General features: G+C 41.0%; 2 protein-coding genes across 3 annotated transcripts; one reads left to right on the top strand and one right to left on the bottom strand.

Annotated features, from left to right (window-relative positions):
- Positions 1-30030: 30030 nt before the first annotated feature.
- FAM3C (FAM3 metabolism regulating signaling molecule C) lies at positions 30031-57199 on the top strand. Of its 2 annotated transcripts, XM_015852800.2 has the most exons (11): positions 30031-30153; positions 39549-39734; positions 42393-42478; positions 45033-45137; positions 46159-46188; positions 46376-46499; positions 50950-51008; positions 52101-52151; positions 52547-52631; positions 54398-54524; positions 55298-57199. In XM_015852800.2, the coding sequence occupies exons 3-11, from the start codon at positions 42466-42468 to the stop codon at positions 55385-55387; spliced, it is 684 nt and encodes a 227-aa protein (XP_015708286.1). In that variant the 5' UTR covers positions 30031-30153; positions 39549-39734; positions 42393-42465; the 3' UTR covers positions 55388-57199. The 2 variants fall into 2 exon arrangements, with proteins under 2 accessions (XP_015708286.1, XP_015708293.1); XM_015852807.2 differs by lacking the exon at positions 39549-39734.
- Positions 57200-61167: 3968 nt separating this feature from the next.
- On the bottom strand, positions 61168-71344 carry WNT16 (Wnt family member 16). Its single transcript, XM_015852814.2, has 4 exons — positions 71088-71344; positions 70765-71002; positions 68860-69150; positions 61168-63129 (listed from the first exon to the last, which is right to left on the bottom strand). The coding sequence occupies exons 1-4, from the start codon at positions 71174-71176 to the stop codon at positions 62665-62667; spliced, it is 1083 nt and encodes a 360-aa protein (XP_015708300.1). The 5' UTR covers positions 71177-71344; the 3' UTR covers positions 61168-62664.
- Between the last annotated feature and the right edge of the window lie 745 nt (positions 71345-72089).

Here is a 72089-nt window from a genome sequence, read left to right as displayed (position 1 = left end):
CTTTACAGATCACTACATGGCTTAATGTGAAATAATTGCTAAGGGCTTTTAGCTGACATAACATTCAGGGTAAAACCTCAAGCATCCAGGTAACTTTCTTACATGGGAAAGGTGAATGTTTGTGGACTTCAAGGATTAGATGGCAATTTTTTTAGGAGCTGGATTTTGAACATCTAACTACAAAGAGAATTTGGAATGAAGTGACTAAGATAGGCTACCTTCTGTATCTGCAAGCCTATCTCCTATCTACTTTTATTACATATCTGCCTTGTAATCTTCATGGTTCCTTGAGCATACAGACTAAACATAGGCTTCCAAGCAGATGCAGAAATGCTCTAAGCAGACTGTAAGCTTTCACACTCCCATCCAGTACATGTGCAGATGCATCTCCAAAGAGTGCAGATAAGAGTGCTTGCATCTGGCATCCATTCCAAGCAGCAAACACAGCTTCAGACAGTGAGTCATGCAGTGAGTCATCACCTGAATACAGATATCACCTGGGTTTCTAGAACTTCACCATAAGGAATTTAAGATATTATTTCTTTTTTCACTTTGCAACAAGAAAAATACATCCGACACTTCCAAGTAAAACACCCACCTTTTCTTCTTATGCTTTGCAAGTGCATCCAGTGACCATTTCTAAATCACATTAATTCCTTAGGAGAAAAAAAGTAAGAAAAGTTGTCTTATCTTACTTGATTAATTTGCAAATGTACTCTATTTGGCTGTGTGGTTATGAAAGAGATTGTGAAATAAAAGTTCCATTTAGGATAGCAAATCAGCATTTCAGTGTCCAAAAGAAAAAATATCTTGGTGTCTCAATGGAAAGACTGAGTGATCCAAGCTTTGCCACAACAAGTTGACTCTAAAAATATCCCCAACTAATGCAAGCACTGTAATAATTTATACTGTTTCTTGTTAATCAAGGCTCTCAGCGCTCTTCATAGATTTTATTGATGCTTTCTTACAGCCTTGTGTGTGAGACATGCACTGCTTTCCCCACCTGTGTAAATAAACCAGCTCAAGTAAGGTTAAATGACCACTGATTTGAGCCTCAATCCTGAATTGCGGTTGTATCTGCACCACTGAAAGCAAGGGCTGATATCAGAAAATCCCAATGCTATTTTATAGTCAAAATGTACAAAATGACCTGCATGTGGATTAGATATTCACTTACAGAACCATCCTCCCTCCTTCAGACAGCATCCCTATGTAATTAGCCTGGAGTTCATGTATCATGCATTTTTAAGAAACAGAAGGTAGATGAACTGTCCTCTTTCTCATTAATCAAACTGTCCTAGAAAAGTTACAAGAGGTGGTGTTGTAGTTAAGCATAAAATCAGCTCCTAACTAAGATACTAGATTATTTCTCTTGAAGTTTAATGAATTACTGGTAATTGATCAGAGGTTCTCGCTGCAAATGTGATGCAAAATGTATCAGCTCAGGCTTCAGTCTGGGTTAATAAAAGAAAAAATAATTTCTCTGGCACTTGCTAGGAAAGGAGTGAGCACCTACACAGTCACTGCCTTCAGCTGATGTGCAGTAACTTGTTAAGGTCCAGAAACCAGAGTGCCTGAGGCATTAGAGACAAAACAGCAGCTCCCCTCATTAGGATGCAGCTGGGGCAGCTGCCCTTCAGGAGTAATGGCATGTGCAGTGCTGGCTGCGTTCTGTTTCACAGAGGAGGGAGGGTGATTATGTGGAGTCATGAGCTCACTTTGCAGATGAAGAAGTAATATTAATGATGGGGCTCTTGGAAACAGAGAAGCAAAGATTTCCTTGTAGGATAGCAGATTATACTGTCAGGTCTGAATAAAAGGTTGTTATGTACTAAAAGGTTTTTATTTTAGTGGGTATTTTTTATGTCTTTATCTGCATTAAGTCATACCTACTATAATGCATTATAAGAACCTACATAACATCTATTTTGTAATTGCCTTTCTCTTCAGAAAATGAGTCCTGGCACAGTGCTGGTGTTAGGTGGGTCCCCAGGTTGCCACCTCACTTCAGGACTGATTCAAGGCACAGGTGAATGGGCAGATGTGTAAGGCAGGAGTTCAGGGACCCATTGCAGGATGCATGACCCCAGTATATGCTGTAACCACCCCTCAGTTCCTCATTCACCCCAGATGTGCACAATTTACATTGTTGAGGGCTAAGAAGAATCTCCACCCTTTACTAAATGCAGTAAGGAATGTGACCACTGAGGATAAGGAAAAGGCTGAGGTTCTCAATGCCTTCTTTATATTTGTCTTTAAAAGTCAGAACAGTTATCCTCAGGGTGCTCTAACCCTGGGCTGGAAGTCTCAGATAGGAACAGAATAAATCCCCCATGATTCACATGGAAACAGTTAGAGACCTACTGCTCCACCTGGAGTGCCACAAGTCCATGGGGCTGATCCACCCAAGGGTGCTGAGAGAGCTTGGCAGAGGTGACAGCCAAACCATTTTCCACCATCTTATCAGAGTTCCTGGTCAAGTGGAGAGGTCCCACAGTATTGGAGACTTGCCAGTGTGACTCTCACCTACAAGAAAAGTCGTAAGAAGGATCTGGGGATCTCCAGGTCTGTTAGCCTGACTTCATTGCCAGGGAAGGTTATGGAACAGATCATCTTGAGTGAGATCACACAGCATGTGCAGGATGAGCAGGGGATCAGGCCTAGCCAGCATGGGTTCATGAAAGGCAGGTCCTGCTTGATCAAACTGAACTCCTTCTCTAATCGAGTGACCTGCTGGGTAGATGAGAGAAAGGCTGTTTTCACAGTCTACCAAGATTTCAGCAAAGCCTTCAACACTGTCGTCCACAGTGTTCTACTGGAGAAGCTGGCAGCCTTTGGCTTGGACAGATACACTCTTTGCCAGATAAAGAACTGGTTGGATGACCAGGTCCAGGGAGTGGTGGTGAATGGAATTAATTTATCCAAGTATTTCTGACTGCAATCTGCTTTCATTTAAGTGTTTGGTCTCCAACTGATAGACAAAGTAATCTAAGAATCCAGAAACAAAATAAAACTATACCAGTTGTAGGAACTCTGTTCTCTTGCGGTAAAAGTTATATTATAAGCCTTTCTCCATTCATCTTTTTCCTCTTCCCTCTTGATTAACACAGAACTCAGAAGGTATATCATTATGACTCAAGGAGCAGCAAGTAGGTGAAAGTATTTTAATAGGTTTTGGAAGCATCACCGAACTTAGAATCAAGAAGAATCATGTGAGATACTGAAATTCACACTGAATTTAAAGGAAAACTCTTTATCTCAGATCCTCATAGCTAATATCATACGTACAATTTACTAAAATCAACTGAACCAAAGAAATGTCTCATATATAGAAGGAAAGAAAAAAAATCCAGGCAGGAGGTAAGAAAAGAGTAGTCCTGTGAAGGCATATGCCTTCTGTTTCAAAACTGGCGCTTCTCTCAGGATTTCTATAGAGTCAGAATTGCCATTGAATATAATGTCAGCACAGCTGCTTGGCTTATCTTACATAAAGTTACTTTACGGGGGCTGCTCTGAAAGTAATGCCTCCTATTTTATGATGTTGGCTTATGCTGTCAGAGGTGAATGTTAGTGGTATGGCAGAAGAGGTTGAACCTTCTTGCCAATACTCCACTATATTTTGTTGCTGCATGACAGATGGCAGTCTGACAGAGTGGTGTCTGATGTGGAAATGCGTATGAAGCAAAGGTGTGAAACTGAATTCCTCCATGTGGAAAAAATGGCACCCACTGACATTCATCAATGCTTGCTGAATGTTTATGGAGACCAAAGAGTGGATGTGAGCACAGCGAGGCAGTGGTGGTGCATTTCAGCAGTGGTGACAGCAACAGTGACCTTTATGAGCGTGATACACAAGCTCTTCTTCATCGCTGGCAAAAATGCACAACTAATGGTGGTAACTATGTTGAAAAGTAGTGTTTTGTTGCAGAGAATTTGCTCTATCAAATAGTGTTTCTTTGTTCTTTCTAACTGTTTTAGTTTCCTTGGAGATAAATAGAAGGCATTACTGTTGGATAGACCTAGTTCAGAATTGGGGTAGCAATACAGTTGTTTCTGAGGAATGTTTCATAATGAAAGTGAAGACCAGACATCAAATATGACAGCATTTGGCTAAAACAAAGAGTGTAACCTCTTTTGATGACAAAAAAGAATCTTCAGTGAGGTCAGACTGCTTGAAATGATGGGTCAGGGGATTCTTTTCAAATAGGAGTTATGCAAAGCTTTTTGGCTTTGTGTCTCCCTGAGTCATCTGCAATATAAATATCACTCTAGAAGCTGCCATGATGATGAACAGTTGTTCCTTGTCCACATTTGCAGCTACTTTTTGTTCATCATGCTCTTGCTAACTGTGAACTTCAGCAAAGAATACTGCTTGTATGTGGATCAGGCTGTGTGTAGACCAGGCTTTTCTGGGTGGTGCATCGATCTTGTCAGCAGTTTTGAAAAGGACATTCAGTTGGAGCAAGCAATTGCCAAGAAAGGGAATAATTAGTATGCCAACCAGACCACTCTGGAAAAGCGGGTCTGGCAAATCTGGCCTGATTTGCAGCATTAGGACATGGTTTTGCTCTAAGCCATGTTTGGAGCTGTCAATTTGTTCCCTCTGGAAAATGCATGAGCCAGGGTTCTTCTAAGGGACGAAACATAGGAAGTGATGCCATGCTCAGCACTTCTTCCCTGCAAGGCAGTCACATTTCCAGGACTATTTGCCTTCGAGACACAGAGATGCTTTGTCTGGGATGTGCCAGACTAAATAAACAATTATATTAGCTCACAGTTTTGCCAGCACTCATCTCATGGCTTCTGGCAGGGATTATTATTTATTTTCAGCTTAGAAATATGTAGGTAGAAAGAAGTCCTCTTACCTTCACACATCCACTCTTCTAAATGTATTGTCAGGGTGACTGCTCACAACTACAGAAACTGTTTTCATCTGGGCCCTCTGCAGGGCTGCCTTTGCTCCCTCCCCTGGAAGGACTGGCTGAGACATGCAATCTGTATTTACTGGCTAAATGGGTTCACAGTGCATTATAGCAGCAGGCTCATTTTGCTCTGACTTCTGCTATAACTGCCCCAAGATTAAACAGGCCAGACTGTCCTGGAGTCATCTATTCCTGGACAGAACCCCCTATCACTCTCCAACTCACACTCTTCAATGCAATTCAGAGAATGATTATTTTCTGAGGTTGAACCCCTTTGATTACTGAGAGCCACATTTTGCAGCAGGAAGGCAAAATAGAACACTATAGAAGGTAATAAATTTATGATAAAACTTGTGGTTTTTCTCAGAAGGAATCCTTCGGCTTGTGGTCGAATGATTTTGGATACTAATCTCCTTAAAATAATATGGTATCTTGCATTCCAGTGACAGGATTGTTATTATAAAGATAACGCTTCAGGTTGCCTGAGATGATGTGGTTTAGTAGGTCATGCCCTTGAGGGCTTTTAAATGGGAAATAACTTCTTTCAAATGACAAATAAGTTAATAAAATACTAATTTCTCACTCTCTTTGGCAGCAAGAACACCAAAAGGCACTCTGACATCAATCAACGTTTTATTCTTTGTGCAGAATTTTGCCTCACACTTAAGTCTAAATTAGTCCATGACATCTTCTTCCAGTTCTTTTTTTGTAGTCATTATCTGTGTGATCCTGTGTTCCAAGGGAGGCAACGTGCCTCCACTGCAGCACCTGGGTTCAGTAGCCTTTATCCTGACAATCAGCATCTCACACCTGTGACATACTCTGTTTATTGCTGCAATAGAACCAATCAGTTCCACTGGAAAGAACAGAGGTGAATAGGTCTGTGTTAATCTCAAAACAGTCACACATGAGAATCATCCAAACACAAAAGTATCATTAGTTCTAAGATCGCAGATAGAGTGAGCTTACTAATGCCACCTACAGAGGGCACATGAGAAGGAATGAGGTGCTTGTGTGTCTTCTGCATGACTGAAGGCTCAAGGAAAAGCATTGTGGGGTTTGGCCAGAATTCCCTGAATTTCTGACTTAATGATAGTGAGCTCACTTGTCTGTGCTGGTGTGTTCTGACTGGCAACGTGAAGTCAATTCTGGAGTGTTGGGAATATTCCATCCTCTATCAGGGGACAGAATAGCCATTTACAGGTCAATGATGCTTGAACAGACAGGGCCTCCTGCAGAGGCTGTGAACAAACTGCCGCAGCACTGCCTTCGCCCATTTCCTCCTCCCCACTGACTGTAGCAGCAGAACTCTCTGACAAGTGATGGCACCTCCTCTGGTGGCCAGAGACTGAGGTAGAACAGCTTGTAGGAAGTGAGAGTAGCTGGAGGAAGAAGAAATGGATGCAAAAATATGATGACCCACGCTGTCACCTGAGTGAACTTGCCCTGAGAGAACGTACTAAAGTCTCAATGCAGGGATTCAGCCAAGGCAAGACTTAAGGGGAAGGGTAAAGGCAGGCATGTCCAACTTTCAGCCTGCAGGCCACATATGGCACAGCACAGCCCATCGCATGGCCACCCCCTGCCATGTGCCATTGTGGAAGTGGTTCTTCCGATTTGAGTGGACCTGGGTGTGCACCAATTGCTCACACTGGTACTGTCTGGACTGAAACCAGGACACAGGGAGGACACAGTGCAGCGCTAATTCAAGTTATGGCAAATAACTGTATGCATTTTGATACACTGGCTAAATACATTCCTGTGAGCAGCAAAAAAAAATGCAACTGTGCTTTCCTTCTGATAAAAGAATTTGAGAATAGGCTTCAGGATTGCTACAAAAAATCAATTTTGGGGGTATATTTGTGACTCCATTTTCAGTTGACATAAATACATTACTTGTGAATTTTCAAATGGATTGTATAGAGTCAGATATTCAACTCAAAAACCTGACCATGTCCCTTTACCAGACTTTCATAAGCCCCATCTTATCAAAGAGAAATACAGCTCACTTCACAGTCACCCCTTACTTATGTCACTGTTTTTTGCAGTACAAACATCTGCTTTAAAAGTAGTGCTTCCTGTTCTATTATGTCAGCCCACAACACCAGAAGCGGATCTTGATATTATGGCAGTAGAGAATGGACCTTCTTGTCAATGTTCCATTACATTTTGCTGCCACGTGACATTTTCCATGTGGAAAAAATGGCATCCACTGACATTCATTGATACTTGCTGAAAGTCTATGAAGACCAAACAGTGGATGTGAGTGCAGTGAGGCAGTGGGTGCATGATGTGTTTCAGTAGCAGTGACGGTGGCTCACCCCCACTAGTGCAGATCATTACTAGCATAACATGCAGGCTCTTATTCATCACTAACAAACATGCACAGCTAACAATGGTGACTACGTTGAAGAAAAGTGTTTTAGAGTTGAGAATTTGCTTTATCAAATAGTGTAATTGTGCTCTTTCTAGCTGGTGTAATTTCCTTGGAAATAAATAGAAGGCATTGCTTTTGGAGTGATCTACGTATTTGTGGCCCAAGACTCTTTACTCAGTGAGGCCCAAGCAAGCCAAAAGGTTGCATGCCCATATGTAAAGGAGTCCCTGGTACTCAGTCATTTCTCTAGTGTCATCACTGAACTGAAAATAGGACCTTGGGCTCAGGTCTTGTTCTCTCCTTTGCTCCATCTCTAAGCAGAGACTAGCCTAGCTGCACAGCAGCATCCAGCCTACAGCAAACCTTGCCCTGGGAAATGGTAGGGTCTCCATGCAGACTGTGGGCAGGTGGAACATGGAAAGCACTGACCAGAGAGCTGAAATTTCTGGAGTAAATAAAGGAGTCTCTACCAAGTCAAACGACCACAGGAGAGGTGTGACACCAACAGGTAAACGATAAGTCTAAAACACCATCCCTTCTGCAAGCAGTACTGCCATCCCTTGAAGACAGCACCAAGCCAGGTGCTTCCCCATGGCTCCGTTTTTCTGCTGAAAAAAATGTCTGCTTGAAAACAGCTCTTGGCCCAGGAACTTAACTAACTACTGACAGTGGTCTGAGAGGAAAAAGAAGAATAATCCAAAGGTCAAAGGAATCCTTGCAAGTAGGAATGGGTAGTTAGTTCACTATTTACAGGTGCTAATTGTTTCAATTCTTTTTAAGCTTTCCCTCAGTAAATAAGGTTTTCCTGTCCCCTTGGCCAAGTATTCAGTGCTTGTCAGTGATTATGTGTTTTCCATTAAAACCAGTTAGAGAGGCATTTTACTGTCTCAGGTTGCAGGGTGAAGCTTAATTCAATTTTGGTTTATAATTCTACCAAGGCTTTGAATCCTGCTCTCATCCATGGTGTTCAAATTCTAAGACTGTCTCAGAATAACATAACAGCATTTCCTATATTAATAATATATCTATATACACACACACACATATAGAAATTATTCATATCATGGTTTGCCATTTGCTCTTCTCCACCTTCCTGGATACAGATTAGCAGATTAGTTAGTCATCATACAATAGAATATAGAATAGCTTCATTCATACATTCTCAAGCAAAAAGCAAACCTATGACTTTCTAGGAAATTCCTGTACATTTCTTCATTTGACTTATTCACATTAAAAGGACATAGAAGAACTTCTTTGCGGTGAGGGTGACGGAGCACTGGAACAGGCTGCCCAGGGAGGTGGTGGAGTCTCCTTCTCTGGAGATTCCACCTTGATTTGATCAAGGTCTTGAATTGGATATTCAAGACCCACCTGGATGCCGACCTGTGCAACCTGGTGTAGGGAACCTGCTTTGGCAGGGGGGTTGGACTCGATGATCTCTAGAGGTCCCTTCCAACCCCTACAATTCTGTGATTCTGTGTGATTCTGTGATTCTAGGCTTGCAGATGGAGAATATGGCTGGGGAGTTGTTTTTCTAGTAGTATGCATCTGGCCACTTTATAAATGCTCTTAGGGAACACTACAGCATTTGTGGAAAAAAATGACAGGTTGCAGTGTTTATTTTCCAAAGAGATCATGTACTGGTGTTCTTTCAGAATGGCTATTTCTGTTGTACGAGATGACTGATGGAGCATTAATCAGCTTATCTGATAGTCTCTGTGTGTTACAGTGACATTTTCTCATGCTATTGCTATCGATTTGTTACTATCCCATTAGCTTACAAAATTGACTTATGGAGCACTTTGGATATAGAAAAATCAGTTGCTACACAAAAGAAGTGCTGTCTATTTTTATTAATACACTGGAGCTAAATTCCCAAGGGTTAGCTTGACACCATTGATCTACAAGAAATTGTAGCCTGTCTGCCAATTACCTTGTAGGTTTGTAATGTGTCTGCATCTCACCGTGGAGTTAGTACTGTTGGACATCATGTCTCTCCACTGAATATTACAGATCATCTTTCTATATGATTATGAAAAGAAACTGCGGAATGTAAGTAGAGCATATTCTAACTCAAGCAACACTGAGAGTTATCAGCAAGATGCCTTTATTATTGCCAGCAAGACCTCTGCCCGCTGCCACTTCCTGCTCCAGCAGTTACAGGGATGAAGATGGTCTAGCGAAGAATTTTCTTTCATGGACTATTTCATGACAAGAAATGAATGAATAAAAGGAAAGGAAGAACTGAGAAACAAAACAACAAAAAAAAAAAATCATAGGGGCTCAGAAATCTTCCATGTGTTTCTGCTGCTGTGTGTTTCCCTGGCCTTGCTCAGTGCCCACTTCTTCAGGCTGGGAAAAGCAGCCACCTTTGCAAGATTCCATATCTAATCCAGCACATTCCCAAATGCTGGGATTAGAGGAAAGGTAAAAGCCATGCCTTCCTTCAGCTTTTCCCTGGTCATTGGCACAGTACTGCCTGAGTGTGGCTTGGCACAGAAGATGGGAGGTGGAGGAGGGGTATACACTTGATCTGGACATGGAGGCAGCAGACCCATGAATGCCCCTGATGAAAATGGGATTTGTTCAGCCTCAGGGCTCCAAGCTGTTCATGGAAGATGACATATTAGTGAGCAGCTTTGTTGCTGCCATGAAATTGATTTTTATGACCCAGGATGAGGACAAAACAATTTAATCTTCATCTATGGGGCAGAAAAACACATTTGCCTGCTTTGCTGAGGACACTGACCCTTCCTTGTTCACCAGGGCTAGAAGGAAGGAGTCACCCTTCTTCTGCAACTTAGGCCATCATTCATATCAATGCAGTTAACTGTTAGCAAGTCAAGCTAGTCTCATTTCAACCCAAAAGAGAAAATTGGAGAGGTGGTTGAAACTTCTGTTTTTGGGTTGAATGAATTAGACTCTGCTTAAACTCTGCTCAGATAGACGTGCACGTCACAGACTGTACTTTAGGAAAAGATTAGAACTGGCCTTTTAATTCAGACACACACAATAAAAAAACTACCAGAACCTTAGTGACTGTGGTCTATAGTTCATCCAAGGTCCTCTATGGACTACTGAGGTAAGACTCAGTTTCTCTTAAAATCAATAGATCCAACATGCTGCAGCAGTGAGTCTAAAAGAGGTAGTCTGAAAACGTAGGCTTGGGACATATTGGAATGAAAGTGGATGTTAATACCATAGATTTGGGAAAACAATAAATAAAATAGCATAGATTTTGTAAACCAATCAGACTTTGTCTTAAGCTTAAGCAGTATCTCTCCTTAATCTATTTAAATCCTTTCACTCTTGGAGAAATATTGTGGTGGGTTTTTTAATAGAAATTATTTACATTAAATGAATAATTGTTTTGTAATGTTGCTTCAGTTTCTATTTAAAATGTAATTCACAGATAATCTCTGTATTCCCTCCAGTTTTTGTGAATTAAATGCACATCTCTTTCACAAGCTAGGAGCTCTTAAGCACCATAAGTCAGCAATATCTAAGCAGAGAGATAATACTCCTTTATCTTGCCTCTAACTCTAATACAAATTACTTGTGGATTCACATGCAGCTCTGAATAAAACTCATTCTTCAAGGTGCTGGACAGCTTGCCTAACACCTGGAGGCAGCAAGCACTTCTTCAGACTGCCAAGCTTGTACAACAATTGGGAGCTTCATGCTTCAGTTATAAATCCTGGTTCAGAATGAGGAATCCTTTTGTACTAATCAGTCTAATCTTGGCTTCACTCTTGGCTATCCAGACTTTTCAGAGAACTGGAGATATCAGATTTCTAGGCATGGCAGCTGACGTAACCATCCTCTCACATGTTAATTAAAGATGTGTATATTGAAATGTATGAATATGTGTATACAAGGAACAGCATATCATATTATAAAAAAAATAGATCAAAATCTCACACTCTAAATCCTTTATCTAGTTCAATGCCTTTGTGACTTGGCTAACTTGGAAGTAGGGTTTATTTTTCTTATGTTTCCTGTATTCCTATATTTACACTTGCTGTTCCACACCTTAATGTACCATAGAACCAAGAACAGGAAGTAATCGTTGGATATATAGTTTTATGACCGCAATAGTAGCATCCAGGATTTACAATTTCATCCTTAGTCACTTACTTTTTTTTTCTTTCTTTTTTTTTTTTTTTTTTTTTTTTTTTTTTTTTATTTTTTTCCCTGAGGTGCCTTCCTGCCTTTCTCAAAGATGTACAGAGGACATTTTGTGTCCTCATACATGGCTAAATACTTGTCAAAGGTTTTATGCCCTCCACCCAAAAATTCGTGTCTAGAGAGTACAATTTTCTGCTCATCAGTTTTGTGCTAGAACGTATTACAAGAAAATAGTTGAAACTTGTTGTAGCCATTTCATTTGCTGTAATGAGTGTTTTGCTCATAGATAAACAGCAGACTGGTCTAATTATGAGAAGAAATGAAATGGCCAGTTCTGAACTTTTCATGAAGGTCTACTGCAGGTTACTCTTCACACCAGCACACCAGCACAGGAACAGGGCACGGTTCCCCAGCTGATTAGTTTGTGGTTCAGAGTAACAGTGAACAATTGTTCCGTGTTCTTTGTGACACTCATGATCATATAACAATCTGTCATATTGTCTCTTATGGGAACAGCCTTGGGTTAGCAGCCTTGTGTATTAAGCAGATCCTTTCCTTTCTCTTCCTTACTTCAATCATCCTTGTCCTCTGGATCTTCATCCAGAGATTCTTGCTTTTGCTTTCTTTTATCAAGTCCTTTGCCTGGTTTAAATTCCTTTGAGCAATTTGGGATATTTTTTGTCTGGAGGAAAACATGTGAAATCCCACAGGCTTGTTCATTCCCTTCTCCACATCACAAAATAGGTAACAAACTGCCATGAGACTTTACAGCTGTTTTTAATCATATATACCTGCCCACACTTCATATTAAAAAGGCAATGGCTCCCACATCTTCAGATGAAAATAAAGATATGACTGTACACCACACAGTGTGCCCTTCAGGCTGTTTACACAGAGTTCAGTCTTACAGCTGAGCTTAGTTAGATGTTCACCATCTGTGGGAATAAGTATCAGAAAAATAACTCCACAGATCAGAAGGGAGTTCTGCTTTGGATTAACACAGGGAATCACAGTGGTTTGAGAAGTTTAAGAGCAAGAGAGTAACATGGCCAGGAGCATGGGAAGAAAGGACGGACTCAGCCCTCTAGGAAGCACTGGTCCATAAGGGTGCAAACTGCACCCTGGCTGCACACTGACTCTCTAAAGGCAGCCCACATGCGGCAGTAGGTTGGTTGCTGGACACATGCTGCAACTCAGCGTACTTGGGAACAGTTGGTTACTGCACATTTGCAGAGCAACTCTGTGTATTGGGTTTATATTGGAAAATGTTGGTGGGGGCTGCAGTTGTGGCCTCTGTGAGAAGAGTCCAAGGGCTTCTCTGTGCTGGATGCAGCTGGTCCTGGAACAGCAGATTCAAAACAAACCCACTGCAGGACACACCTGAACCCAACTCTGGGAAAAAAACTACTTAAGGAGGGGGAGAAAAACACGGTGCAGGATGGCTGGTCTATATGTGTCTGGGTGAGCTGGTTGCTCACAAGAGCCTGAGGGTGCCATGTAGCCATGCTGCTGCAGTTTAAGGCAAGGCTCTCTCTGGTGAGAGTGCTCAGAGAGGGGCATGCTGGATGCAGCCTACACAGCTCTGACGGCAATCGGAATGTTTGCGTAATAGGAGTTTGTTGAACCTTACAGAATTGTTTATTCAAATGATAACTTTGTGTGTAGTTGGCAACAATCTTGGATTCAGCCCAAGTCATACGTGGCCTTTTTCCAGCAAATAGGGGTTGCGGTAATTTTACGTTCCTTGTAGTCATGGATATGATAGAGGCTTGCTGATTCTGAGTCTTTACTATTCCCTTCTGCTTCCAGCTTTCTGTTTGTACAGCTGTAATCAAAACATTAATGAGCTCTTTGAAATGAGGAATTAGGTTCTCCCATTCTCTCCATGGTCCTGCAGAGTTTGCTAGTTTCAGCCCCTACAGGTTACATGTTTAAAAATGCATGGTGATGGCAACAATCACCAAGCATTATTCCAGGCAGATGCTGGAATAAATAAAGAAGTTCTGTAAAGCCATCATGTTTCAGAGGAAAGAACTAATGACAGTAATTGGAGGTACTGGATCTGTTTTACCTTAACAAATCTTACACCCACCAGAGCTGTTTGCATGCTCTGTGGAAATATACTCATGCACTTGGATCAGACTCAGACATTAAAAAGAAGTCCAATAATTAAAATACAGTGCAAAATAATAAATCTGCAGTAAGTTGTCTCAGAACAATATTTAAAAAATTTAAAAAACCACCAAAAATATGTTTTGAAATTTGAAATTATTCCATCTCTTTTTACTCACCTGAGTAGTTGAACACAGGGCACAGTAGATTGTTTGCATGGCTGATTGCTTCGTTACTGTTATTGAACATCAGTACAAATCTAGCATTCTGATAATTACACCCTCATTGGAAAGAAACCATGTGTGAACTCAACTTCCTACCTCATCATGCATATTTTGAAAACTAAGATAGGAAAGCTAAGGGTCCGTATAACTGTAAGGTGTCCCAGAAAAGGCTCTTCATGTAACCTTATCTTGTTCCTTCCTGTTTTATGATATTTATTTCCAAATTACTTACATTATATTAAAACTTCACCAAAGGAATAGGTGACAGCCTGCGTCAAATCTGGTACCTGTCAGACTGTAGGTTGCTTCCTCTAAGGACACAAGTAGACAAGCTGAGGGTAAGCCAGAGGAAAAAAAAGGATGATGAATCGTGTCCTTAAGACCATATAGATGAGTGCTTTCCTGAGGGACTGAATTCTGTCAGCTAAGAATTCCAGACACACTCTTTACATTTATCCTACCACCTTTGCAAATAAGTTCCTCAGCCTTTGAAAAAACTGGGAACCTGATATTTCTTTTTGGGCATTAGAAATTGGCATATATTTGGGATTTGTAATTTTGTCTTTCATTTCTCTGCCTTTTCCTGTAGAATGACTGATGAGACCATATAATGTAACAGACACACTGCAGAGATACCTGTAACAGTAGTCATTTTGAAATACTTAGCATATTCTATTAACAACATCTCTGAAACCCATGTAAAGAAAATGAGATTTCTTTTGAACTCACAACACGAGATAAGAATCTACTGAAAAATGGCAGTGCAGTTTCACATTATTAGAGACAAGCACATCTGTGCATCACAGGAGCAAATCAAATTTGCATAGAAGTGCCAACTTGTGTTCAAAAATAAAGGAAATGCTACCAAAGAAACACTCTGTCAATCACTTTTTCTTGTAGGTATAGTATCCAACCACTGATGACTGAGATGAATGATTTAATTAGAATTTGAATTGTGCAGAGCTTGTTTTATGCTCAGGTGAAGAAAAAAAAGAAAATAGAAAAAAAAAATGATTCTGTCCATTTTTGTGAGCCTGTGGCTTCTGTTGACATTCCTATCAATATAACTTCAAGAATAAAGGCTGCCTGTAAGGCAAATAAACAGACCTATTTCTATGTACTTATTATCACATGTCAGGTAGTGAATGTTGCAAGCTGTGATGCTGCATGCTAAGAGACTGACTGCTAGACACATGGAATTAGCCTTTAGAAATGCTTTGCCTGGAGTGCTGTTTGTTTCTGAAATCAATTAAGGAGCAGTTAATAAAGAGCGAGTTGAATTGCTTTTTTTCTTTTTCTTTTCTTTTTTTTTTTTTTTTTTTCCCTGTAGATGCCCAAGAAGGTGAAATGACATCAGGTGTCATCCCCTTGTACTCTGATATGGAAGTGGTTACAGTTCCTGTATTTGCTACTCCCTTGCTTAGCTCCAGTCTAGCAATGCAGAATGAATCATGACTTCTAGTGGCCCTGTTTCAACCATAGAAGGATTCCACACAGAAAGGAAAACTATATTTTTCAAGTATTAGAATGCCATTAGGAACACACAGGGTCATCCAAACAGCAATCAGGAGATGAATAAAAGAACAAGTGACTTACACAGGGCTGCTCTGTGATCATGGCAGAGGCTGGTGACATACTGAAACAAGATACCCAAGGAGGCTGTGGATGCCCCATCCCTGGAGGCATTCAAGGCCAGACTGGATGTGGCTCTGGGCAGCCTGGTCTGGTGGCTGGGGACCCTGCACACAGAATGGGGGTTGAAACTGAATAATCATTGTGGTCCTTTCCAACCCAGGTCATTCTATGATTTTATGATTCTGTGATATCAGACAGGCAAGGGTAAAGCAGAATTGATTGCTGGTTCTTTCCAGCATGCTGATGGACATGAGTGTGTCTAATAAAAGCATCCTAGCTGTCAGCCAGATTTGTGCCTCTTCTTGGGAAATCAAATTAAGCAACAAGCCGACAAAAATCACTATGGCTCAAAAAAACCCAAAACACAGTGCTAAGAAAATGTGACTACATATAGAAACAGGAAAAGATGTGGTAATTTCATTTCAAAGGTGCAGTTAAACACCTCTTCAGTTTCTGCGTCTGTTGCTAATCTGAATCCAATGATGCTTGTGGTGACTGAAAGAGCTTCTAATATAGCTGGAGACTGAAAAGAGTCCTGTAAAATAAGTCAGGTGGATTACATCCAGCTCCCAAGAGGGACTCATCTTAGGCACAGAATTATTGCTGCTCCTGCTGCTAACTGGCATCTGTGCCAGCAGTCTCAACAGAAGAGCTGAAAGCACCATCAGAGGATAGAAAATGAAATCTGTACAGCTCCTTGGGGAGTGCCTCTCAGGTCAGGCCTGAGATGAGCTCACGGGGGCAGAGAACATCTCAATGTACTGCCTGGGGTCTGCAGCTCACAATGCTCCCCGCACCACTTATGGTCACTTACCTGTCCTTACACAGCTTTCACCACTCAATTACTTGAGCAGTACACATACTCATACTCACACATGTGTTTTGTGAAGCACCAATTTTTTTTTCTTGGTATTATTTTTTTAAGAGAGAATAAAACGCAGTATAAATTACATAGTATATTCTTGGTCAGTAGGCAGGAACTTCATCCTATTGCTTAAATATGACAAAATTAAATACATATCACTGCCATTATGTGTGATCAGTACTTTGTTCATCTTTTTATTCCTTCAAGGTTTCACTGACTACAGTCAGATATTTGATATTATCAGATGTCTGTGAAATTCTCCATCTTTTCATCCATTTGTTTTATTTTGACAACCACTTAAAAAGCAATCTCCCTTACAAACATGTGCAAGGGGATGTTTTAGATGCAATCCTGGAAACGGCCATTTGTGAACTAAATACACTTATTCCATTGAGTCCACAAGCTTTTATCCTCTTAGGAAAAGTATTAAGCATACAAATAGATAAGAAAAATATCTCAAATCACCTCTTGTAGGAATGCGATGTTACACATTTCTTTTTATCGATGTCCACCTTTACTTTGAGTATCAACCTTGTGCTCTTGAAAACAAGACACTTCATTTTCACAGGTGCTTGCGAAGTGCACTTGCCAGCATTCAAACATTTCATAAGAAATGTCAAGGCTGCAGCACTGAATGCTGTAATCTGTTACAATCATATTAACAGTACTTCCTTCAAGGATCAGTTTCAACAAATTAGTTAGATGTCTTTCCTTTTTGAAGGCCTTAGCTTGAAGATATTAAAGCTACAATGGCATTTGAAGTGAAAATTAAGGTGGTTATGTCATGGAAGGGCTACATTTTCATCACAAATATCAACACAACTTGCAGTTGCAGCTCAGCACAGACTCGGGATTATAACAGCTTACATCCTCTATTCCATGGCTGAAGTTCTTGGGGAAACAATGCAGAAAAACCTGTACTTGTATAGATTTTCACAGCTCAAGCTACTGCCATCAGAGTACAGTTGATACTGCTTTGTAGTTTGCTTTATGAGATAACCAGTAAGTCAATACAATATCTACTGATGTTGCAATTGCTATGTGTCTTGCGTTATCTCTGTGTACAGGTGTGGCTGTGCATACCCTACTGAACTCTCAGGTATGTAGCAGTAAGAAGTAAGAAGTAAGAAGCATGTGAGTGTGTGATGAGGTCCCATAGTCACACCATTTTATTCAGAACTGGTACCTCTACATGATGGCAATGATCAGTGCACTGTGCAGCGGTGTGTGCAGCCTTCCCAGGCTCAGGAAGATATTCAGTGGGTGCGTTGGGAGGTTTGCTTTGATATGAAAAAAGCCAAATTAGTTTTAGTTTTTAGCATCAAATTCTGCACTAGCTGTTTTTCTTCTTTCAGCATTTTTGATCTTCTATGTAGAACACATAAGCATATAGAAAGAGTCTGCTTATCCTGGACCTGTGAACATACAGATTCAGATATTTAAGAATCCATAAAAAGATGAAAGAAAAGCAGTAATTGTCAAGGTGATTCATAAGAGGAGCAGCATACTGCTAAAATTGGTAGGCTGTGCACACCTGGTAGGACGGACTAATTTTCCAATGTGATCATAATGTCAGTTCAGTCATAAAGCCAGACAATTCAAATGAGAAAGGATGCACATTTACAAGAGGGATAAACTCAATTAGGTTCTTAGATTATTTCAGAAAGCTAGGAAACTATTAAGTGTATGAGATAAGTTGTGAATGGGAAGCCTGAGGGATAATACTGAACTGAAAACCCCTTGTGAGAAATGGGGAACATGGTTTGTAATTTATCTTGCATTGGTTTCACTGGCTTCCCTAGACAGGGCTCTATACATTTACCCTTCCCTAAGTTCCTTGGATTAAATGCTGTGTTTTTCTGACTGACTGCTTACTAAATAGAGCAAAGAAGAAGAGTTTAAAAAATTAATTCCTCCTCTCCCCCCTGTATCCAGTATATGTGTATTTGTCTTCTGGAGAAGTTATAAACTTAAAAATTCTTCTAAGAGAAAAAATAGGTACTTAGCAGAATTCTTAAGCACTGCAACACAGAGGGAAATGAGAATTGCCAACACAAGGCAAACTACATAGTATAAAGAGCCCAAAGATACAGAGAATTCAGATTGAGTGAAATCTACCCAGAGGTTTTGTATAACTAAACATTTGGAATTTCATTTAAAAATAGCCTATTAAATGTGAAGTATTCCAATACAGTAGAAAGTATATCGACAGAAAGGGTGAACCTGCTCACTTTGAAGTCAGTGAGAGTAAAATTCAGGCCTCAATACTGTGTAAAGAAATAGGATCATCCTTAAGGCAAGAAACTTGAGTGTGGGTTAGCCCAATAATGCTTGTAATGGACAGAAAGAGGAGCCTGAGCTGTGAGATAGGCTGACATAGACACCTTTCATCTGATGCCCAGTTGCTCTGTTTTTTTCCTTCCAGCACAGCAATTGCTACACCATAACACGACTCAATGTTCGACTGAGCATGAAATAAAATTTAATTGCTATGTAACAGATAATTTGGTCTTAGATCCAACCCTACCTGCAACTCCTGCTCAAATTTGTTAAGATTTTATTTCATGTCCCTCACATAGTCATATGCATACAAGCTGTTGATCAGTGTGTTTGCCTCGACATCAAAGGATCTTGTCAAAGGATGTTCTCAGCCATTTATGGGTGAGACCATGCAGTGGGGCTTAATCAAGTGTAGAACTTTGCACCTCTCCCCTTACAACTTTATAAGGCTTCTGTTGGCTTTATCCTCAAGTTTCCAATAATCTTTCTGGGCTGAAATTCTGCTATTTAGTGTGTCATGCACTACCACAATTTAGCAGGCTGGTAGCTGTTATCAGTACATTTAGTAATTCTATATTTTTTCTGTATTTGACATTGGATATCATGAAAAGGATACTAAAGGTTTTCCTAAAACATTTTTAGTTTGGAATGCCAGATCACTACAAACAACATGATACCAAGTATCCTTTTCTGGAAAAATCTGATGTGAATTTAAGTTACTATTACTTGCATAACTCTTACCTACCATTCTTTTTCTGTAGATTGCCAATTCAAAAGCACATTCAGTGCATAGGTCATGTTGACCATACTGCCTCACAGAAGTGGGGGAGAAACACACGCATGTCCTTCTGTGCGCTAAGCTGTAAGGATAGTAAGCCCCTTAACTGTAAGACTAATAAGTAAGAGGTGAAAAGAACAGGCAAAGAAGGTGTTGCTTTCATTGGCTAAAGGAAGAATTAGAAGATTATCTGTCCAAGGCACACATAAAAAAAAAAGATATTTCAGTAAGACTTTTAAATGAGTATGCTGGGCTGTGGACTGGTAAGCTTAATGATACTGCAGAACCACTGAACCACAGAACCATAGCACTGCAGGGGTTGGAAGGGGCCTCAAGAGATAATCAAGTCCAGTCTCCTTGCTAAAGCAGGTTCCCTTCAATAGGTGTCACAGGTAAGTGTCCAGACGGGCCTTGAATATCTCCAATGAATATCTCCATAGAAAGAGACTCCACAATTTTGAACAAAACGCAAAATGCGGTTTGAGAAACAAATAATATTTCTATGTCAGCTTTCTGCCTTTAAAAAGGAAGTATTATTTATTAGTACTTCAATGTATTGGAGGAACTAATCAGTTGCAAAGCACTATGAAGAGAAATACTAGTAATGGCAGGGATATGTCATCACCACGTCACCATGGCCATTACTACCTTGTCTTATGCTCAAGCATGACCTTTGATGTTTACACACCTATGTGGAGATAACCTGCCAGAGCTGCAATTAAATCCATGTGATTTTATATGTCATGAGTAAATATAGATTAAGCATTCTCTTGCAGAATTAGGCCCTATTCAGGAAGAGGAGCTGCATGAAAAAATATATATTTTTTTCCATTGGAAGATTTTAATATTTCAAAATCTGGAAAGAAACCAGAAGTGCTGAGTCTTCTCATGGCATGATGCCTCAGCTCTGGGGCAGCCTGTCAGCCTTGCACCCTGCGTGTCTGGAGAACTGAGATTGCCAAGAAGACAGAAGAGACTGGAGGATCTCTTCTTCCCAACTTTCAGCACTCTATCATCCCCAAAGCCAAGAGGGCTGGAAGCCCAAGGTCCCATGGTACCAGCCAGAAGGGCTGTTAAGAAGGCAGACAGGCAATCTGTCAGGCTCTGTTGTCTTGGAAACCTGCCTGGATTCCATTGGAAATTGGTCAAAAATAGAAATTCTCCTGTGGAACATTTTGATTTCAATGAATGGCATATCCTGATGAGAAAATGTTTCATCAGAAATTTTCTAGCCAGATTGTTCACTGCTGGAAGCAGATAAAGCTATTCCGTAGGTTTTTTTCCTTATTATTATTTTTGCTCCCACATGGTTTGCTAGAATCAGATTAATGGGCAAATCACTCTAAAGATTTGGTTCTGAGGTTTTACTCCAGAAACCTTTCTCTCTGGCTGAAATCTGTGTTCCAATTTCATCATTCAAGCCTCATTTATAAAGAAATTTTATTAAGTGAAGCACACTGCTACTAAAAGATAATCGACTGCTCTCTAGTGTTACCTTTTCCATATATCTGTCATTGCCCTTAACTTCAGGATAGCCCCTGCACAATTAATTGTACGAGTGGCTTGTCTCTGATTTAGGATGCGCATTAGTAACGGATTAGTCTTAAACACAGGAAGGGAAGATTTCCTGTGGAAAGCTTGGCATGTGCTTCTGTAAGCAGTTTGTTTTCATTCTGTGTTCACGTGTGTAGCAATTGTAGCAGCGCTGCAAGGAATAAAATCCAAACCTCAAAAAGCAGCTTCAGAAAGTGTAAGATTTCCTGGTTATTTCAAATCAAAACCGGTGATATGCAGACAACAATCATTCTGCAATTTAAAATCTGTTTTGTGGGTAGGTGGGCAGATATTGTCTAACTGCTGCAAAGTCAATGAAGACCTTATTAATGCAGAAATAATATTACTTCAAATGCCATGGCAACCAAACATCTCAGATAATTCTCGGAGGCTATATGTACCATGTAAAGGAAGAATAAAATTATTTCGATGGCGGATCTAACCGAACTAACAGGTGTGGTAGTTTAACACCGATGGGCAGCTCAGCACTACAAAGCCACTTTCTTACTTTCCAGCACTCCCACCCCACTTCAGAGGTGCCTTCCTATGGGCTGGAGCTCTTGCCCAGGCCCTGCTCTGGCAGGGGCATCCATAGGTTGGAGCTCCTTCAGGCCTCATCCACCCTGCCCTGACCTCAGTACCTCATTCTCTCATTTCTCACCTCTCTCCCTCAGCTGCTGTGCAGCGGTTGTTCCCTCTTTGAACTCTGCTTTCCCAGACAGCACCCAGTGCCGTTTACAGCTCAGCTCTGACCCTTTCGGGAATCAGGTCATGTAGATAAGAGAAAAACAGTAGAAGTTATACACCTTGATAGTGGCATTTTGGACTTTGCCTTTCATGAACATCTGTGAGTGCTGGGCCACCCCAGTGGTTTGCCTTGGTTGTAGTACAGCCCATGGCTTTCATTGAGACTGCAGGTGATGGAGTGTCTCCTATTAAACAAACAGATAAAACCAATATGCAGAAGACTTTAGAAAATAGGATTAAGTTCAGCACGATCTTAACACATAGCAGAAATGGTATAAAAAAGACAGGCTTCAACTTAGAGAAATCAGCCATGTAAATATAGCAGTGGAAACTCTGCAAGGTAGCAGATCTGCAGAGGAGGGTGTAGGGGCTGCACACAGCCACAGCCTAACACCAGTCAATAAGACTGCTGTGGTAAAAATGGAAAAAACCCATCATGTAAGTGTGCCATGAGTAATTTTGTGTTGGTAGTGCTGAAACAGGGAGCTGCGGCCAGGTCTGGGCACTGTTTTTCAGAGAAACTGGAAAAAAAATAAAATAAAATAAAATGAACAAACAAAAAGTAACCAGAGAGAGAACTGAAGTCTCAAAAACATGCCTACAAACAAGCGTTTAAGCTGAGACATGAATACCAGCCCAACAAACTGTGATGAGATGGAAGGAAAGGAGAGCTGGGAAACCCCTGACATCAAAGGGTACCTTTTCAGAATTACTCAGAAGCTGCATCTTCTTGCATCTCATGAGTTCTTTCTTTCCTATGAGCACTTTGAAACAGAGTTAAGTATTCTCCCAGTGTCATTATTTGAATTAAAATTATCTGTAGTTGCCATCACATGGAAATATAATTTTTTACAAATTTACTTAAATGTATGTTGTTGTTTTTTTCATGTGTGTGCCAAAAAATCTGCAGCACTGGGTTTTTACAGCAGTGTGAGAAACAATTAGAAGTTCTTATGTGTGAAGACTGAGTGCCCTGGTGCAAAAACAAGGTGTTGTTTCTGATACGATACCTTCCTTAATGAGATGGTTGTGGAAACGGGCTGCACCTCATACAGTATTACTGAGGTAATCCTCCTTCAAAAATGTCTGATTTTCAGAGACTTATAGAATCCTTAGAGCTTGAAGAGACCTCTGAAGGTCATCTAGTCCAACTCCCCTGCAATGAGCAGGGACACCACAGCTAGATCAGGTTGCCCGGGGCTGATCCAGTCTTGCCTTGAAAGTCTCCTGGGACAGAGTATCAACCATATCTCCAGGCAAGCTGTTCTAGTGCCTCACCACCCTCACTGTAAAGGAGTTTTTCCTTATATCTAACATAAATCTCCCCTGTTTGAGCTTGAAACCATTTCCCCTTGTTTTATCATGACACATATCAGTAAAAAATCTGTCCACTTCTTTCCTGTAGCTCCCTTTCAGACATCAGGCATCAGAGCCTTCTCTACTCCATGCCAAGCAGCTCCAGCTCTTTCAGCCTGTGTTTCAGAAGCTCTGTCAGCTAATAGGAGGAAGTACTCAGTAAGAAGAGTTCTTTTTTTTTTCCTTCAGAGCTCAGAAATCCCCAGTGACTATCACCAGATGAACAGAAACTCACTGCTACATTTGTTTTACTTTTCAGCAAGGCTGAACCTCTGCCCCAGCTGGACTGAGAAGAACCTCTGACGTAGGAGTTTTCTAGCTCCAGCAGAGCCAGAGGCTTATGGCATTCACTGTTAACACTGCTGTGCAACTTAGAGACTATCAGCAGTTACAGTGAGGTTTGTAGAAGCATAATAACAGCAGGAAGATGACAAGTGAAGAGTATCAGAGGGCGTAGGGGTTAACTGAGGAGGTGACACTCCAAGTAATCTCAGAGGTTCTCACAGTTCTGGTTCTTTTTGATTCTAGGTTGAAAAATGTTTAATCTGGTCTCTGGATAAATCAGTCTGGCCTGAAGCCAGCTGCATCTGGATCTGCTTCAGTAAAAACAAAGCATGTTTGCTGTGCAAGTTATAATTTTCACTTTCAAAGTCACTCAGATACCTCTGCTACTAGCTCAGTAACAACTTGTGGCTAGAGCTAGATTATCAGGCCTTTTTCAGGGCCTGTCAACAAACAGTGAAGGATGCAATTTCTTTTCTGTGCTCTAGCAAAGCACGACAGCAGGGTTGGGGTGATCATCAATGTCTCTGCTTTTTTCCTCTTACTCATCATTCGAGGCTTAGAAGGATGGGATCCGGCCATTCCACGCTGGTGACGTATGTATGTGAGCTGGCAGAATCCATAATTATAGAGGCAGCTTTTTATTTCTGGATAAAGTTTAATGTTTTTTATTATAGTTCCACATAAGGGCCCAACATCATACAGGCTCTACCCTGTAGGCTGAGCTCCCTTGTCTTTTTTCCCCATCACCCTGAAGGTTTCTTGACAAGATAGGATTCTCTTCTTTCCTCTAGAAATGCACAGACATAGTAATTAGTGATGGTTGCTCATGGCTGGTAAGACAAGAATGGCTGTTTTCTTGATTAAGCACTAAAGGGTGGGTGGTGATGGACAAACTATCCGTCACAGTGCACATTTCTCACGCAGTTACACAAGTGGGAGGAAAACAAAATGATGATGGAGACTAGAGGCATGTGAGTTCTGGCAGCAGGAGGACAGCTCATCTTCCACATGCAAATCTGCATTGGGGAAGTAGATTTAGTGCCCCGGTAGCAGCTGGTAGGCCAGGGGCTCCATCCAGCAAAGCCTGACCTCCCAGAACTACATGGGAAAGAAACAAGCCTTAGTGGGGGTAAACTTCCTGCAGTGAAGAAGGAGGTCTCTGTGACTAGATGGCTAAGGAAGCTTGTTTCTTGATGGAGCTTGAATCTGAGGTACTGGTGGCTGTTAAGGCTTGTTGGGCCCTTCCTGCTCTTCCATATGACCAACATGATACTGGCAAGGGAAAGCATTGAGCCGATCAAGCATAATTACATTACTGGTTGTAGGGTCAAAGCCCGGAGGCAGTTTTCTCTTTGATCCTGCTACATCAGAGAAATCAAGAGCTTGAGGGAATGCTCATAGATGCTGCAGATCATAGGCTGGATGAGCAACTGGCATCAAGAGTTTCTTTTGTTTTGTTTTATGACCATGGGGCTCTCTGAGTGTCAGTAATAGTGGGGATGAGACAGGATTCACCTGTCAAAGGGGGGCACAAGTCACACTGCCAACTGGCTGGGCAACCTGGTCAGGAGAGCTCGAAAGTGGAAATGACAAGATGGTGATCTACAGTCAACTAAGGAAATTTTCATCCTTGGAAATAATCAGACCTTGACTTCAGAAAGGTCTGAGCAGAGCAACCCTTTCAACATTACCTGTTTTGTGATACTGTGATACTGTGCCAAAACAAGTTAACAGAAGAACAGAAAAGTTACAATTAGCAGGGAAAACTGTTATTAAACTTCAAATGGAGGTTTTAAAACCTTTCAGTTCTCTCACAATAGGAAATATGACAGTATAAGTGCTTGTGTCATTCACCAGCTTTTGGAATGCAATTCTACTGCACCAGTAAAGCATATTATTAACTTCTCACTCATTTTTATTAATGATTCATATCAACTAAAAACCCATCACTGCACAATTATCCAATTTCAATAAAGGAGCACATACATTTAAATACGGTGCCTGAGAGGAAAAAACAAATGAACAGTATTTAAAAAAAAATAAACAGGAATATTATTTTGCTGAAACAAAGCATTAATAAACATGAACACAAGCTGCACATGCTTACAATGAGAAAGCGTGGTACTTGGATAAGTTTCATGGTGTAGAAAATCACATTAATGAAGAGCATTGAACATGAATGCTCACCTCTCACAGTGCAGCTTATGAATACACACAGCACCATGTCTCCCTTAGTACAGCTACAGCTTCCACCTGGTGATGCTTGTTCCTGATCTGAATGAGTATGATCTCAGTCTTAAGTGTTCCTCAGAGTCTACTCACTGAAAATGGGAGCAGTGATTTTAAGGATTTCTAAAGCTCTTCAGGAGACTGCCTAGATTCAGTAATATTGTAGGCAGGAACCACAAATTTCCACATCAGCAGACTGGAGGTGTTGCATGTGGTTGCCATTTTGCTCTTCATCACTGCAGGCACATTTCATTTGGTTCTCCAGCTCACTGCAAATTTCTTGTCAGCCCTCAAGCCAGCAATATTTCACTGCATCTGCACTAATAACTATGTACCAGATACCAAGACAAACATTCATTGGTCCAATATGGTAAAAAGGAAAAAAAAAATCAATTACTACCTCCCACTTCTGTTTAAATGGCAAAATCTCCTTTCTTCATTGACACCAAACACATGAACATCACATTTAATAGAAAGTTAATGTCACCACATAAAAGGAATAGCTTTTCTAATGTTCAGCTTCAACAAACAGCATAGGAGGTTTCCCCAGTCCTGCATTTACAGAGAACTTTGTTCTATACTGTAGTCAATATAGTTGAGTTAAATAAGAAAACCTGTAGCATAAATACGGTTTTAAGTACTGACAATTACATTGATTCCAGTGGAATTTTGCCCTCTTACATACATATTTCTTTTCATAATCAAACGCCCTGAACTTGAAGCAAAGATGAACATAAATAAAGGGAAAAGATTCCAAACTTTTGTCATGGTTGCACCTGGAGATTATTCTGATTTAGTATAGAAATAATAGAGGATGTGAAATATTGGCCAGAATAAGTGCATTAATGGCAAAAATAAAAATAAAAAGCTTTTAGAGGTGTTTGAATCCATCCTTTGGACTCAGATTTTGTACAGGCAACTTGATGATGCTGGGAAGAAAGCTATGAATTTTTTAAGGAAGGATTTTTCATCCATGTTCTTACCTGTTTGAAAGAGACAGGAGAGGGGAAAGGAGCAGGCTTCAAGTTGTGTCTATACATTTCCATTTATATTTATATTTAAGTGATTCTCAAGTCAGTGAAAATCATAATTTTCAGGTGCTGCTACATAAACTGCCTGGAGCATTTCTAAGTAATTTCTAATTTTTTTTCTCCACTTTTTCCTTTTTCTTTTATTTTTTTAAAGATCACCTGGGGCCTGCATCTCAGTCATTTAAGACAGCCCGGTTGTACTGATCTTACCATGTCAAGATGTCAAGATAAGCGTTTCCTATGATAGTGCTACTATGTTAAGGAAATTAACTCTAATAACACAGATCTTCCAAGCTTCAGAGAGCAAGGTCTCTGCCAGCACTCTGAGGCTGGCTCTTTCAAAGCTACTCAGAAAGATCAGCTAAGGCAGAAGCATCAGTTTATAGAACATAAATGTCATTTTAAAAAGCCACCAGGAACTGCTTTCAAACCAAAACAGAATCAAGACTGGTAACAGATTAGTACAACACCTATTGCCAGGAGCAAAAAACAACAGCCTGAAGATAAAATACCTGAAACGGTTCACGTTCATACTTTATCTTGTTTCTATTTATACCCTTCAGCCTTGGGGTGCTACATAAGGCATGTGGATTTACGTAATTCTGTATTTCTTATCTTTTCTGTAATTACTCAAAGGAAACGTTTCCGTTTTCTTAAAACAAGCATCACATAGTGCTGTAATTTCATTCAGTAAAAATTAATAGCTATGAGAGATGCCAGAAAGTAAGTTCAAGACACACTTATAGATACTAGCAAAGGAATTCATCTCAGATGTGAGTCTCAGATTAGGCCAACAAACTCATTTCAGTTCAGACCCTGCGTACCTGAATGCTTAAGACTCTTTGGTGTCTGACATTTGCAACTTAAATATTTACAGTAGTGCTGGTTTTAATTTTGTTGTGGTTTTTGATTTATTTATTTTTTCCTTAGAGGTTAACTGGTAAATGATACGTAGGTTGCTCCAAAAGTAATGCCTCCTATTCATAGACATGAAAACTATAACAAATATGATGCATTACTTTCAGAGCAGCCCTTGTACAAGAGAGGCTTAGTTTAGAGAAGCAGTGTAATTAATACATGTGAGCAAACTTCTGTCAGCTAAATTCATAAAAGAGAGTCACTGTCACTCAGTGCTGTCCCAGGTTCCTCTAATTTTCATGCAGGAGCTTTACTGCCACGTAGCAATGGTATCTTTGTCACAGTAGTGCTTGTACATGCCCATAGCACTGCACACCGCAGTCAGTTCTTTGTCATGTGATATTTTAAAATCACCCCGTAATGCCAGTAGTTGTGATAACAACCGGAATGTAGAAGCACTTCACTATGGGGCAACAAATGATAAAAAGCATTTGTGCAAAGGCTGCATTTGTAATGCTGCTGTGTTCAGCTCATCATCTGATTTACCAAAGAGTGACTGTGACTCTTTGGTTACGGATCATTAGTAGCAGCCTACCTTCAGTTCATCACAGCACTGTGCATAGTAGCCTCAGAGCCTGGACTCAGAACCTTTCTCAGCCACTGTGGGTCTGGAGTAACCCCTTTTCTTTGGGCTCCTGCCAGCTGCTGTATTTCTATGGAACAGCAGAACTGTCACTCGTCATGCTCCACAAGTTTTATTAAGTTATTATTCAGTTATGTAAATGATTGATGTTATTTAATCACAGCCATTCTCAAATCTTCCTTATTTAACTCTGGGACAGATATATTCTGAGGTATTGGTTACTGCACAGATAATATTATTTCCTCTTTTAATAATTTGATACTTACGTTATCTTTCTCAAATGGTTATTCCAACTGCAAACATTTCCTTATCAAAGACCCAACCTCCTTTACCACACTGACCTTATGAGTCAGCTGTGCAGTGTCACCTGGTACGCAATCAGGAGAACACAGCAATAATGTCAAATAAAGATATATCCATAGCAAACATTTAGAATTAAGAGCGATGAAGTCCCTCTTTTCTATTTATTTGCTCCTTCTGACATCACTGTATGACTGAAACTTCAATAGGTTTAGGAGAACTTGCTGAGGGAATTACTTGGCTGCCATTCAAACAAGCATCCTGCACCCAAGAGCAGCTGGGATTAAAAGGTCTTATTTTAAACCTGTCAAAAGATGTGTTGAACAGAGGTAGTCAAAGTAAGACTGGGAAACTTCCTTTTGTCAGCCTGACTTTGATGATGTGATACACCCTATATTTCAGCTGTGATTCTGCTCCCTACAAAGAAGCCCCACACTGATTTTGCACAAATGCTCTCTTTGTGGTTTGACAGCAACATAACTGAGTCTGGATGTCTGCTGCCCGAGCGCTTTCTGTGTACACCACAGCAACAGCCCAGCTGAGGGAGCTGCATCAACAGAACCCTTATTCCACAAAGTGCAACTGTGAGTGCCCTGCCAGCCTGTCTGCACCAAGTCATGGCGGGGTTAGATGGAAACCAGCACAGAGAAAGGAGAATAAGAAAATCAGCAGCCACAAAGCAATGCTAAGGGATTACCTATTCTTCTTTTGAAATAGCTCAGATCAGCTCTGTCTGAAAAGTTAAAAAAAGAAGGAAAAAAAAAGATTTTAAAGGCCTGCAGTGGAAAACAATTTGGTGATATAATAATTTTCCAAGAAGATGTTTGTGAGGCCCACGGAATAACAAAAGACTTTTAACAAGGCCTGTAGGTACAGAGCAATGGTTTTAAACTGAAAGAAGGTAAGTGATTTAGAATGGATATAAAGAGAAAATTCTTCACTCATTGCCCAGAGAAGCTGTAGATGTAGATGTACATGCCCCATTCCTGCAGGTATTCGAGGCCTGAGGCCAGGCTGGGTGGGGTTCTGGGCTCTGGGGGGTGGCAACCTGCCCAAGGTAAGGAGTATCACAGAATTATCAAGGTTGGAAAAGACCTAGAAGATCATCTAGTCCAACCATTACCCAGCTAAATCATATTCATCAACACAACATCCAAACGTTTCTTGAACACTCCCATGGTCGGTGACTCCACCACCTCCCTGGGCAGTGCATTCCAATGCCTGACCACCCTTTCCGAGAAGCAATACTTCCTAATGTCCAGCCTGAATCTCCCCTGGCGCAGCTTAAAATCATTCCCTCTAGTTCTATCACTGATTACACGAGAGAAGTGGCCAACCCCCAGCTCACTACAACCTCCCTTCAGGAAGTTATAGAGAGCTATAAGGTCTCCCCTGAGCCTCCTCTTCTCCAGGCTGAACAATCCTATGTAGATGTAGTAGATGGGCTTTAAGGCCCCTTCCAACGCAAAGCATTCTGTCTTTCTACGATTTCCAGCTCCGTGCAGCCCCTCGCTATGATCTTCTGGACTCCTGATTACAGAAGTACGAACGAAAGCAGCGCAGCCCCACGACCCGCAGCCATTATCCCCCTCCCCGGGTCCTGAGGCCGCGGCTGCGGGCAGGGCGCGGCTGTGGGCGGCGCCGCTGCCGCGGGCCCGGTCCGCCACCGGCAGGGGGCGGGCACGCCGCCTCCGCTCCTTCCTCTGCCCGCGCAGCAGCGGCAGCGCTCCGCTTCCTTTTCGGTCGCCGGCGGGCGGGCCGGGGCTGCCTGCGCGGCCGCTGAGCGGAACGGAGGCGCTGCGCGACGTGGCCGTCGCCGCCCATTGCAGGTAGGGGCCCACGTCCTTCGCACGGTGCTCGCCTCCGCTCCCGGGCCAGGGATTCCTGCCCCGGCGGCAGCACGTCGCTCCCCTGCCCGGACGGCCGGTCCGGTGCTGGCCGCCTGCCCTCGCTCCCTATTTCCACTGTGGGTACAACTTTCTCCGACCCTGCCCCTGCTCTCTGCCTCCGCTCCCTGCCCCCTTCCTCTCTGCCCCGCCGGCAGCGTGTCCTCGGCCGGCTCTCCGGACCCCGCCACGGGCTCTCTCCCGGGGAAGGGGTGGGGGGGACGGGGAGGGCTGGGGGGTTCCGGCCACCGGAGTTGAGTGTCCCGCCCAGGTGAGAACAACGAGCCGCTTCTTCCATAGGCAGCCTTTTATTGCTGAAATAAAGCACAAAGCTCTGCCTTTTCAGCGGTCTCTCTGCTTTCTCTCGCGTGGTGGGGTCGTGGGCGCTGCTGACAGGTGAGGCGCAGCACTGTAAGCTGCGTTACAGCACGCCGTGCCGAGCTGATGGGGCACAGTGCATGTCCGAGCCGCATGTTTGCTTTCACTTTGGGTTTCTGAGGCTTTAAAGTAGGAAAAATCTCAGTTATGTGATGTGGGTGCTGCCGTATCTCCAGCTCTGCTGAACGCCTGAGCCATTGGCAGGCTGTGTTACTTGGTTCACTCATTCCATTTTCTCACCTTTAATAGTGTGATTGTGTGCTTTAAGTGATAGTAATGGCTCCTGACCTCTGTAAAATATTTGCATTTCGTTATCTATCCGTGTATGTAAGGGATATGGAGTACCTTTACAATACTGCATGTCTTGTCATGCCATGCACACCTGGAACCTATAGTAATCTTTGCAGGTGTGCATAGCTGGCAGCTCCTATTCATCTAATATATGCTTGATCCTGGTATCCTAATAGGAGAATAGTATAAGAAGAAACCAAACCCGGAGGAGGAACAGCTGTTTAATGTATGTACACGACTGTCTTGTTTTAAAGCCTGTGAGGTAGGCAAGGTGTGACTGCAGATCTGCCACCCCTCTGGGCCCAACCAGAGGGCAGTCCTGTTCAGCAGCACTCGTGGGTCTGTTGGTTGTATCTGTGCAAAACAGGTTTTGTAACTTGCTTTGAGGCTGATGCATGCTCTTCCCACGTTAACAGTTTGGTGTGTTGTGTGTTAACGTCTCCTGGCCTAGGTATGGAGGAGGTGCCTGCTTTGTGGCAGGCCATTCTTCCGACTGTGACCCTGTCACAGTGAGTAAGTGAAGAGGGCATAGCTAAATAACAGTTGCCTTGCAGTGCCCACAAATTGCTGCCTAGCCTCTCTAGATGCAGCCTGAGTGGTTCAGGGTGTGCAGGCTCTACTTATAAAGAGAATGTTTTCAGAACTGCCAGAAAAGGGTCATAGCACTGAAAGAGTTTGATAATTCAATGGAATTTTAGCAAGCTGATGTTTAAAGTGTGCTCTTCCTGCTGGGTATTTTGTTTCTGGTTATGTTCAGAATGCCAGCATAGCATATAGGAGAGGGACTTGTTCTGTAAGGCCATGAGATGAATCATACTGTGTAAGTTGAAAAAATACTTCATTGATTATAGGTTATTTTGTAGCGTAAAATTAGGTGTCCGTAAGATGAATGTCTGGCAGACATGGGGAATTTGCTATTTAAGATTCAAGTTGTTCAAGTAGAAGTGACATGTATGTTCAGTTTTGAGGTTCTTCACAAAAATCTGTTAAGGAAGTTGAGGATTTAAGGTGTAATTACTATAGACATGCATGTTTGCTCAGCTAGTGGCCTGCTGTTTGAACCTGTGACAATCACTACGCTATCAAAGGCACTGGAATTACTGTGATTGTTTTATGGCTTAGAATGATTTTGCTTTCCCAGGGCTTGTTAATAAACCATTTTACTTCAAGAAAAATGTTATCAGCAATAGTGTCAGGAATCTTACCCTCTTAAGTGAGGCTTCATGGGATGTTTGGGCAAATCTAACAGCCTGCTTCCTGCTGCTCCAGAAAGTTGCCTGCTCACTGGCAGATGTGTATTTATTTGTTCCCTTTTACTTGGTTAGCCTTCTTCATCAGGAGCAAAATCTCATGATGTATGCTGGAAGACAGGTGGGCCCAGCCTATCTCCTAAAGTTCACATTTTGTAGTGCTATTCAGACCTGATGCCTGCTGATGTGATAGGGGTGAGGTGAAAACTTGCTGCTTACACATCACTTTCTGTACACCGTAGTTTTCCATTTGGACGTTATAACATTTATAAATGATATCTAGGGGATCTGGCTCCCAGCTTGATCTTTTGAAGGGTTGTGTCTAACTATGAATCCAAGTAGAGCCTGGTCTTGTTTTTCCTAATGATACATGGGCCCCAAGAGGACTTAGACTTTATTTTAAGAAAGAAAAAAATGATCTTGTTCTGTGTCATGTATGTCTCTAATTCTGCCCTTTATTAGCCAGGGTGCCTTTTGAGTAATTTTATCTTCATTTGCAAACAGAGCAACTTAACTTTATATAGTTCATGTTGGAGCTCGGTACCAAGAGGATATGGATGAGATTTTGTAGAAGAGGGAAGCAGCCTTGAAGGCTACTAGGATGGAGGGGGCTGCTGGAGTGAACCATCCCTTGCATTCAATTGGCAGAGCTGTTGATTCAGTTTTAATGGCAAAAGTTTGCATTGCGTTTATACGTGCAAAACAACAGTAGTTCTCTTGAGAGTCCATTTAAAACTTTTGATGTTAACAGGCTTCAGGGAACTTGCCCTCTTCTTGTGGCTGTTTGACTTTATTCCCTTCTGCCCTTTCAACAACAGCAGGAGAGACCTTTTTCTCAATCTACTGTGCTATCACCAGTTAGCTGACTCAACACTTCACAAACATTTAAGCTGGTGAAAGCTCCTACTCCTGACATTGGAGAGCTTCTGACCTGCTCCTGGGCACTTATTTTGGCTTCTGTATCAGTGCTAGAGAAAGCACATGCTCTCTGTCAATGTACTAGTAACAGGATCTGCAGAATTGAACTACGTTGTGCTCTTACTTAAAAGCCAGTTTGCTACTGTGTTACAGGTGAAAATGCCTGCCTTTCTAAAAAGTAAGAGATGTGCATAAAAAGTGAGGTAGAAAGGGTGACTGTCATTCAGCAGAAGGCACTGCAGCCCATAAATTTCATTCAGGCCTTTATGTGAGGACCAGAAAGGGCTTAACTTTAGTGCTGGCTTCTGAAAGGGATGATTTTCTCCTAATAAAAGCCCAAATAGCAAGTGAGGATCTCGGCTAGGTGATCTTGGGGCAGAGGAGCATTGGTACCACCTTAATGGGGATGAGCATCTCCAGACAGTGCTCCACCCAAAGGATGGTGATTTAGTGGACATGTGGGTTGATGGTTGGACTTGATTGTCTTGTAGGTCTTTTCCAGCTATAATGATGCTGTGGGTCTATGGCTGATGTGCTCAGAGCTGGTAGCTGGAAGGTTGTACCCAGTCAGGAGGTGGTTGTGGATTTTGGTTCTGATACTTTTGTGCTCAGAAAACAGTCTAGAGATGCAGTATTCCTTGCTGTCTCTGTGTATCTTCCATAGAAAGGAGTGAGTCACTAGAGCTATAAAGGAGTTCCTCTCCATTTCTGAGTGTTTTCCACCCCATCCTTCACAAGTGGTTCGCTGGTGGCATGGACCAGGAGCACGAAGTCCCCTGTACCTCAGGAGTCTTGTGATTCAGAGCATGTCATGCAGTGGTGGTGATTAGTTACTGGCAGCAGTCTGATATCTTCAATAGTCCTGGTCCTGTTGTGCTGCCCCTTCTTCCCAGAGCTGGTGTGTGATGATGTCCCTGCAGGTTCTCTCTGCAGCTGATGGGTCACAGCAAAGGACTGAAGCCAGTGCTGCTGTGCCTAACAGATGAGAATGGGCTCAGTGGTGTAGCGAGGAATCCTCTGCCCCTTCGAGGAAGAGGAAGGAGAGATGCCAACAGTGTTGTGAGCAGCGGCTGTCACTGTGGAGTGCTTTCCTCAGAGATGCATCCCAGCTTCCTACTGAGATCAGCATGCTGCTGCACAAAGGTTAAAGCTCTTCTCCCACATACAGCCTCCTCAGTTCATGCTGACCTTTTGTTAAAGAAGCTTAAACGATTAGTAGTATTTTTTTTTCCCCTTCCTCTTGTCTGTGTTGGTGTCCCTTGCTGCTCTCAGTACCCATAATACTGTCTGCCTTTCAGAATCTCTCAGAACTCCCTGCGTGGCTGTGCAGTGTCAGCGTGCAGTTCTGTGGTGAGGTCAGTGTGGCATTCTGTGCAACGTATGAATCTCAATCGTGAGGTGATGAAACCATTCTGACATCTTAGAGTTGCTATGTAGAATATGGTTGTACTTGTGTGGATAGTAATGTGGAGCGGTAGCTCAATCATTCTGCAGTGAACTTGGACCTGTAGAGGAAGTGTTTGTAATGCTCTTTTTCTGTTCTGCTTTTATGATGCCTCTATTTAAAACAGGCCTCAGGGTGAAGTGGTGGCTTGCTCTAAGCAAATTTCTGCGGTGTCATACATGATTGTATCAAGTCACAGCATTTACTTGTACGTTAACTGTTTTTCAGACCTATAACCTTTCTTTTTGGTAGCTCTGTTTAGAATTGATGTAAAGAAGAGAGTAAGCTGTGTGACGCAGTGCATTATTCTGCTATGTTTTTTATTGACAGGAAGATGTGGAGGCTGTTGTACATTTGAAACGCATACAGTATTGGGGTAGCCATTTGTCTCCAGTTAGACCTCGTGATCTGGCAGGTAGATATGTTACACGTCCGTTTATTGCTGGTTTGGAAAGATTACACAGAAATCTGGAAATGGTAATAGTTGCAGCAGTGTTTCAGTTACAGAGTAGTTGGATTGTCTTGTGAGAGGTAATAATGTTTAAACTCACCTGCTCTGTTGTAACTGTTCTGGGACTTAACTACTGCTGTAGGATAAAGCTAGAAGTGTAAGGGGTGGATGAGGTTTGCTATTTGACCTCAATAATTTTATCTATCTGAATTTATCTGTGTAATTTTATTCAATCCTGTGAAATGCTTAAGGCTAAGATTCTCTGTAATAGGTCCATCAGTAGCTATAGACACTTGGCTTTGTTGCATTTAAATAACCTGGATTTTCAGGGATCACAACTGAAAGCTTGTTTAAAAACAAACAATAACAACATCAAAAAAAATGGATCAGTGAACTTCATGTGATACAATAGAAGAGTTCTCAAGTTATATGGATTGAGAAAAGTTAATTGTTAATGCTCTGGAAACAGATTGTTTTGTGGCCCTTTTATTAAAAGGTATGTAAATGGAGTTTCATTCTTAGTGGGAAGAACCCACCTTAGCATTTTTATCTCGGGCTTCCAAGGATTCAGGAGGATTTTCCTGTTTGTGAGGCTTGAAGCATGTGTGTTGCCTAAGGTGGAAGTGCTGGGTTGATGATCAGCAAGCTCCTGCTGCTGGCAGTAACTGGACGCCTCCTTTGGGAAATGTCTGTTTTGCGCATCAGGTATCAAACCACTCTTGCAGAGTCATGTTTCTTCTCAGATGTATTTCCTTTCTTAGAAGTGAAACCACGCACCAGTATGAGCAAGGTAGGCAGTTCTGCTACAGCTGCACATCCTGTTTTTAATTTTGGAGTAAGGTCTGGCTTCATCTGCTCAAGGCGTCTGATATAAGGCAGATATAAAACCAAATCTCATTTTAACAACCAAAGGTTTAAGGTCTAGTTGAGTGTTGTCAGAATACCAAGCTGAATACAGTTCAGGTGGCGTCATTCTTGTAGGATCAGTTGTCCCTAAAATGTTCTGTGTAGACAAACCTTCAGCCACTGTGTAAAGCTTTGTCATAGCCACAGGGTAATTGTAGGATGTAACTGCTGAGGTGAGAGGCTTATTAGAAGGCACAAATGGTGCACGATCACACAATAAAAATACAGTAGCTACCTTTTTAAAGATAATTCTTTTCTATGTCTATTCAGTTCAGTTTAAAATTAAATACATTTTGTTAAGGTGGTGAAAATCTACTGCTAGTCTAGCAGAAAGATATGCAGTCATCTTGTTAGGAAAATGCATCTTGTATTTAAATGAATCGTATTAGCAGCTTAGATTACTACTCTAGGTTAGAGTTGGAATGATTTCAATATCTCGGCTGTCTGGTTCATGGGATACAGTAATTCAGGTTGACACAATCACTGGTTTAAAACCAGAGCTCAGGTAAATATAGCTAAAGCCAACCCTGTAATACATGATTCAATTCATAAACTCAGGTAGAAAACTACTATTGCTGTGAACTGCTTGAAGACAACAGGCAGGAATATCTATTATAAGGAGCTGTGTTAAACAAAAATTTGCTTTACTGGTTGAGCTTTACTGGGTATGAAAGTGTCAGATGGCATTTTTCTGTGCTGTTTTTTTCTGACTGGAGGAAAAAAACCATCTGTGGATCACTGAGGAAGGCAGTCTGTGCTGCCAAAAGCAAACACTATCCTAATATCCTAATCCAGTTGTGACTCAGAAATAAAAATAACAGCTCATCATTTTTTTTTTCTTCCCTAATAATCAATCTTGATTGTTTATCTAATTGTATTCCTGTGAACTTGGTAATACTATAGATAACATTGGTATATGCCTGATAATGCTATGCATGAGAACAGATACAGTAGATAAAAACAGGAGTAACAGTATTTGACAGTTTTCAAAAACGTTTGTTTAGGTGAGGGAAAAATTTCCCCCTGAATTTAATTCATAGAATGATATATCATAGAATCATGCAATGGCCTGGGTTGAAAAGGACCACAGTGATCATCTAGTTTCAACCTCCCTGCTGTGTGCAGGGTTGCCAACCACAAGACCAGGCTGCCCAGAGCCACATCCAGCCTGGCCTTGATTGCCTCCAGGGATGGGGCATCCACAACCTCCTTGAGCAACCTGTTCCAGTGCATCACCACCCCGAGTGAAAAACTTCCTCCTAATATCTAACCTAAGCCTCCCCTATCTCAATTTAAAACCATTTCCCCCTTGTCCTATCGCTATCCACCCTTGTATGCAGTTGTTGTCCCTCCTGTTTATACGCTCCATTCAAATATTGGAAGGCCACAGTGAGGTTTCCCCGGAACTCTCAAGGCATCTCAGGCTGACGCGGGTTTAGTATTAATTACCTGGTTGCAGGTTTGTATGTAGTAGGGTAGAAATAAGGGATTACTACTTAAGGAGGTGCTGACTTGCACCTTGCAGACTGCTGCCAAGGTTATGAGGCTTCTTGTTTTTCCCAAGTTCTATGGTGATTTACATCCTTCTGTTCCTTTCTTGTTGAATCTTGTGGATGGGACCATTTAAAATATATGTATTTTTTTATTTTGGTTGTTGAAGTTACAAATGGGTAAAAAGCAGTCAGTGGATATTAAGAACAGTCCAGCTCAGCAACATTTAAAACAGTTTTCCTATTACATCTTGGTGGTAAGGGACCAGGGGTGTCTGTTGCATGCTCTCTTCACCTCCAACCTGCATTGCAAAGCGAACCTGATTCTTTTAGCCCTTTGATTGTTGGGTTATATAATTGTTGTCTAGATTGTTCCATTGGGGATTATGCTTTAAGATAGATTTAGGAAAAAAAATGCATACAGGATCTCAATGAAGAGTCTAGATGACTTGTAGACACAGCACAATAATTGCTTTTTGCTTTGCATGCAGCAGTCCTCTTGATACAGTTCACAGTACAGCTCATAATGAGCAGTTCCCTTTTTGCAGCGATACCACATCATTGACCCTAACATTAAAGAGCTGCTGGGTGCTCAGATCCTTTTCTGCACTGCTGCTACTTGTTTTGCTGCACTTGATGTCCTTTTAGAAGTTTATTGCTTTCTGCTTTGTTAAATATTGCTGCTTAATTTTTTTTTGCACCTTTTTGTATCCTGACCTTCCTAGATTAGTAACTTATCTTGACCTTCTAAATTCTTGCTTCTCATCTCTGTTTGTTTTTGTGCTCCTGTTTCATAAATGCTATCTAAATGCGTTATCGAATTGCTGATAGAAGTACTGTTATCCTGAGGAAATGGGAATGCAGTGTGCTAATTTATGTGTTTTCTGTTACCTATAAAAACATTTATTACAACTCTGTTTGAAAACAAACAAACAAAAAGACTTAAAGGTCTGTCCACCTGCAATTTATTGATGGCTTTAAAACCAAGAAGGGCAGAGGCTGTGCTCAAATGAGTTGTGTCACAGAGCACCTGTCTTAGGGCAGGAGCATTGAACCAGGTGGACAGAGAACTGACCACAATAGGTTGAATTCCTCTCAGTACAGGAAGCTGAGCTTCGTTCAGCATTGTGGGAGTGACGGTCTTAACAAAAGCATTTGTGTGCCTATATGTGTGCTTGTGTTTTAATGGCTACCATATTTAAAACAATTTCCTCTTGTACTTTGATTCAAGGAAACAAATGACTTGATGGGTATCAAATCAACTACCTGAACTCAGGAATACCCCAATCTTAGCATATTAGGTAATTCAGAACATCTAATAGAATCTGATGATTGGTTATTTGTTTGTTTTGGCAGGAGTATAGGCTTATTGTTTTCTAGATGAAGTTATAATGTAATGTTCCTTTGTGAAGTTTTGGCAGAGTTTCCTCAAGAGTGACAGATCACTTCTGAAAGCACATATCTGATATTGTATAGTCTGAAGCTAGTATTACTATGTAAAAGAATATCTACAGCAGCCCTATGGATATATATTATGAGTTTGTCAGATTTTCGTTGTCGTTTCCACACAAGTTTATCAAAATGTGGAGCAACAAACCAGAAGTCCTCTGAACACTGAAACTGACTGAATGGTAAAACATGAAGGTGGCAAAGTGCTTCACTCTTTCTTTTTTTAATCTCCTGATTTTTGGTTTGTTTCTTCTACTACTTTTATGTTAAGCTATGCATAGTATTTTGGGCTGCCACTTGGAAAGGCTTTGACACTTAAAATCACAGCATCTAGAAGTTGCTCCTGCCTCAGGGTATAATGCAGTGCACAAAGATGGGTGGAGGAGAAATACGCAACCAGTAAATTCAGTTCCCAGCTGTCTTTCCACCTATCCATTCCCTAGTACTTTGCAGACAGAACAAATGGCTCTTTTCTACATGGGTGGGTGTGAAGCTTCATGCAGTGATCTGAGCAGTGCCATGATGGCATAACTTCTTGGTTTTTCCAGTTCAATGAACTTTCTGTCTTCTGCTTTCTGTTCTGAAGGAGTTGTCACTCAATGTGTGCCACTGGCTGTAGTGAAGGAAGGCTTCCTACTTGGCTGCTGTTTTTCTGCTACTTTTTGTTTTCTATGAGTAGATCAGATTCTGCCACTTTGGAGAGAACTTCCTGTGTTGGTTTAACTAACAAAGCATTCTCTTCTTATCTTCCTGCTGTTCAGTGCTTCAGATTTAGGAACTGGAATGTTATAACCTTGCTGAGTCAGCGTGGCTGAATAACTGGTCTTGCCTGAAGGTTTATATCAAGACCCTACAAAAAAAATATCAACCAGATACTGACACTACTGTGATCTAACAGCCTGTAGACCACAACTTTTTATATTACTACACTCTTTGAAGCATTAAGGGTATGTATATGTCTTCCTGAAGTTAAGCAGTTAATGGCCTGAACTTGTTGTCACTGATTCTTCTATAAATGTTGGCTTGTGTAAACTGGCTTTTACAGGCAATAGGAACCTCTCTTCAATAGATACAGTTGTGATGAGAAGATATGCCTGCACTGTTAGTGCTGGGTGGGATCAAAAGAAAAGGAAAACGTGGTCCTCAGGACTCATGAGAAATTGCACAGAGCTTCTTTTGGCAAAGTAGGAATGTTGGAATTTTAGTAGGCAATAGAGAGTCTGCAGTAGTGCTCATCTTAAGGAAGAAAGCATGTGCCCAGTAGAGATTTGACTGTACTATTTATGAGTAGAATTTCTTCTGACTATTAGAATGCCTTGGCTCTTGTCCATGGCAGATGTAAACCTGCAGTTCTTGTTCTTCCTCCTCACATCGCATACGGGAAATAATAAATTGCTTTTGCTTAAAGTGGAAGAAAACCAGTTTCTGAAAGCACTGCTTTGAGGTTCTTCTGTGGATGGGTTTTTATTTCAAGGCACTTGAAATTAAGAGTTTGGTTTTTTTTTCACCATCCCACTTGTATTCTTTAAATGATGTACCTCTGAATACTACACTGAGAAAACAATCTGGGTGAAAACAAAATAATAATAATAATAAAAAATCCATGGTTTTACAGTCATGCACTGTAACGCTTCCTCAGATCTACCTGCTTTTGACTTTGGGCTGTTGTTCACTTCTGTTGCGTATTTCACATGCTTTTCCTGGCCCCTGTGTCTGTAATGGGTTCTGCTTTACTCATCAACGTAGATCCTCTTAGTGGCTGCATCTCCTGGATTCTAGATGTGGTAAATATAAGCCTTGTTGTACTGCTAACAGAGGCAAATTACATTAACATCGTAATAAAATGATTGCTTATATTATCAGGCATTTGTAAGTCAAGAAGATATTTGGGTTGTAATGCTCATGTCCCTGCTCAGTTTCATTCTTGTTTTTCATGTTTTTAAGCTATCACAAATTAAGCGCTGTTAGCAATTTCTAATCCACTTTTATATCATGTCTAAATTTCAATTATGGAATCTATTAATGTTGCAGAGTGACAGTGAGTGTTCATAATGGCTAATGGACTGTTCTTTAATTAAAAATAACATGGTAAGGTAATACTGTGTTGGGAAAGCACTTGGTGTTCATAAGTTAACTTGCACTTGGAAAATTCTGTACATCATATGTCTGATTGCAACAAATGGTGGCTGGGGTCAGTGAGCATGGATGCTGAGATGAAGGTATTCTGCAGTGGATCATAGTGATGGTGTGTTTAGAAAGAGTATTTACGCACGTGAGTGATTGTAACTTACAGATACAACTTACTTTACAATGTAAGTAAAGGGAAAACTTGTTGTTTATATTACGTTTTCCTCCCTGGCACAGACTCAGAACTGTCTGGGTTTCAGAGATGTATCAAATGGTTTGTGTTTCCTGAATTGTAATAATAGCTTTTCTAAAGATAGGTGTGTTTGGTTTGGTGGGGTTTTTTGTTGGTAGGTTTCAGAATTCTGGGGCAGGACTGCAGAACGTCGGGGATGTTGCAGCTTTTAATAGGTGGGTGTGAGTTGACTCCTTCAATTAAAATGATTCTTAGACGTGTTTAAGTTTAGCCTTGGTGTAGATAATCCAACAAGATTGCTGAATGCCTGTAGGTTTTCTACATATTCAATGCAAGCATGCAGTAAAATGCAAATTAAATTCAGAAACAGATTTGATTTTTTTTCTTTTACTGTTCAGAAGGCCGTACTAACTACAGGAAGTAGTACTGTACAGTAGTTGTTAGTACTAACTAACTAAGATCTCATATATTTCTGAAAGCAACCAAGAGTTCTTTTCTTAGGATCATAAGAATAGAGGTAATAGTGTGCTACCTGAATTGCTTTGTTTCCAAGCAAAAATCTTTTAAATTAACTTCAGTTAATTTAAAAACAAATTCTGTGCTTAACCTGCTTAAATATTGTAAAATGATCTGCTGTTTCTATTGGATTTATGGTACTTTGACAGTTAAGATGCCAGTGTTTGTCAGACCCGATTCATGGGATACCATGAGGGTGCCCAGGGGCTGCTTGTGGTCAACTGCTTTGCACTCCTTGAATGAGCAGTAAGGGGAGCCTTGGTGCCAGGCAGCAGATACAGAGCTGGTGTGACCAAGGGCTGTGCCACTGAACAGAGCCAGCAGTAGTAGTGAAGCACTGGGAGCATCCCCACCGCTGTGAAGAGGTGTGGTGCCATTAGGGGAGAGTGTGTGGAGGTTGTGGCACCTTTTGACTCTAAAGAAGAGCCTTTGAGGTTTTTGTGTGGCTTATGCAAATTGGCAGTGATTTTCAGTTTACTCTGAAATAGTTCGGGGATTGTTGCTTCTGCCACTGTGAGAATCTTCTTGATGCAGCTGTGGGTGAGAGATGTGTGGCATCCAAGATAGCTTGTTTCATAAAGTAGCAAAGGAAAGTGATACCATAGCAAGAGATCCATCTTGCATCTTCTTCCCTTTACTGTGCTAGCTATTCAGGACAGTCATCATTACTGGCTGGAAATCAATGGTATTGCTACAGTTAACACATCATGAAGTTGCTTATTCGATTGCAGTTACAATTAATCCTTTCTTTCTTTTTTTCCCTCTCTAGGTGGCTTTTTTCTTTCTTTTTTTTTTTTTCTTTTTTTAATGCAGTAGTGTCATTATTTGGCTGAAGACTAAACATGAGAATAGCAGGTAAGCACGCTCACTGAAATCAGACTTTTGTTCTTTGCGGAATAAGGTGTGGACAGCTTTAACAAGCTGTGACAATATTGGAGGGTTTTAAAGTAAACATAAATGGAACAGCAACTCCTGTTCTGCCAGCTAAGTGAAACTTGTTTGAGAATTTGGGATGGTCTAAGAGGGAGCAGCTGGTTACAGACGCTTCAGCTTAGCTGTAGTGGCCACTTAACGTGCTGTGATGTGATCTTTCACTACCAACCATGCAAGATGATGAAAGAACAAGGAAATGGTGAATTAATGGCTTCTTCTCTGCCCCATGCCACGACCAAAAAGTGCCATATACTTTTAAAATACAGTTGCTGAAACTTCCTGAATGGTTACAGAGAGTTTGAAAGCTGTAGAGCCTTTTATGAAAGATACTTCAGTACAGTGTTTGAGAAACTGATTTCATTAGGCAGAAGGTGTAGCAGTTATAAAAGTAAGATCTCATTGCCAGTATAATACTACAAGAGAATATTCCTTCAGGCACTTCACTTCAGTAGAATAGCCTGTACTTTTGTCAGCAGTCTTGACGTTCTGATGTCTTGCACTTTAATCAGAGCAACAATTAATGTTGCAGAGGGAACAGCTGTTGACTTCTCTAGGAGTCAGCAACACCGTCTTTTCCAGGAGGGTTGCACTTTTAGCCTTATTGATAAATCAGTCTTTGTTTTGTTTTGTCAGTACTGTTAAGGTGGTTGTTAGCCAATGTACATACAGAGCCTTAGTGAGTGTAACTGGGAGTGACCCATAAAAGCAAAACTGCTGAAGAACTGGGAGAATGATGTAATTTTTAAAAGGATGAAAAAATGTCTGAAAAATTTCCAAGCCTTTTTAATTCCCTACTCCAGCCAATTACTTTTGTTACCAAGTCCTACAAACAAAAAGATACCACAGTGCATATAGAGCTATAACAGACATATTTGCTTCCATTCAAATACTGCAAGGATATTCAAGGAGATTTCTCACCTCCTTTAACTAAAGGGAGCACTTAAAATTCAGTTGAGAGGGACCAGAGGCAGGTGGGGGAGGTCTGCTTGCATTCATACTCATTCATCTCGCACGCTGCCTACAGAAACAAACTACTCTTCAAGTACCACTTTCCATATTCTGGTACCATCTTCTTGAGTAAAGTTACTTTGAAGTCCTTTTTTCTGCTTCTTGTACATGTGGATCATCTGTTTTCTGTAGCTTTTGCCTGTGGCTCGCTTTCCTTCAAATCTTTGGAGTTTTGTTATAATATTTTTAAATCCAGTTTGCATCTGTGTTTTCTTAGATAGCATAGATGTACTCTCACATGCAGTAGGAGATGAAGTCCAAACTGCAAGCCAACAAAAAAAGTCATATCTTTTTAATTTGTTTTCTTTTTTTAGCCTCTGGAAAGATTAACATCTCTCATTCTTGTGAAGGCTGAGTAATCTGTCTATTTTAAGATTTTCTAAACAGCCCAGTTCAAGATTTGAAGGAATGCATAATCTTTTGTTCTGGAGGATTTTGGCTGGTTATCTGAGGAACAGAAGCATGCATAGCATTGCCCCTTCCAATCAATTCTCTGTACTGAGGTGACAGAGGAAGATGGGATGTTCATCAGATGCTTTCTCACTTAACTTCTGCTCTCAGACAGTCATTAATATACAGTAATCTGGGAGCAAAATATTCTGTAAAATCTATTGCTGAAAGTGGCAGGGTTCATGGTGGTACCATGAGTAGGTTTCCAGTTCAGATTTAAGTTGCTGTGGTTGTAGGCTTCTGCTTTTATTTCTTTTTTTCTTAGTAGGTGGCTTGACCACTTAGTGCTTGCCTTAATTAGGCTTGTTAAAACTTTAAGCTACCTGAGTTCATAGCATATTAAAGGTGGGAAAGGTGAGATTGCTTTTCACTACTTTTTAACTTAGAACTTTAATGTTTTCTTACTCTCATTGAAGACCAGAAGTTTAATTTCTTTTAATGCAATGCTCAGACCTGACTGGCTAAAGCAGCCAAGCTACAGTATATCAAGAGATCCATAATCCCTCAGTCTAGTTATACATTAAAACAGAGGTATCTTAATCTGAAGCAAAAGGCAGAAAGGGAATATTTATAAACAGTGAGAAATGTGTACACATGGCTAAGAACAGGGAAGTGAGGTTGGAGAGAGCGCAACTTTCCACTTTGGACAGCAGCCACTTAAAAGTCAGCTTAGTTCACCTTGTTAAGCTAGGTTTTCATACAAAAAAAGTCTGTGGTTTCTCTTCGTTTCTGAGGTTGGTGAACTTTGATGTCAGGCAACATGGCATGAAACACAGAGAAAGAATAAGGTGAGATTTCATGTCTGAGAGCAGGGGGTGTTTGGTATAGCAGTCCAGCAGAGTGGCTCAGTTGCATACTACATTATAATTCTCATTTCTTGCAGATTACTTCTGCATGGAAAGTTTCTGAATTCAATATCCTAACATCCTGTCACTTTGTACACATTTCTCATGTAGATAATTTTGATAATCTTACAGTTAACCTTTAAGATAATTTTTTTTTCTCTATTTCTGAACAGGTGCTGCGAAGTTGATTGTAGTCATAGCAATATTTTTATTGACGTTTTATGTCATATCTCAAGTGTTTGAAATAAAAATGGAAGCAAACTTAGGACACATATTTGGTAAGTTGTAACTATTTTCTGCTGACTCCTGTTAATATTTGTTTGAGCCATAATCAATAATACAATATTCGTTTGCTGTAAGCTTGAGTTAAGCTTTTAAACTTAAGAGTTTTAATATGTTTTAACATTTTCCATATTAGATATTTAACCTTCTTAATTGGTTTAATCCTCTTCCAACTATGTATAAACTCTTACCTATTTTTTCTGTTCAGTCTGGCAGTTAAGAAATCATATTTTTGGTGGATTTCTTCCTTGCATAGGTACACTACCATGTGCAATAAGCAGAACATTTCAGATGTGATGAGTTCTATGCAGGAAAAAGAAATTACCAGCTTAGATGATCTGAAGTTCAGTGTATATTTTTTTGGCCAACTTAACCTTGAAAGGGGCTTTTAATTAGGAAAACCCAGCTTTAGGTATATATATATATGTATGGTTCCTGTTGCTGAACTCTGCATTGCTAAGGTGTGAGCACACATCTGAACCAGTCACCAGGGTCATCACTGACAACTATTGAAGAGATGCAGTTGATGTTAAGTATTTCATTGCTTTTCTCATTCCCTGAAATGGAGTAATGAATGATTGGCTACTGATACACCCAAGTTGCAGAATTCTGGTGTTAGGTAAATGGAATTCCATCCTGGTGAAGGTTCTGATTTGTAGTAATTATTTTTGGGTAGATAAAGTTGGGTTGAAAAAAATGAACTAATTTCACTGCAATGCCCACAGCTCCATGGATCCTTGGTTGTTTTGAGTTCGAATTTCTGTGGTTCTTAATTTACGAGTCACTGATTAAAATAAAGGTAGAACTTCTAAATATGGTTCCTGATGATATGGCTTTCATCTTTCTACCACGTGAAGATTGTTTTACAGTGGAACATTATGCTCAAGTGTATTTGATACTCATTTCAAAAAGATTATTTTTATAGAGGTACAGAAAGTTGTTAAATTTATGGGGTATTTTATTGCAGATGACATTTCAGTAGTAATGTCTTGTAAAATCTTCTTTTTTGCATTTTAGCTAGATCAGCGTTGGATGCAGCTGCACGCTGTGAGTATTCATATGCATGTGTTACTGCTGTCACTTGCTTTCACTAATAGCATAAAGAATGTTGGATTTTTCATAGTTAATAAAGTCTTAATCACAATGTAAATGCAATCAAGCTAGTTTTCCTGCTTCCCTGATTTTCCTTAATTCACGGTTTTCTCTGAAATCCAGTTTTATTTCCTTTTGAAAGCTACAAAACCTCCAAGATACAAATGTGGGATCTCTAAAGCTTGTCCTGAAAAGCATTTTGCATTCAAAATGGCAAGTGGAGCAGCAAACGTAGTTGGACCTAAAATTTGCGTAGAAGATAATGTGTAAGTATTTTTTTGCCTGTTGTCTAAGTACCTTTTTCAACTGTTGTGTTGGATTCCTTTGCACACTAAATCAGTAACCTGATGTTTCTTTAAGTTTTGGTTTGCCTACAGTATGACAACATGGAAAAGCTATATTGCGTCATAACTTAATCACTGATGAAACACGTAATACTCTGCAGTAAGTGTTGAAATCTATGCTATTTTAATATGTATAAGGTAGCCTGCACTTAAAATTAGTTACTTATCAAATAGTTAGATTTTTTTTTGAAGACGAGTATAGTTTTACCACTAAGGAACTTGTGTCCCTAATTGTAATTCATTAAAGAACTGTATTTTAAGTACTTACTATTGATAGTTTTAATTGAATGTCATTAGCTAAAACTATCATGGAATTTTATTTTGCACGGCATCTTTTAAATCATCTGTTTTTATGGTACCCATGGTAGAGCATATTTTCCACTTCTCTTTAATGGATGACTTCAAAAGGAAAAGTATTTTAATTATCAGTAGTTACTGTTGTCACAATTAAACAAAGTCAATAAAATGAGAATTTAACTATAAAAACACTTAAGAGCTTCAAGATCTTTTCCACCCTCTAGTCCCACTACAAAACTACGTCCCTTAGTGCAGTGCCCATACATCTCTTAAGTCCCTCTAGGGATAGGGATTCCACCGCGTCAGTGGGCATCCCATTAAAAAGCTTGACAGCTATCTTGCTGGGAGAATTCTTCCTAATGTTCTGTCTAAGCCTCTCCTCTGTTTTCTTGTGTCTTCTAACTTCTGAAGAAAGAAACTAACACATTCACTGCAACCTGCTTTCATAGCAGTGAAATCTCTCCTGAGCCTCATCTTCTCCAGACTAAAGAACCTCATTTCCCTCAACAAACTACTCCAGTTTTTGCGCCCCTGCTCTTTTAAGTGGTGTGTCTGAGATGTCAGTGCAATTTCTAGAGCAAATCACAGCTTTTCTGTGAATAGTGTAAACCCATGCAATTTAGATCAAAATACTGATCCTATTTATTGCAACACCTGTAAGAATTGTTTTATATCTTTGTTACTTTTTCCCTAATTAAAGGAATATTGTAACATTAGTTGCATGTGAGCTAAACGAGAAGATGACAGGCATTGCTTCTAGCATTTAAGCTGTAGTCAAGTTAAAATGGGAGCTTCTTTCCTTACAGTGAAACTCATACAGTGAAACTCATGCAGTGTCTTCGCTTTGCATTACTAGTTAAAACTTGAGTGCCATTCAGATGTTAATGCATTTCTGTACAAGGCTGACTTAAATGAAGCTTTTCTGTTTGTGTGGAACTCCATTTACAGTGGTGCGTTACTGTGCAGTACATGTGCAAAATGAGCACGAACTCACGCTTAGTGCATACTAAGTAAAAGCTGCTAGGTTCTGCTGCCTTAGCATTGATTCCCTTTATGACCTTGGACAGTCCTACCCAATGTCTCTGCAGAGATATTTTTGTTCATGTTACAAGGCTTGCCAGCATCTCAGCATGATTGCTAGGAAGCATCTTATCTGAAAATAGTTGGGGTGATTCACTGATGAAAAATTCTGAGTTCAAGTAAGATTTTAACTAAAGAATGGTAGCCTTTTCAAATGCCCTGCTTACTAAGGGGGAGAGGTTGTGGTTCATGTCCAAAAAAACAAGCAAACAAAACCCCAACAGCTGCAAACTGGTGGATATTTCACTGAAGAAAGCAATGAAAGGAAAGCAGTAGCTGGCAAGGAAATCTGTTCTTTTAATATTATTGTACAGCTTTGTGCATAACTGTTGGAGCCTTAAGTTCTGTCTCAGTTGGGGAAAAAAAAAAACTTTGCTAAGTACTTCTGGGGAATAAGATTTTTAATGTCTATTGAAGTGTACACCAAAAACTTTGATTAATTTAATTTGATCTTCTGCTTTGTTCATAATATATAATTTCTTATTTGAAAGCTCACGTAGTTTCTTGAATGTGATTTTTTTGTTTTTGAAGAATTCTAAAACTGATGAACTACTGCCCTCCTGTGATAGAACATTCACATTACACCCAGTAGTATTTCTGACAGCACAGAAGTTATCTTAGGTGTGTAAAGTAATATCTCAGAACTGTGAAGAAATCTATTTCCTTCTTGATAGATCTTATAACATGGTTTTTTGATCTCTCTCATGCAAGATGTGTTTTTTCTAGTTAATTCACAATAGCTGAGCTTAACTTAAAGTTATTCTTTGCATCTCCAAGACAAGGAAACAGGAAGATGGCTTCATAAATTGTCATAATATTTACAGTGTGAGTTTTTCCTTTATGTTAAACGAGACTGTTGTTTGATTTATGACAGAACTGCAATGCTTTATAGAAGTTTGATTATAGTACTGCTCTTCTATATGGGAAGTATGCAATCTGGATTAGAAAACATACCATAGTTCTCAAAATATGAACTATTGTGGTTGCTGCTTAACAGGCTTAGAAGCAGTGGAGTTGTACTTCTTTACCAGCTGTGCTTCTTTACTCCTGCATGTAGTTTTTCTTCTACTAAGAAGCCTGTTCCATATTTGTGCTGCAGTAACCTCAGAACAGAATGATAGTCTGCACTACTTCAATAACAGTTACTTCTGCCATTTATGTTTGCAGGATATTTTCTTCTCTGAAGTCAGTTATAGCTTTAATTATATGTGTGACTTTTCAGCATCTAATCACCCCCATATTGGATATTTTTTTTTAGTGGCGTTTATTTGTGGAGAATTTAGTAGTTAGAACTAAAGGAAATTCTTATTGTTAAATTCAAGTCCCCTAAATATTACACAAGCATCCAGAAGTTCGCTGTTTTTGTTTGATTGTTTTCAATCTTTATTTGTCATGTGCTTCTGTTGCTTAGACTTTTTGCCCAGACGTGATCTGAAAATGATGTGGTCACAGAAGTAATGTTCCTCTAGGTGCTGAATGGATTTAGAAAGAATTCCAGAAGCCCAACTAGAAATTCTTTATTAAACAGAACTGAATTCTGTATTTTAGCAGAAAATTGCAAGTCCTCTGTCTCTCAAAGTTATTAAATGAGTTTCATTTCTAATCAATAAAGTTTTTTTTTGGTAGGGGGTTAACAGAAGAATACAGAACATTTCACCTCTGAATGGTACTTCTTTAGATAAGTCACTATATTGTGAGCTACTGTTAACTCATAGTCTTTCATTTAAGTGCCAATTATGGTATCCAAAAAGAAGGCTGTCATGTTTTTTCTGGCAAAGTGATTCTTGTTTCTAGCTTGTGACTATTATGGGGGAGCTGTTGTTGCAGCTGTGTGTGCAAGGATGTTTCATTCTGAAACGTCACTTAGGACAGAAGAAATTACCTGAAAAAGTTCTGTCGATAACAATTTGTACAGGGTTGCAGCCCCTCAGAGAAACCTGGAGAAGTTGAAAACAACCTTGGTCACAGTGGAATTAGAAATGAAGAGATGTGCACCTCTACTTTTGTTGAAAGTGCTTTCTTAAAGCTGAGCAGAAAACTTCTTTGTTGTCTTCATACAACTTCAGTCCTTGTTTCTGTTTCTCCTTGTTTATGTTAATACTTTGTCTCTCAGCTTTGAAATAGTAGTGCTGGGAAATGCAGGGTCTGTGGGTAGAACAGAGATCGCCGTGTGGTGCCAGTGAGAAGGAATGAGCTGGTTTTGTAAGTTTCTTCACATTGGAGTGATGTACCTCCCATGACCCACAGCAGCACAGCACTGTAGCTGAACAGTGTTGATGTTGCCCTTACCTCTGCTTTACGGCCCTGAACAGCCTACATTTCACAGTGTATCAGTACTTTCCAAGTTCCTTTGCTGCTTTAAGTTTGGCCAAGTAATTGCTGTCATAGATTGTGGTGATTTTGTTGGGATGTTCAATTCTACTTCAAGGTTACATTCAATTTTTTTTTAAAGTCCTGTAACTGTATTTGCTGTTTGTGTTTTACTTTTCTGCTACTTTTATCTATCATAGGAAACTAATTTGCCTTGACTTTCTTGCTTAGTACCATGTTCCACAATACTACAACACTCAGTTTAAATACTTTGATTCAGGTTTTAAACTCATTAACACATTTTTTGCTTACAAAAAAGCTTAATATGTTGGCTATGTGACTGTACTAAGCCCTTCAAATAGTTCTTTGTTCCATGCTTTTTAACTGCAAGGAATTTTCTCAACTACATTAATAGCACTTTATTATTGGTGGCATTTTTAATATACACATAATTAGAGCATTTAATCATCATCTTTCTGTAGAAAATGGATACAATTAGGGATATCAGACCTACTGTTCCCAAATCAGTGGTGCCATAAGGGCACATAGGAGATTTTGCTTTAAATACTCATAGAAATGCGGTGCTCTTCTACAACCTGATCATATTTTTAAAAACAATGTGAAATAATTCATTTTACATCAGAAAACAGTTCTATTACAAATTAAATTGTGTATTTTGTTTCAGATTAATGAGTGGAGTTAAAAATAATGTTGGCAGAGGAATAAATGTGGCCTTGGTCAATGGTGAGTGACTTTCTAAGCAAGCAGTGTCTGCACTTCCAAATTCTTCCTGAAGTTTTAAGTTTGCTAAGATGGTGAAAAGTAAACTAGAGAAGAAAAGGAAGTACTCAGTGTATTCATACTGAGTTAATCTCAGATTTTGGCACTTCAACGTTTTTGTTGAATACTGTTGTATTCATTGTATACCGTTTGAAAGCAGAAAAACTTGATGCATTTTTTTTCCCTACAAATGTAGAATTCCATGATGGTTATCTCAGTGATGTATCAGGTAACTTCCTGATATGTATATGAGATGGCAGAATTGCTGTCTCTTGATTTTGTGTATTGCCACTGTAAAATTCTCTACACCATATTCTTCTGCTTTCAGTGAAATCTAGTTAGCAATTTTATTACTGCATGAAAGGAACCATTCCTTACTCACTAGTCTGAAATCAGTATATTCTATTAGTCTGCATTTGTAGATCTTGTTTGTGGATACATCCATATAATATGTATTCAGGAATGTTAATTCCATTGAAAATAAACAGATTCACCTGTGTGCCAGCTTAGAGACTGAACATCAGTACTGACAGATTTCTCCTTAACATGTAGGAAGCAATTCTTTGTAGTGCTGAGGCAGCACTTTATCATTTTGCTGCAATGTAAATACATGTTATTTTTGGGTTGCACTCAGGTTTCTATAATGTAATGCGTGACTTGAACAATACCTAATCCTGTTTTGCTTTCTTCTATTGTCTTAGTCAAAACCAAACCGCCTTGTTTTGTCTTACGTAACCCCAGTCTTTCTCATCTTCTGAATTTTATATAAATGTATCAATCAAAAATGAAACTCTACCTTCCATCAAATATTTCCTTTGTAGACAGGAAAAATACTAATGTATGTGTACCAGCCACTTCCTTCTCTATTTGTACCAGAAGTTAAAATCAACTAGAAATTCCCAATTTGTAGCAAAACTTGACGAGTAGTTTTGATTTTTCTTGCTTCCTCTGCAGTAAAGCAACCTATAACTGTGCTGTCTTTCTCTTTTTATCCTACAAAAAGAACCTAAAAAAGTAAATTGCAATGATTTTGTAAAAACATTTATTTTCCTTCAGGTAAAACAGGAGAACCGTTAGACACTAAATTCTTTGACATGTGGGGAGGAGGTAGGTGGAGTTCGTTTAGCTGGTTAGAGAAATAACCTGTTTCTGTGTTTGCATGTTTGTTCTCTTAAGTTCTGTTTACTGTGGTGTGTTGAGCCTTACCTCTGCCTTTGTAATTGTGAGGAGGATGCAACTTTAAATAAACACATAGTTGGGGGTGTGGGAGCAGAGAAGGGGACTACTCAGGAGAATAAGCATGTACAACTAGCAGTCATCTTTATATAGACAAAACTGTTTCTATAAAATGAGAGTTCATTCTTACGCTTCTTTACCTTCCTCTTACTTAAGATCTATGTATAAATTTGAGTATACTTATAAGTATTTTAAAAAGTCTGATGTTACAGATGTTTAAATATATTCTGATTGCTTATTATAAAGGTGTATTTTTCTCTTTTCAGATGTGGCACCATTTATTGAATTTCTTAAATCCATACAGGATGGAACCATTGTGCTGATGGGAACATACGATGATGGAGCAACCAAGTATGTCATTGATTTATGCAGGAAACACTAATTAAAAGCAATATTTAAAGTTTTAATCACAACTGCTTCTGATAAACTATTGTTCTTCCAAGACAGGGTATTTGAAACTAAACTTTCAGTAGATCAATTTAATAATGCTCATGTTATTTGGAGATGATGAGGATCAAATCTATCTTATGCTGTTGAGTTTAGGTATGTTCAGGCATATGGCTGTGAGAAGATACCCTCTGATCAAAACTAATCTGTTCCATCCTGCACTTTCCTCAGAACAGCTCTTAAGATGTGGTTTGGTAGTTCAGTTTTGTGGAGACCATTCCCATTAGGTCTTGCACATACCCCTCCTTTTCTAAGGTCTGAGAGTTTTTATTAGCGTGAACCTCAAACTTCTTTGGGTGTTCCACTGTAAGCTGTTCAGCCTATCAATATAAACATAGTTTAAGGAGTTTTAATGTTCTTTTTGCAGTATTTTCCAACCTTCTCAACTTTGATCATCTTTAATAGGTACTGAAATTACTGTAGGAATTTGTGTTGTCATTAGTTACTTAAGTCACACTATCAGAAGGATTTTTTTAATAGAGAAAATTAAGGTTTTTCTATTTTCATCCATTATTTTAACATTACTTACATTTATATTGTGTACTTTTTTCCTTCTGGAACAATTTTAATATCCTGTCAGTATTCTGATGTAGAAATAGCTTTCCTATGGCAAAGTCCTGACTTTACAATACACAGTATTTTCAGTAGCTGTTTGAAAGTGGCTGTACTTCAACTGCCTTAGGGAGATGAAAGCAATGTAGTGTCTCCTTATCAGAATGCTAGATCTCCTAACTGTTGTTCTTCAGCATTTAGATAAGTAGTCAGGCTTTTTTAATCGTGTCTTTGCTGCTGTTTTCTAAAACTAAACAGAAATGTGAGTTTGGTGCATTTGTGCTGACAGCCAAGAACTACTCATTAGTGGTATTGCAACATTAGCCAAAAAGTTGTGGTTGCAGCTTTATCATATCCAAAAGTGCCAAATTGCTTGAAAGCAACTTAAAAGTGAAGAACCGTCATGTTCAAAACATAAAAATATTCTTATTGTGAGTGTTTTGGTGGTGTTGGGTTTTTTTCTTCTTGCTTTTAATATAAGCTGTCTTAATGTTTTGGGAACTTGGAGTGTGGGTGGTGCAAATAGCCTCCAAAGTAAATTACTTAATCACTTCTAACATTTTGGTTAAGGTGAGTCATACAACCGTATCTCATTAAGTAGAAATAATGAGCTGTTGTACTGAGATCCTGTCTCTTACAAAATCATTTTCTTCATTAAAATTATCCTATATGGACCTATGGGCACTGAACCGTGCTGCGGGGACTGCAGTTCTCACTTCTGAGTTAATTGATCTGAGCAGACAAGAACTTTTGTGTATTTAGGTCATTCTTTTAACCTAAGAGAAGTATTTAGGCTTCAACTTGAGTCTTTAAATAATGGTTATGTTAAAGATAGACTTTTCTTAGTTGCTTAGGGAATTGCTAACATTATTTGAGTTATATATATAAATTCTCAAAAGATGGGGTTCTTAGTGGTTTTATACTATTTGCTGCAGATAATATCAAAGAGCAGAGCTTATTAGGTCAGCTGATTACAGAAACTAGCCTTATCTGATTTTGAAAGATAGATCTTTCCTAATATTGACCGACTTAAATTGTATTTAATCAGATTGAAGCTGAATGGTGCATTGAACAATGAAAGCTTTGAGAATGTGTATTTTTTATTTTTTTTTCCCAAGGCTTAATGAGGAAGCACGGAAACTGATTGCTGAACTAGGAAGCACATCCATCACTAACCTTGGCTTTAGAGACAATTGGGTCTTCTGTGGAGGAAAAGGAATTAAAACTAAAAGTCCCTTTGAGCAGGTCTGTGACTTCTTATGTTCTGTAACTTATGTTATGTTCTACAACCTCAGCAGCTTCCATTAATGGAGACATAGCCTGTTTTATACCACGAGTTTACTCAGAATGGGTATCCACTGCAATAGTGGCACACGGTGTTATCTTCAGTTTTATTTCTTTTCTGTTCTTTCTTTTAAATGTGCAACGGGGTGGTAAGTCTTACTTTGGTAGGTGTTAGTATCCCAGTAACCAGATGAATTACCTTAAGTGAATTCAGTGAAACTGAGAATTCAAAACTTAATGCTGAAGAGTCATATTTTGGGCCCACTAATCTCTGACAAACAGGTTGTTAAGGTGTTGGTTAAACTTACTTCTGTCAGGAATTTTTGCTGCCGTAGAAGAACTTGTGAAGTGAAATACGTTCCCATACTTAAGTAGCTGCAATTTAACATGTGTTGTTGTCTCCTTTAATTACCAGTAAAGGTAACTTTGTACTTGGTGAGCAAGTGTGTAGGACTAGTGCAGAAGCAGTGGCAGACTCTTTAGGTAGTAATGCTTTGTCTGATAATAGAGAATGTTTTCTCTATTACGGCGTACTTGCTTTTAGCATACGCTTGCCTGAACAATTTACTGTACTGAGGATTTGTTATATTTGATGATCTTTTAAAAAGCTCAAGAGGATACTACTGATGTCTTCTCTTTTTCTGTCTTAATAAGAAGTACCTTTCATGCTGTGACTTAAAGCAACATGGTAGAAGACTTCATATTAACAGTCAATTAATACTTTCTATTTGCAGCATATAAAGAACAACAAGGACACCAACAAATACGAAGGCTGGCCAGAAGTTGTTGAGATGGAAGGCTGTATCCCTCAGAAGCAAGACTAAATCTACAGAAAAGGAAAGGAAGAAAATGCACTTTCTGCTATTATTAGGGAGAGGGCTATGAAGGAGACTGTACTGTAAATAATATTTTTAAAGCATGCAGCCATCCTGTCAGTGTGTGCATGAGCACTGACATCTTGAATATTGGGATTATTTATTGCTAACACACATACAGTCCTTTTTGTAAATATGTTCAAATTAAAAGGAACATAAAGTACTTTCTAAACAGATTTCTTAAAAGCACAGTATTTAGTTTGCCTATGGTGAGTATCTTGTAGACCGACTGGCTAATAAATTGCATATGCCAATAATAAACAGATCTGGACAAATGTTGTACTGTCTTCTAACATTGCTGTGAGAATGTAACCTTTGTGGAAAACATAGAGATAAGTTAATAAAGAGCTTTAATTTTTTTTATCTTCTGCCTTTTTAATGGCAGCATCACTTTTTATTGAAGCTAATTTGGTTATTCTAATACCGAGTGCTAAAAAAATTTATTTTGTAGTCTCCCACCAAAACTGGATAATCTGCAAAGAAGGAAAACATGATAGTGAAATACAGATATACCATGAAAAGCACAATATAAGTTTTTTTTTTTACTAAGGGAAGAGCAAAGTAAATGTGTAAATAGTGTATGTGATACTTAAAAGCAGCTTGGAAGGATTGTTGCTCAGCTTGAAAACTGTACTTCCTGTGTAGAAGAGACTCGGCATGTTAAACAACAGTACTCAAACAAGTGACTTGTTCATTTTTTTTTTGGTAACAGTTTTTGTACTGCTGCTTAACCTCTGAGTCTACTTATGGCTATTCAGCCCTGCTGGCTAGTCACATAGTACATATGTGTGTGGTGGGGTGCCTTCCTGCTGTAGTCGTAAACCTAGAAATAAATTTTCTATTGCAAAGAACCCAGGGGAGAGCATTCTGCCTTCTAGTAAGAGTTGTCCAGGGTACAGTATTATGAGTCTTTACTGCCTGTGTTACACCTAATGTGGGGTCATATGTGCTTACAGTGATAGTAGAGAAAGCATCGCATCTTTGGTTATGCAATCTATAGTATTCGAACTTAAGTGATGATGCATCTTCATTTTTTTTCAATGCAAAAAAATTAAAGGACCAAGTTGAAGTGGCCTTATTCTTCAGCTCATGTCAGAGCTGTCAGAAAACATAGCTCCATTTTTATGTAGGGCCAGCTTGAACTTTCACTGAAAGTAAGTTAGCATGTTATAAATTAAATTGTTGGTATAGGAAAAAAAAAAATAGGGGATGTTACAGAATTGATTGTAATCTCTTGGAGTTTTATGTCATGATTTCTAGTTTAATCTTCAGAAACTTCCAGCTAGTACCATGGGACTACAGCCACAAAGGATTTTTCAGGAACCCACAGTGTAAGTGGCACTCAAATGTTCCTATTGTTGATAGGTCTTCTGAAATGAACTCAATTGTATGCACTAAAAAACAAGTCAAGCAATATTGGGAATTGCTTCTCAAGTCAAATAACCTGTGATGTCAAACTAAGACTGGACTCTGAGCTGTTCTGTACGTTTAAGTAGTTTGTTAAATAATGTGGCTTTCACTGAAGTTTAATGTAGAGCAGCAATAAAAGATCCTTATGTGGTGAAATTGTTTTTGTTAAATCTTTCAGATTCTCTTGTTTAGGAGGATGTGTCAAAATCATATGTATCTTTTACATCAAATGAGTAAAACACCTCGTTTCTATCCATTCGATAATAAAAGTTATTTCATAACATCAGGTTATTGTGAAAAACTAATTGCAAAGTCCTGGAATTTTCACATGAATAAATTATTTGTAAGTAAGCTGGTATTGGTTATGCTGCTATCTAAGATAATAGTAGAAGAATTTGGAAGATACTTAGTAGAGACTTAAAGGTGGGAGAAGTGGTTGGTTTGGTGAGGGCAGGGTGGGGGCTGCACTGAGGAAAGCTTTATTGTTTCCTTGCACTACTATCTTCTATGGAATGTAGTGGAGGACATAAAGGAAGCCTGGCTGTAGTTCTAGCTTTTGTCTTTAGATTTGTGCCGCCTTCTTTTTTTCTGGCCATCTGAAGCAAGCATGAACAGTATGAAAACCTGTTAAAGCTGAATCTGCCACAAAATATTTAATTGCTGCTTTTAAAGCAATAAGCAGTTTAATAATTGTTCTTAAATCATTTAGTTCTTGTGAAATCTCCCTCTCTTTCCCCCATTCTCTAACTCATATCATCACAGCTGCATCCTTTCATTATATTAAATCATTCAGTTATACAAATGAGCTCGTTTTAGCCATGAAAATGAGAACAGAAAGGAGATCCTGTGATCTTTTGACTTGCTGCAAGATACAGTCATGCCATCTCATACTCTACCTTGTGAGCTAGGTGCAGCATTCCCTTCTGTTGCAGTAAGCTTTCTGATGCTTTCAGTAAGCAAGACTTCGGTAGAAGTTCATGTTTCAAGTAAGTGACCAAGAAAAACTTGAATTCTGTGGTTTCTCCTACATCCTGTGGTTTGAACCCGCCATTTTGCACAAGAAGCTTCATGCAAAAGTGCCTTATAACAGAGCTCCAGGAAACGTCTTTTCCTACATGAGAGGATGAGAACATCTGCAGTGCCCGGAGGACAGGGGAGCAAAGGAAGGAAAGTTGAAGATAGAGAGGAAGGATATCTGCCTCAAAGAATGTGGGTGCGAGAAAAGGGGCAGGACACAAAAAGATTGTGGCTGTTTTCCCCAGGGAGCATTTAGCTGGGATCCGAGCTACCTGGAGACTGCTTCATTGTCAGCTACAGCTCTCAACTGCTGGGTTAGTGCTCTTAATGTGTATGAATCTTAAAGAAGCTGAAGATGTCTGTGTTGAAATGCTATCTGCATCTCTCCTAGCATCAAACATATTTTTCTTCTTGAAAGAGGAGAGGCTTGGACAGCCTTACTTGCTCAAGTGCTGGTTCACAAAAAGCTTCCCATTGCCTGGCAAGTTTTGTTTTATAGACGTTAACGTGTTTTTTAGTTCCCTCAGATGTTGATGAGACTAGAAAACTCTTGATCTGTTCATAGTAGCTCCTAAACTCTTTCGATTATCTGCAGCTTAGAAGCCAAGTGGTAAATCAGGAAGAGAAATAAAGTGTTAGTGCTGCATATGTTGACAGGCTTTCATGCACGCAGATGGAAGGGCCATAGCCCCTCCATAAACTGGCTGACACAGAGCACGGTCTGGAAGCTGCTGGGAAGCTTTTCCAGCTATCAGGTCATTACAGGTGGTTGTGCCTTGGACCTGATACCTTCTTTCTGATGCTGCACTGGGGATGTGAGGGACCCTGCTTCTTGCCTTCTGGGCCGTGTACCAAAAGGATCCAACACCTGAGCTCAGCTGCTTCCTGCAGCATCCTTTGTGGAGGAAGAGTTTCTTGCCTGTGCAGTCAAAAATAAATAAATAAATAATGGAGCAAAGCAAGAAGGAGTGTGCTTTACTTGAGATATTTCATTACGTTTCTGATTGTCTTATCTCGAGCCTCAGAGATAAGGCAGCCTCAGGCTGGCTTAAACCAATTGTAGTTTCTCCTCTCTGCTCCTGCAGTAGTGTTTTTTATCCTTACAACCAAGATCTGATGCGGCCTTCAAAGGCCTGCATTCTTTAGGCATCCCTTCCAATGCTTAAGTATCAGTCTCCCAACTGAGGGGAGGTCACGTCTCCTCTTTGAGCTTCACGGATAGTGGTGGAAGGGAGTACTGTTTTCCATGGAACTTAGCTTGACTATTTCTATGATGCTTCAGTGATCACTTCTGGCTAATTATCTTCCTTGGCCTTGAATATCTTAACATCTTCTTTATCAGCACAGCTTCATTTTTCCAAGTATCTTGGCAGCTGAATCATCCTTTCCAACTGGAAAACTGGGTGGGTAATGTCATTATCTATGGCTTTTATATCCATGCTCTCCAATTTTATCAAAGCACTTAATACACGTATGGTACAATGCAGAAAACTATGCTTAGTGCTAATTTTTTGTGGTATATTAGTAAATAAATTCCATGAGGCATGTAGAAAACAAAGCTTTCTTTCAGGGCTCAATTGCATATATATGGAGAGGGGTAGGTATCAGTAGAGAGTACTAGTCCAGCCATGCTGTTTAATAATGCACACAAATCACTGCATCCTCCTTGTTAAATTTCTGATCCCTAGGGTCAGCCTGAAGCAGCTGGTCAGCTCTGTTCCTCTTGCACTACAAAGTGAGATGCTTGGATCAGATCCTTAGCATTGTGATTATGGGACTTGGCAGCAAAGTCAGCTCAAGGAGTTCCTGCACCTGGTCACCTCCTTAAGCCCTTACTGGTGTGTTATTGCTCAGTTTGAGGCTTCAAAACGCAGCCAGAGCTCTTGTTTGTGGTGTGTTTCTGTGAACCGTATCACTAAACTGAACTGACCCAGGGGTCAGGGCAGGGCTGGCAGGGCAGACCCTGCTGTGTAACCCCAGCCTGATGCTCCAGAGCCAGCTAAGATAAGATTGTTGGTGTTATCCCAGATGATGTATACATCCCATAGAAACTCTGCACATCAAAATGCTGTTTTGGACATACTAAGATATGATGACGTCAATTTAATTTCTCAGGCTATGGAGCAGATTAGACTGCAAAAGAGCGGGATGCTGACTTAGCTGTCAGCTGGTTTTCTGCTGCTGACATGAGGCACGGTGCTCCTTTCAGCACAGACAATAAATGATCATCCACGTAAATTCTTCTTTTAACCCCTAGTGTGTTGTCAGGCTTTTGCTCTAGGAAACAGAAATGCTTGTATAATTTCTTTCATTCTTTCCCACAACCAAATACATGTTTTCAGGCTCCTGCCTGCAGTGCATCTCCAACCCCAGTGCTGACACAGCTTTTGTCATGCTCTGAAGAAGTAAACTCTTTCCCCCTTCAACCAGGAAAAAAAAAAAAAAAAAATCTTTTATTAATAACATTTATCAAGAAAACCATTTTTACTTTACCTTTTAGATCCAGATGACTGCTCTGCAGCCTCAAGTAAGGAGCTACCCAAGCAGGCATGGACACCCTGAATGTGTGAGCCCTGTCACAACTGCCCTGCTCCTCAGTGAGATGCTGATGTGTGAGCTGGTCCTGTTCCAAACCACAGAAACAGCCCTTTGAGATCTTTTACAGAATCACAGAATCACAGAATGACCTGGGTTGGAAGGGACCTCAAGGATCATGAAGTTCCAACCCCCCTGCCTGACAGGGCCACCTAACTTCAGATCAGGTTGCCCAGGGCCCTGTCCAACCTGGCCTTGAACACCTCCAAGGACGGGGCATCCACAACCTCCCTGGGCAGCCTGTTCCAGGGCCTGACCACTCTCCTGGTAAAGAACCTCCACCCTTTTCTCCTGGGCAAATCCCTGATGCTGACCATTATCGAGCTAGGTCAATGCAGTGAGACTGGCTAAAAGTGGAGGACAGTCACCAAAGAACCAGCATATAAAGGACTTCTCTTCCTGATACTCTACACAAGGCAGCAACGTACCACAACACAGGTTTTGTTTCCTTCCTGACCTACAAATCCAATAGATGGTGACAGGGAATCACCATCTTCCATGAGAAAATAAATGACAGCTTTGAAAGCTCCAACCGAAGTATCTCAACGGGTGTATTTCTAACAAATGCCTGCCTGTATGGAACAAGTTAAGGGATGGCAGCCCCTGAGCATTCCTCCTGATGTCAGTGGGAGTTATGCCACTTACCACTGGAGCCAAATTTCACTGTATGAAAAATGGGTTGAAAAGAACAGAAAAACTATACAGAATAGTAATTACTGATCATTTAGAATAGCAAAATAAGTGCTTCTCGTCACTGTGTCACCAGTGTCACCACTGTGTCAGGTCAGTTATAGCTGACCTGATCATAATAATAAAGAACATTTCAGTAATCCTCTGAATAAGTTTCCCCTTCTCATGCAAGTAAAAATCAGTTATAGGCTGTTGCAATAATAACAAACATCAGCAGATGCCAAAGGCTGCAATCTTAGCACATTAGTTTTGGAAACTTCTTACATAACTTGCATAATTTAAATATTTACAAAATATAAACTTTCTCGTCTTATCAAAAATAGGTCTTTGCACATTTAAACAACAGAAATCCTTTTCCCGTGATACTTTTTTAAACCAGTAATTGCATCACTGCATAAAAATAAACAACCTTTTTTCCAGATGTAAAAGAGAATTAAGCCAACATATGGAGGGGAGAAAACGTTATTGATAACAGTTGAAATCTTTTAGTGGTGTGAGCCAATCCTTCAGTGACATGGTGCACTGAACTGACTTGGGATACTAATGACAAGTTCTAGCTGTAGATCGTATAACAGAATGTGCTTGAAGTGTTTTAAATCTCTCATTTTATGACAGATTTCATAGAGCTGAGTCTCACGTGGCTAATTGTGAAGTTGCTGGTGAGCCCCACCAGGATGGCTGAAGATGGCAGGTTATCACATGCAGTACAGCACTGGGGTGATGATGGGTTGATTGCAAATTGTGCGCTTGGGTGCTGAGGAGATACCTGTGAGGGACTGCACTTCCCTCAAATACCACGCTGTATTTCTATCCCTCTTCAGACCTGGCCTTTGAGCATTTGAAAGACAACTTATACAAGACCCTGAGGTTGCTGTTTGGCACTCCATGCTCACCACATTCACTAAACCATGCTCCAGCCCCCCTGTGCTGGGCACAGTTTGCTCCAGGCCAATGGGCCATTCTCTCCTATCCCACCTCTCCATTGGCGCACACATTTCCGGGTACCAGGAGCAATCCTGCACGTCACAGAGAGCTTTTCAAAAGGTCGCAAAGGAAATGCTCAAGGGTGAACAGAACATACAGCATTCCTGTTTTTTTTTCATAAGACTGGTAGAAATGAATCATCTAGCAGATCCATCTGATGTATCTTACAGGCCTCCTAGCCCTCCATCCTCTGGCCGATAAGATATTGGATTCTCTGCACTGTACTTGCCAACCACATTGATCTTCAAGATGTTGTGGCTATTCAAGTCCCAAAGAGGTATTAACTCTGACACAGAGATAGCTCAAATGTGCCACTGGGAGTCTTTCCCTGTTGCTGTGGCTGTCCCTCTGTGCAGGCTGCTCTCCACACATGGCTTTCATACACCAACTGTTTGGAGTACGCCCTGCTTAGCAATGCCTGTTCCGCCAGAGGCGGATCCCCCATAGTCCCTGTCCTGGTAACTGCTGCCTGCTTGGCAGCTGTGTGCACAGCCTGCTGTGGGGTGATTCAGCTGTTTCTGTGCTGAGCCCTACTTGCAGGTGTGTACGTCGGTCATGGTCTCACACCGCCGGCAGCGCACGTAGCAGCACCAGACGAACTTGCACTCACACCTCTCCACGTGCCTGACCACATGTGTGTTGTACCCGCGCCCGCAGCACAGCAGGTTGCAGCCATCGGGTCCATCTGACGTGCGGTTGCACTCCCTGCCCTGAGTCCCAGGGATGCCCAGTTTCTGATCTTCGACACAGTAATTGGGTGATTTGTTCACATAAAGAAGGTCTTCTTTCTGGATTGGTATTTTCCTCTGGCTCTTCTCTTTCCTGCGTAGCTTTTTTTTCATCTTGTCTGATACCTGTATGCTGTTTTCATACTTATCCTTTAAAAATCGGCCAATCTTTTCAAAGGAGGACATAGTTTTCCAGCAGGTTTTCACAGCGCACGACCCAGAAACACCATGACAACGGCAGTCCACTGACATCAGCTTCGCTACAGCCTGAAAGCAAAGGGAGAAGACATTTGGGCGTGGTCTTTCATTCATTGAGAATACAGCGTGATATCAGTAACCCAGAAGTCTCTACCTATTTAATATTGTTACTGCCAGCCAGACCATAGGAAGGTGCATTTTATCAACCCAGTTTCTACATCCAGGCTTCCAGCATGAGCAGCCCAATGGCAGAATGGCTGAGGTTGGCAGGGAGACCTGGCACAATCTCTGCTCCAGCAGGGAAGCCCAGTGCAGTGTGCCCAAGGCCACATCCAAGTGGCTATTGAAGATCTCCAAAGAGGAGACTGCACAGCCTCTGGGCAGCCCGTGTTGGTGCTCAAAAGGTCTCCAGAAATGACCTACATATGCACCTTGCAATGGCAATAACTAAGTAGTATCTAAAAGCCAATATCAGAAGTTTGTATTTCTCACTAGCTTTTCTTTCTGAAGTGCATATGGCCCTTGTGGGAAACAACAGGAGGGGAAGCAGCAACAGGTCAGGTAGCAGCACAGTTCCTGAGGTGGAAAAGAATTAGCATCTGTGACATCTTCTAAGGATGCCTTGGGGCTACCATCCAGATCACTAGTCACAATGCAGTCTGTGACCAGAGTGACAGGAATGGCTTGAGGTGCCTTAGGACCATCTGTGTGACCAATGTGACCCAGCAGCTGAACCCACAGATTCATGGAGTGCCCCAGAGCACAGTAAGTGCATACTCTCATCCATGAGCTGCAGGGATAAGCCATGGAAGGAGACACTGGAGCTCTGCAGAGAGACATTCAGCTCAATCTTCTGTAGTAAATCTAAGGTGTTTCTTATGGTGACAAACCCTGATCTTGAAACGTAGGCATACACATACTACAATCAGTTTTCACTGTTTCCCATGCCTTTAAATGGGCTACACATCTAAGCTCAGATGAACGCAAGCACTGGGCTGCACAACAGCTATCCGACCAGTAGTGGGAATCTGCAGCCCGTTTTGCAACACACAAGAATTCTGGCTTACTTTATACAAAAGCAAGACTCCAAGAACCTGAAACTGCAAACAACCAATAACTTGCTTTATCTGGGACTTTAATTCAGACAGTTAGCAGACAACCAGAATAAGACTTCCTTCTAGAATAGCTAATAGTCATGGTAAAAATTATACAGTCAGACTTTTGACACATGACAGTTTGGAAAAAGTTAAGGAGAAGGATAATTTGAGTTTCGTTTTACCTTTTCAATTGTTGTATTCTTTGTTGCCATCTGTGGGCTCACATGGGCTGCTGGTTAATTGTGTGTAAGGCCATGCTATGCTATTCCATTTTATTGGCCTTCTGTATCACATTTCTTTTCCAGAATAAAGGTAGTTAGTTAGAAAACGTAATGGGAAGAGAGGATTGTATTTTTTTCTTAAAACTTCTCATGCAGCAGATTTTGAATACAGATTCAAAATATTCTTCTATGGAGGAAACACTATTTCAACAACAATGGAGGAAAGATAAAACCTTTATGCTCTTTATTAAAGCTCACCCTAAATCTTCAGTCTGGAGAAGTCCTGAACATGTCTGCTAGGTGTTAATGGTGAGTGACCTCCATGTGGGCAGCTAGCCCAGTAGTGACACTCAGGGGTCTTTCTCTGAGAATAAATTAATGGAAACTAAAGGGAGACAGATTATAAACAGGAGTGGGAGATGATATTGGAGTCTTGGGTTAATGTCAAAGTATAAAAAAAAACAGCATACATTAGCTGTATATGGAACATCAGATCAATGTGAGAGCTACCAGTGTACATCTGTGTGGAGTCATTGAGAATATACACTGCAATCACAAACATTTGTGTTCTTGTTCAGTGTGGCTCTGGCTCCTTCCATAAAGTTTTGATGCAATCTGCTTTCAAATGATTGATGGTGTCATCACAGTTGTGCTTGACCCTAGGTTACTGCTTCCCAGCTGCTAGAATGGGCAGGTTTTCTGGTTGGATGCCAACATATTCTGGGCCAACTCTGCTGACAGCACTGGGAGTTCACATCTTGCTTTGGCTGATTACAAAACACAGGCCTAGACCTCTAGCTGTCACGTGAATTCCATTAACAAACTCCAAAAGTTGAACATCTGGCAAAATTTAGAGACTTGGAATCTTCTCTTGCTTTTTTTCTTGGCAACAAATCTAATCCAGTGCCTACAGAGCTGACACAGCCCTTCTGTGGGGACGTGGCTACAACACACTCTAGTGCCCAGAGAAACATAATTTCCAGCTTCACTTCCCAGCCGGTGCTTGGTGTCACATCTCTAGGTTCACATGGGGAATATTTTCAGTTATTCATGAAATACTGGGACAGAAGTCTCCCTAAATATTAAGACTTCATACAGATGTTAGGATGCACATTGCTGATCACACAAACACAGTGGACACGTAGCCACCAGTACAGGTTTTTGGTTTCCCTAGGCTGGTCATGAAACCAAGATGGCTGTTTGCTTGTGAGAAATGACCAGCATAGAACCAAGACAGGTCTATGATGGTCATATTCAACCACAAGCCCACTTCCACTAGTGTGTAACTGAGCAGGAACTCTTCCACCTGTGGAAAAATATTATTACAGTAGTACCTATCTTTTCCACAAGGCAGCTCACATAGGCATATCTAAGTACACTAAACATTATGATGCCAAAAGAAGAAGAATTATCCTGCAGCAGAATAAGGAATGAAATATGGACTTTTGGAGGTTCAAGTTAGTACTATAAACAAAGCACAACTCAGTCAAAGTATCATTACTCTTTTAGAATTGATATACCTTGGACTTAACTATGAAATGTAGAGATATAAAACGGGAATGGGAAAGGAGCAAGAGAATTCCCCACATACCATTTCCATGAGTTACTCCAAACAAACAGTATTGTCCCTGGAAGATTGCTCTTGCAAGACACACAACCAGGAACATGACAGTATTTATTACAAAAGGTCATTAGGTATCAAGATGTATTGCAAAACATCCTTTTTATAATCCCCAAAACATGAAAGTCAACATTTTCCAACATCTATCAAGGATTTTGAAGTTAGAAAATTTAAGAGTTCTGCTAAACTTTACTTCAGTTAATACCACTATTAAAAATCCCAAGGACCAACAATAAATGTTATCATTCATCCTGGACAATGGTCAAAATATTTACTTCAGCCTGCTGATGAAAAATATTTAGGCACAGAAGCTGACTGAATACTCTGCATATTTTCATACAAGATAATGAACAGTAAATACACCACTGCTAGAAAACCACCAAACCTAAGGATCTTCAGGCTTGCAGTGGATGGTGGGTTTTTCTTTTCAGTGAAGTTAACTTGGAAAAAAATGATCACATGCATCATATGCACCACATTTTATGAGAAGTCTGAAACACTACAATGTCCTTAGGACCTGATGGACCCTGATGGATCACTATAGATGAGCTGATCCAACTTAAAAGACATTAGCTCCAGCTCCAGCTCTCTTTAAAGCTAACCTGACCCCAGCTGCAGTAGGCAGCTGTAAACCAGTGTGGGCATGAGTGAGCTCTGAGTACAAAGATGGCACAGGCAGAATTGATGCTGTCACTGAAGGCAAGAGGACAGCAAATTGCTACTGATGCTGAGCTAAGTAAGAATAGAGGTAGAAGAGAGAACAGGGCTTCTAGGAAACGATCTGTGTCACTGCCACCTAAACTCAGAAATAACATCTCTTTTCCTCCAGAGTTCATCAAGTGTCTTGCACTATGTTTCCAAGTCTCTAATGTCACACTAATCTAAGAAAATGGCACTCTATCATAGTCCTGTTTTACTGATTGCCATGAATTTGATTCTTTTCATCAGCCTCTGGAATGGGTGATACAACAGAAGTCTCAGCATAGACGTAAAGCAGGTTGGAAGGAGTGGACCAAAATGTCACTGTGGATTGTTGTTCTCTTCCTAATGACAAATATGACCATCAAAATAAAAATTTATATCTGTATCACACGTGAAATAACATGAATTTAAAGAGAGATTATTTCCTGAAGATTATTACCTCCTCCCTTAATTATTTCTCTTTACAAACATGACTAATAACTCTTTCTCTAATGAATAACCACTTAATCTCCTCCCCTTTTGTTAATGTCCCCCACTACACAATACCAACCACCATTTCTTGGAGATGATTTAGCTGTCTGACATCTAATTAAACTTAAAGTAACTGTTCTCAGTGTCTACTTCAAGTTTATTTCATAGAGTTGGAGAATGGTTTGGGTTGGAAGGGAATTAAAGTCCATCCAATCCCAACCCCGTGCCATGGGCAGGACTGCCACCCACAGCTCAGGCTGCCCAGGATCCCATCCAACCTGGCCTTGAGTGCCTGCGGGGACAAGGCATCCACAGCTTCTCTGGGCAGACTGTGCCAGGGCCTCACCAGCCTCTGAGTAAAGCATTTCCTCCCAACATATCATCTAAACTGTCCCTCCTTCAGTTTAAAGCCATTCCTCTTTGTCCCATCACTACACTCCCAGATACTGAGTATCTCCCCATCTTTCCTGTAGGCTCCCTTCAGGTACTGGAAGGCAGCTATAAGGTCTCTTCAAGGCCTTCTCTTCTCCATGCTGAACAACTCCAACTGTCTCAGTCTGTTTCAATAGGAGGTCTTCAGACCTAAAAAGGGTCTATGTCTCTCAAAGATTTTCTATTTTTCCAGCAATATAACTTAATTAAATAAAATATATTACCTCATAACATGTAAAAGTAAGTTTACATTAAAACAGCTTGCAGTGCTACCACCGTGGCTCTTTTTTGAAACACTGGCTTACTGTGGCTATTCCCAAACCATATCTGATAGTTATTTCCACTAAATCCAGCCATGCTTTTTCTGAAATTTCAGAGTTACAATGTCAACCAGCAAGTGTGAACAATATGTTGTCCAAAACCAGAGAGTCTCCATTTCTTTTCTTCAGTTACAGCGCTGTTACTGAGCAGAACAGATTATGGGGCCAGAGAGAGCCATCAAAACCCTTATGAAGTTAAAAACTCCCATGTAAAGCAGGGAAACTAATTTTAGAGTAAGAACCAGAGCGCTCTGACATTGCAGATGTAAACCTCAGCCACCTGACTTCAGACTCAGATCACCTGTAGTGGCTGCTTGTTTCTGCCCCATTTATCAGGATTCTCTGCAGACCAGCACAGAGGACCCAGTATCCCACACACGTGCACTGTATGATGGCAGGAACACTGACTCTGCTTCCAGGGCTTTGAATTCTCCTGGGAGAACTGTAGGAGAGCTGTCATTTTCAACTCATCTTTCAAAGGAAAAGGTTGAATCTCCTTTTCTTCATTAATCCTAGACTACTGCCCACAGATGAGAACCCCAGACTGTGGATCCCAAATGAACGATGGTCTCCAGTGAGTCTGTTCATTCATCATTAGAAAGAATTAGAATTAAAAACCCAAGCAATAATGGAATATTACAGATAAAGTAGTATTCTGAGACTAGTTAAAGATTGCTATGGAATTGAGTACGGATTATCTATTTGTGAGCACTTTGATAAGTACTCCAGAACCAACTTGTTCTTTGTGGACTGTATTTAATTCAGTTACTTAGTTAAGAACAACTTGATTCTGGGTTTGCAACTGTTGACTTTGGAGGTGTCAGCCCAGTTCTTGCCACTTGTACCTGCAGTCAAGGACCAGCCTCACTTGTCTGATGCTATTTGTGAACAGAACAAGGCTAACCATGGTTCCCACGCCCAGCAGCAACACGTACCTGCCTTCCAGCCTCGTTGTTGTGCAGGTTCATGGCCAGCAGCCCGTTGCCGCTCTTTCCTGACGCATTCCTGATGGGCGCATCCAGGAAGCTCCTGCTGAAGGACATCCCGTAGTGGATGTCGTCGGAGCAGCCGCCCCAGTGCCAGCCCTCGCTGGCCGAGCCCCCGCCCTGCAGCTTGGTGTCACAGGAGCACTCGGTCACGTTCCCTGCGCTGCAGGAGCGGGTCACGGCATGCACCAGCCCTGCTGCCGTCACGGCATACACAAACGCAGACTCCTTTGTGCCTGCAAAGCAATGCAGGGCTGTTAGCTCACGGCTCCTTCGCGCTGCATCCTGGCATTTTATCAGCCAGAGCAATATTAAAAGGGAACAGTTCTGAACTTAAAAGCTGTCACAGCTTGGTCTCCAGAGTTAACTTCTTTCAAACTGGCAATATTCACACCCATTAAAAAACACTCCAGTGCCTATTCATGTGGCTGTTCTATTCATTCTGCTGTTTCTGGCTGCTTGATTCTTGGTAACTGCTTTCTAAATCTGGTTGGGAACTTTATTGGTCAATGAAACTTCTGAGCCAATAAAGCTTTAATCAAAACAAAGAACAACAAAAAATCCTCACTCAACCTAACCCTTCTTACTCTTTCCCCCACTCTGATTTTCACTATTTGTATCAGTTGGATGAAGGAGTTAGTTTGGATCTTGGAGGATGAACTTCAAGATGTCAAGATCCTGGGTTCGGAGCAAACACTGAGGTTGTCATTATGCACAGAGCAAACAGCCCCCTGATTCTTAAACCAGGTAGTAGTTGGGATGTCACAAGAATATGTTGGCCACATGCTTCTCCAAAGATAGAAAGGACAGAAGCTCACAAATCCCTTATCTGCTTCCGCTATATCTGCTATCTCCAAAGAACTATGGACACACTATGCTTGGGCCTCTCCAGCGATCCTGGCACAATGTGGCACAAAGCACCACACACTCTCTAAGCAAACCTAAAATCAATGCCCAGCCACTAACTCCAGCTAAAATTTCCCTGCGCTAATCTCCACTGTTGTAAAAACACCCTCCTCTTCCCAGTCCCAGTGCTCCTACTCATCAACTGGAACATTCTTGCTCCTTTTTCCTTTCCATGTCAGTCTGTGGTGCTGGTTCCATCACAAAACCTTTCCCTGGGACACAGCAATGGAGCTTGGTGGCTCAGCACTGTCACACAGCTGAGGGGCTTTAGTGGCAGTTCTTCCCATTGGCCAGAAGGACAAGCAAGCAGTGCAAGTGGCTGCATAGGAAAGAGTGAAATTCTTGCTCCCCTCCCACATACATCTCTTCTTACTACTTATTTTATGTTTTTTCTCCCCACTCCTGTAGCATAAAGTGACGATTGCACAAAACCGGGACGAGGTGCTGCAATACTTAATGGAGCTCACGTCGGTGGCTGTGCTGAAATCAGCAAGCAGCCCTCAAAAGAAACCCATATGAGTAAGGCCCTCAGACTGCCATTCCATACAAACACAAAGTCCCTGTTCCTGAGGAAATCTCAGCAGTCCCATCAGCAGTTCATGTGGTGGGAGCAGCGCTGCTCTGGCTGTGCTGAGCAGCACCACTGACCAAGTGCACGTGCAAAGTATTAAAGTAATTCCTGTTCAGTATGGGGCGTGAGTAGATTTTTACCTGCTGGCAAGCACCTTTTTGAAACCGCGTGTCACCCATTTAGCAATCGCGACACAAGTAAGGGCACATCAACCTCAGCCTAAGAATAAACATTTCAACACAGTTAAGTAAGCGTGTCTACTTCAAGGCGCCGTCATCCCCGGGAGCGTGAAGCAGAGGATGACAACAGGTAGCAGCAGCAGCAGCAGCAGCTCGGACAGACAACGCGGGCAGCCCCCGGGGCTGCACTCACCGCTGCTGCAGCTGCTGCCCGAAGGCTGCGGGCGGGCGGCGCTGGACGGGGGGCGGCGGGCGGCAGTCCCAGCGCTCGTGTCGGAATTGGCTGCGGCACTCCTGGAGGCCGAGACGTGCTCCCTCCCGGATGGCTGGCACCAGCTCCGGCTTCTGCCTGCACAGCTCCTGCTGCCCGGGGCTCAACGGAGGGCTGGAGCAGCCCGGTTTCTCCGGCCCGCCGGCGGCCGCGATGCCCAGCCACCTGCGGAACAGCCCCGTCAGCGCCGGGACAGGCGGATCCGCGTCGCGCTGCCCCGATCCCCCCATCCCCGAGCCCGGTTACTCACATCCATGTGCCGCCCGCGGCGCCGGGGCAGAGGGCGAGCAGCATCGCTGCCCGCAGCACGCTTCGACCGAAGGCGGCCCCGCGTCCCATGGCCGCGCATCGAGCCCCTACTCGGCTCCGTCCTCCGCGGGGACAGGCTGGACCGGTGGGGAGGGCGACGGGCGGGGAAGCATCGGGAGAGCTTTATTCCCTTCAAGGTGAGAAAGTTGGGCTTGATGCTTTCCCCCGGGCCGGTCCCGGCTCTGCCTCCTCCGGCCTCGCATTGGCCGTCCGGGGAGCGGGGCGGGCCGGGGCGGGGAGCGGGGAACAGCGCACCGATCCGCACCGCTCCGCACCGCTCCGCACCGCCGCCAGCCCCTTGGTGCTGTCCTTCTCTTCCTCCGGGACTGAAGCTCCTTATGGGGGTGTTGACAGTGCAGGCACCGCGGGGTGTGCTGCAGGCATCGGGCTGCAGCGACTTCACGCACAGAAAGGAAGCACGAGGAGCGGTGTTCTTAATGAGATTGTTTCCCACACGTTTAATTTAAATTTCCCAGTACTTTCGTAGTGCATGATAACCGGCCCTAGAGTCAGATCACTGCTCATTTGCCTAGTCCTGTTAACTTCATCCTAAGTCTTATCAACTACTAATTTAGTATTTGTTAATCACTTAATCTGGTGCCGAAAGTCACTTTCAGCCCATGCTGGCAGCCTGATGCATGATGCAGAGCATCACCGACGCCCTGGGCTTCCATCTCTGCTTTGCACACTATACACAGCCCGGGTAACAGTGCAGCTCTGGGCAGGCTCTGCTGTGACACAGCTGTAATTGAATGACATGGCTTCTGCTGACTGACAATAGCACTAAGCAAAGAGCAAAATAAATCATCTTGATGGACAGTTTTTAAGAGCATGGCATGTAGAGAAATAATCGCATGAAAGTGATGTTCACCCTGCCTGTATCCCAGTGCATGTACTAAGATATTTCAAGAGTGCTGGCTGGGGGTACAACCAGAGCCATAAA

The sequence above is a fragment of the Coturnix japonica genome, chromosome 1, assembly GCF_001577835.2.
Source record: "Coturnix japonica isolate 7356 chromosome 1, Coturnix japonica 2.1, whole genome shotgun sequence".
Taxonomy (NCBI): domain Eukaryota; kingdom Metazoa; phylum Chordata; class Aves; order Galliformes; family Phasianidae; genus Coturnix; species Coturnix japonica.
This window is presented reverse-complemented; position numbering and strand designations above follow the sequence as displayed.

Bases quoted from the DNA above. Each gene is read 5' to 3' on its own strand.
- FAM3C (XM_015852807.2), top strand. The intron at 52,152-52,546 runs GTAGGTGGAGTT...TTCTCTTTTCAG, and splicing joins CTTTGACATGTGGGGAGGAG to ATGTGGCACCATTTATTGAA. The intron at 54,525-55,297 runs GTCTGTGACTTC...TTCTATTTGCAG, and splicing joins CTAAAAGTCCCTTTGAGCAG to CATATAAAGAACAACAAGGA.
- WNT16 (XM_015852814.2), bottom strand. From the start codon at position 71,176: ATGGGACGCGGGGCCGCCTTCGGTCGAAGCGTGCTGCGGGCAGCGATG. The intron at 71,003-71,087 runs GTGAGTAACCGG...GCTGTTCCGCAG, and splicing joins GCCGCGGGCGGCACATGGAT to GTGGCTGGGCATCGCGGCCG. The intron at 63,130-68,859 runs GTACGTGTTGCT...CTTTGCTTTCAG, and splicing joins ACAACGAGGCTGGAAGGCAG to GCTGTAGCGAAGCTGATGTC.